Source organism: Nicotiana sylvestris, chromosome 11 (genome assembly GCF_000393655.2).
Source record: "Nicotiana sylvestris chromosome 11, ASM39365v2, whole genome shotgun sequence".
NCBI lineage: Eukaryota > Viridiplantae > Streptophyta > Magnoliopsida > Solanales > Solanaceae > Nicotiana > Nicotiana sylvestris.
The window spans coordinates 85,925,014-85,997,102 of NC_091067.1; the positions used below are offsets into that span (position 1 = coordinate 85,925,014).

General features: G+C 35.4%; 2 protein-coding genes, 1 long non-coding RNA gene and 1 pseudogene across 3 annotated transcripts; 2 read left to right on the forward strand and 2 right to left on the reverse strand.

Annotated features, from left to right (window-relative positions):
• Window positions 1–8,541: 8,541 nt before the first annotated feature.
• LOC138881269 (uncharacterized) lies at window positions 8,542–9,594 on the reverse strand (annotated as a pseudogene).
• A 25,980-nt stretch (window positions 9,595–35,574) lies between these two features.
• Window positions 35,575–36,102, forward strand: LOC138882004 (uncharacterized). The gene has a single exon (XM_070162304.1). It carries the CDS (start codon window positions 35,575–35,577, stop codon window positions 36,100–36,102), a length of 528 nt encoding a protein of 175 aa, XP_070018405.1.
• An 11,335-nt stretch (window positions 36,103–47,437) lies between these two features.
• LOC138882022 (uncharacterized) lies at window positions 47,438–48,658 on the forward strand. The gene has a single exon (XM_070162330.1). The coding sequence runs from the start codon at window positions 47,438–47,440 to the stop codon at window positions 48,656–48,658; it is 1,221 nt and encodes a 406-aa protein (XP_070018431.1).
• A 19,770-nt stretch (window positions 48,659–68,428) lies between these two features.
• On the reverse strand, window positions 68,429–71,127 carry LOC138882195 (uncharacterized). Its single transcript, XR_011403655.1, has 2 exons — window positions 68,836–71,127; window positions 68,429–68,707 (listed from the first exon to the last, which is right to left on the reverse strand). It is a non-coding gene; the product is annotated as an uncharacterized lncRNA (long non-coding RNA).
• Window positions 71,128–72,089: the final 962 nt, after the last annotated feature.

Consider the following 72,089-nt stretch of genomic DNA (forward strand, 5'->3'; position numbering starts at 1 on the left):
TATTAGTTTAATTCCTTGTCTTCCTATATCTTTTAACTGATTGGTTTTATTTGGTCAAGCAAATGTGGGAATTCATAGAACTGGGCCTAACGTTGGCCCAGTTGAAGAAGCTTATGACGGACTTGGCAGTCTGTCCCTGTTTTTGGGTCTTCATGGACTTGAACTTGTTTAATTTTGCTAAACCCATCGTTCGTCATTGTGAGAGCATCGTTGTTGGAACAATTCTCATTTAATAGCTTAGTTATGCGACGCAGGATCAGCTACCCAGTAGGGTCGATTCTCAGCAATTAGTACCTTTCAATGATTTTCATTCAGCTAGATCCCTAAAAAATAAATTGGGGCAGGCCATGTTAGAGAAATAATAATAGTTATGGCCCTTCAAATCTAAGTTTGAATAACATTTTAAAATGGAGTTGAGGTGCGCCACGCCGAATATAATCTCAAATGCTAGGCCCTCGTTTAATTATTTTTCCTTAAAATCCTTAGAAATCGAGGTGTGCCATTTAGCAAATTTTCCTTGGCCCTCGCAAAGTTGCAAACACGTAGTTGCTTTAGGCACGTTATTTTAATAATTTATTTTTCTAAACTTGGGAGTGAATTTATGTGGCCCAAATCCAAATCTCAACGATGTTAAAATATGTCAAAGACCACGGGTGCATTTATATGACGCAGTTCGAGACGTGTTTTAATAACGTTGCAATTTTCTTTTAAAATGAATAAAGGTGGTTAAACTAAAATTTGCACATAGGTTCAAAATTGTTTAAAATCAGATAACTAAGCCAAATATAACAGCTGAGCGACCGTGCTAGAACCACGGAACTCGGGAATGCCTAACACCTTCTCTCGGGTTAACAGAATTCCTTACCAGGATTTCTGGTTCGTGGACTGTAATACAGAGTCAACCTTTTCCTTGATTCGGGATTCTAAATCGGTGACTTGGGACACCATAAATCTCCTAAGTGGCGACTCTAAATCTTTAAATGAAATAATCCCGTCTCGATTGTCCTTTAATTGGAAAAACTCCTTTATACATCCCTCTCGGGGGGTGTAGGCAAAAAGAGGAGGTGTGACAGCTCTCTTTCATCAGATGACTATTGATATTAGCCCCATTGTCTGTAATGATCACCTTTGGTATCCCAAACCGGCAAATAATATTTGAGTGCACAAAATCAACCACTGCCTTCTTGGTTACAGACTTGAATGTTTTAGCCTCTACCCACTTGGTGAAATAGTCTATGGCCACCAGAATAAACCTGTGCCCATTCGACGTTGATGGCTTGATTGGCCCAATGACATCCATGCCCCATGCAACAAAAGGCCATGGTGAAGACATCGTGTGTAATCCAGATGGTGAAGAATGAATCAAATCTCTATGCACTTGGCACTGATGACATTTACGCATGAAACTGATACAATCTCGCTCCATAGTGAGCCAATAATAACCTGCTCGGAGAATCTTCTTTGCCAATACGTACCCACTCATATGCGGTCCACAGACTCCAGAATGTACTTCGGTTATAACAGTTGTAGCCTGCCTAGCATCTATGCATCCCAGCAGCCCAAGTTCTGGAGTCTTTTTGTACAGAACCCCTCCACTGAAGAAAAAATCGCTTGCCAACCGCCTAATTGTCCTCTTTTGATCACTTGTGTCTTGTACTGGATACACCCCCATCCTGATGTATTCCTTGATATCGTGAAACCAAGGCTCCCCATCGAGCTCTTCTTCCACCATATTGCAATAAGCATGCTGGTCGTGGACCTGAATATGCAAAGGGTCCATATAAGCCTTATTTGGATGATGTAACATTGATGCCAGAGTAGCCAAAGCATCAGCGACCTCATTATGAATCCTCGAAATATGCCTGAACTCTATTGATTGGAACCGCTGACAAAGATCATGTAAACATTGTCGATACGGTATAAATTTTAAATCCCGTGTTTCCCACTCTCCTTGAATCTGGTGCACTAAAAGGTCCGAGTCGCCCAAGACCAAGACTTCCTGGACACCCATATCCACAGCCATCCTCAAACCCAATATGCATGCCTCGTACTCAACCATGTTGTTTGTACAGTAGAACCGAAGCTGAGCCGTAACAGGGTAATGATGCCCTGTTTTAGAAACAAATACCGCTCATATCCTAACGCCTTTCATGTTAGCAGCCCCATCAAAGAAAAGTTTCCATCCTGGCTTTTCAATCTATTCCAACTGATCAATGTGCATTACTTCTTCATCGGGGAAGTAAGTCTTCAAAGGTTTGTAAACTTCATCCACAAGATTCTCAGCCAAATGGTCGACCAATGCTTGTGCTTTCATCACAGTCCGAGTCACGTAGACAATGTCAAATTCTGTGAGCAAGATCTACCACTTTGCGAGCTTTCCCATGGGCATAGGCTTCTGGAAGATGTACTTCAACGGATCCTAGTGAGATGAGGTAAGTAGTATAAGATGACAAATAATGTTTCAGCTTCTGGGTACCCAAGTTAGGGCGCAACACAACCTTTCAAGATGAGTGTACTTAACCTCGTAAGATGTGAACTTCTTGCTGAGATAATATATGTCCTGCTCCTTCCTGCCAGTGATGTCATGCTATCCCAACATACATCCAAATGAATTGACCAAGACTGTTAAATACAGAATCAAAGGTCTCACTAGTTCTGGCGGGACCAACACAGGTGGGTTTGACAAGTACCCTTTTATCTTATCAAATGCTTCTTGACACTCATCTGTCCATTTGACTGCAGCATCCTTCTTTAACAGTTTGAAGATAGGCTCACAAGTTGTGGTGAGCTGAGAGATAAACCGGCTGATGTAATTCAATCTCCCCAACAGACTCATCACATCGGTCTTATTCTTTGGGGGTGGAAATTCTTGGATAGCTTTGATCTTTGACGGGTCTAATTCAATATCTCGGTGGCAGACTATGAATCCCAACAACTTTCCAGATGGAACACCGAATGCGCATTTTGCAGGATTGAGCTTGAGGTTGTACCTGTGAAGCCTTTGGAAGAACTTTCTCAGATCTCTGACATGGTCAGACTGCTTTCTAGACTTTACAATCACGTCATCCACATAAACCTCGATCTCCCTGTGTATCATGTCGTGGAATATGGTCGTCATTGCCCTCATGTAGGTTTCCCTAGCATTTTTCAAACCTAATGGCATAACCCGATAGCAGTACGTTCCCCAAGGCATGATGAATGTCGTCTTTTCTGCATCTTCTTCATCTATTAAGATCTGGTGGTAGCCTGCATAACAATCCACAAAAGAACCAATCCCATGTTTGGCACAATTATCGATCAATATATGGATGTTCGACAATGGGAAGTTATCTTTTGGACTTGCCTTGTTGACATCTCGATAATCAACATACACCCTAGTCTTGATATCCTTCTTTGGCATAGGCACAACGTTGGGTAACCAGGTGGGATACCGGGTGACCCGAATGACTTTGGCTTCAAACTGTTTGGTGACCTCTTCCTTAATCTTCACACTCATATCATTTTTAAATTTCCTCAGCTTCTGCTTGACCGGGGGGGAATGCCGGGTCAGTGGGCAATTTGTGAACCACCAAGCCAGTGCTTAGACCCGGCATGTCATCATAGGACCATGCAAAAACATCTTTATACTCGAACTGTGCTTTAATTATCTCTTCTCTGAGTTGTGGTTCAAGATGGACACTTATTTTAGTTTCTCAGACATTATCTTGGTCCCCTAAATTGATTGCTTCTATATCACTAGTTTAGGCTTGGGTTTTTCTTCAAAATGGCTTAGTTCTTTACTAATCTCTTCGAAGGCTTCATCCTCATAATATTCCAACTCATCATCACACTCTATTTCTTGAATTACTATTTCAGACATAGATTGGCTTTTAAGACTGGGCCGGAGATTCCGCATGCATGTCATATCATTGAAGCCAACATAAAAAGAACTGTACAAGGAAGAAAATAAAAACAAAATAAAACTATCAGGAAGGGAGAAAAAGGGAAATTGCATTTCATTGAAATTAAAGATAACAAGGTTTATACATCCAAACGGACGGAACATGGAATCTTAATTACAACCCTGGAATAATCCAGATAAACTGAAAAAATCACAACAAACTACCAAAACTCCTTCCTGGTGGGGAGAGGAGTAGCTTCCCAATTGTTAATCTTTGCATTGTGCCCAACAAATTGCACATCCGCCTTGCTAGAATCCTCTCCAGCTTCCACCATGTTTACTTCATCAAATATCATCTCGAACTTTTCCATAAAATCTCCATCCATATCAACCACCGAACTGGGAACCGTCGTCACTGGGCGCTTTCTGGTACTAGGCCTGATAAATGATCTGGAAAGACGCGGGACTGGCTTTGGAAGGGCCCATGCTCTCTGTTTCATTTTTCTGGCTCTTCTCACGTATGCGACTATGGGCTTGAACCCTAGACCAAATGTATCCAAGTGTTTAGGAAGAGAAACCGGCTGTACGATACCTTGCAGAGATGCACCCAAACCCTTGCCTGGTACAAAACCATTTTTCAACATTTCCATGGCAACCATGACCGATGAAGCAGCTACCCTCGGAGTTGGCACACACTTCCCTTCTGGAATTTTATCTACCGATATCATGTCAAAAACCTGATAAACCCATGGCCTTTGTCGTCTTCAACCACAATGAATGGAACAATGGCATCACTGAGGACACACAAATTATCTTTGTCGTGCACAACAATTTCCTGTCGATCCCATTCAAACTTGACCATTTGATGCAGAGTAGACGGAACTGCTTTGGCAGCATGAATACAGGGTTTTCCCAACAGCAGATTGTAAGAAACAGCCACATCGAGCACTTGCAATTCCATAGTAAATTCAACTGGCCCTATTGTGAGCTCAAGCACTATGTCCCCGACTGAATCTTTCCCTCCACCGTCGAATCCCCGAACGCAAATACTATTCTTGTGAATTCTTTCATCCTCCATACTATTCTTGTGAATTCTTTCATCCTCCACTGTCAGCTTGTTCAACGTGGAGAGAGGACAAATGTACACACTAGACCCATTGTCAACCAGTACCCGAGTAACCACGGAATCTTTGCATTTCACCGTCAGATAGAGCAGTACCCTCCACGGGGCAACTCATCATCAGAAAAGTGACTTTGTTCACCTCAAATATCTTGATAGCTATCTTTTCCATGTGGTTTACTAAGATTTTGTCAGGAACGTGGGCCTCATTCAAGATCTTTATCAAAGCCCGACGGTGCTCGTTTGAATGGATCAATAATGACAATAGTGAGATCTGAGCCGGTGTCTTCCTTAACTGCTCCACAATGGAATAGTCTTGCACTTTCATCTTTCTCAAAAATTCCTCTGCTTCTTTCTCGGTCACAGCTTTCTTCACCAACATTAGGTTATCTTTGGAGATCTTAGCCTTTCTTAACTCCTCGGGGGCAAAGCATCTCCCCGATCGAGTCAAACCATGGGTCTCACAAACTTCTTCTTTAACCTCTTTCCCCTTATAAGTCACTGTCACTCATTCATAATTCCACGGGACCACCTTGCTAATGACTATCAGTAATTGAGTTACCGATTTGATAATAACAGGATATGTGCAGGCACTCTTCACAATTACCACAGGCTTGTTTGTCATTCCTGGCACAACCACTTTCGCTCTTTCATGTTTCCCAGCAACGTCACTTGAGAACCCCTTCTTGACCACCGTAGATGGTTCATTATTTGTTGACCTTTCAAACGGCTTGCCTTCACTAGCCCAAATCATCATGACAGTTTGCGAAGGCTTCTTATGCTCCCCTCCCCTATGCATTATCTCTATCATATTTGTCTCATGATGGGCTGGCAATGGGTTCTGGTTGATATTGGGTGCCTCTGGAGCTTGTACCTCAATCCGATTAGTATCAATGAGCTCTTGAAAAGCTGTTTTCAATTTCTAACATTTCTCTGTGTTATGACCTGGGGCCCCTGAACAATACTCACAACTGACCGAGCGGTCAAGATTTTTGGGAGGGGGATTTGGCAGTTTAGCCTCGATCGGATTCAACATACCCAACTATCTCAATCTGTGAAATAGACTAGTATATGATTATCCCAATGGATTGAAAGTCTTCTGCTTCTACAACCTCTCATTCTTAAAGGCTTGATTTGGCCGAAAACCTATTCCAGGGGGATTTTTGTAGGCTCTTATGGGTGGGTAGGTATTTTGTGGAGCTGGGTATGAATTTTGTGGAGTTGGAGCACGCCATTGTGCATGAGTAGGAGGTTAGTTATAGGTTTGTTGTGGTGGACGGAAAAATGGGGATTTGGCGGTGGGTAGTAGTGTTGTGGTGGGATATATGGAGTGTGGGGGTAATTTTGGTGATAGGGTCGAGGCGGGTTGTAGTAACGTGGAAGGTTCCTGGATCCGACCCAACCTCCTGACTCAATTGTCGCAACATCCTCTTTCTTCTTCTTCCCGAGTACACCCCCAGTACCATTTTAAATGGCCTGGGTAGTCACTTTGATTGCGGAATAACTCATGAACTTGTTGGACTTGAGTCCCTCCTCAACCATGCCTCCCATTTTTATAACCTCATTAAAGGACTTGCCCACTACTGACACCAAGTGACTAAAATAAGTGGGCTCTAAAGCTTGTAAAAAATAATCAACCACCTCACTTTCTTTCATCGGAGGGTCAACCCTCGCTGCTTGCTCTCTCCAACGGAATCCATATTCCTTGAAACTCTCCCCAGGCATTTTCTCGATCTTCGTCAATGACAGTCGGTGTGGAATAATTTTAAGATTGTACTGAAAATGGCAGGCGAAGGCTTGGGACAAATCGTCCCATGTGTACCACCTGCTGTGATCTTGTCTGGTATACCATTCTAATGTCGATCCACTCATACTTTGGCTGAAATATGCCATCAGCAATTCATCTCTTCCGCCTGCTCCTCTCATCTTTTCTACAAAATCCTCTTAAGTGTGCTACTGGGTCTCCATGCCCGTCATACATATCAAACTTGGGCATTTTGAACCCTGCTGGTAACTGAACATTTGGGAACAAACATAAATATTTATAGGCCACACTTACTTGACCCCCCAACCCCCTCATATCTCTGAATGATTGTTCTAAGCTTTTGACATTTCTGATCATCTCCTCATGTTCGGGATTTTTGGGTGGCTTCTCGGTCTCTGCCGGGAGATAAAGATGAGGGGTGTAAGAATATAGTTCTAGAACTTTGAAGGTGGGTTCAGGGGGATAATACTGGTTGTCGTGAGTCTGGAACAGAGGTTCACTGGAAGATCGGTGTAGTTTAGCAGGTGGAGGTGCCACAAAAATAGGTGTGATTGGTGGGGGAGGGTGCGGGGCTTGTCTGGGTGGAGGAGCTTGTGATGTATGGGAAGTGGTGCAGTGGCATTGTTGGTAGAGGGGAAAGGCAGGAGATGAGTTCACAGTGGGGGTTCCTGAGGTTGAACCAATAGTGGGATATAAGCAGGGTTGGCGGGATAAACCGGTGGTGGGTGTCCCTTCGCCCAGGCTTGGTACATTTCATCCATTTGCTGCTTTCACTTATACATCTCTTACTTCATCGCATTAAAATCCAATTCTTCTACCTCTTTTGACGGGTCAACAATACTTGCCTCCAATTCTTGGTTGGCCATGTTCAGCTTGTCTTTTCATCGGGTGTTGTATGAGTGAGTTGCCAGAATGCCAATCAACTAACCACCTACCTGAACTCAATACATCAACAACAACCTTGTTAGCAATTAGGGCTTTAACAGAATTGGTAACCGCACATTTTGGGGAATGAATGCACCTAAGCAGTTAACCGTTTCTATTATGCATTTGATCGGATGCTTGCATTATCCCAGCTTCTTTTCTTTTTCTTTTTTTTTTCTTTTCGTCTTTTCACTCTTGCCCTTGCTTTCTCTTTGTTTTTTATCCGCTCATTTCCCTCTTTTTTTTGCTATTGCTTCTTTCTCTTAATTTTCTTATTCTTCTCTCTTTTCTTTTCTTTTTCTCTCTTGTTTTTCCTCTTTCTTTTTCGTTTTCTTCTTTTTTCCTTTTTGGTTATGGTCAAATACTATGAAGATTGCCTACGTATCATGACCCCGCATAAATCAGACTGAGCATAGTTCTGGGAGATAAGTGTGAAAGTAAATAATAAAAATATTTTGGGATTTTCAGTTTTCATAAAAAGCAAATGCTTCGATTACATAGACTTAAAACTAACAAATTCCAAAAGAAACTATCAGACTCTGATGCAAAGACGAAATATAGACTCCGAATATAAACTATCATACTCAAAAGAAAATACAGACTCGAAAACAACTGACAAACTCCAGCAGAAAGGAAATACAGACTCAAAACAACTAATGGACTCTAACAGAAAATGAAATACAGACTCAAATGAAAAATCATGCATACATTAATGCTCCTGGTGCCCGCGGGACATCATTCGGTCTCGCCACGGGCCTATATGCAAGATCCTTTTGAAGTCGATCCAAGTCACTCATTATTTGTTTAACAAAAGTCATCACTGCAGCGAAAAAGGTGGTGCGGGTCATATCCTCACAAGCTTGGAACTTGAACTTCATCCATATCTCCTTGTCGTAGTTCTCTTGAATTCGCATATATCATTATTTGATATCTTGAGTAGTAGCTCCAGATAGCATTTTCTTGTAAATAATTGTTGGCTAGCTCTTGGATAATAGTTGCTATTCCAATTATTCTTTTGTTGGCGTAAAAACCTGGTATCTCGATTTTTGGTATTTCTGGTTGTTGTTCTATTTCTTCTGGTATTATCATATCTCGTGTCAATCGTATTTTTACAACCTGTATAATAGGTTTTATTTCATCGTATAGTATCTCAGCTGGTGATGTATAGAATTTTATAAAAAATAGGTTTCCTTTTGTAATTCTTTTAAATGTAATAAATGCTTTATATAGCTCTGGTATTCCATCTATCTCTTCCCCATCATAGGTTTATACCGTGCTAAGTAATCCGTAATTGTAACATGTTTTAACTAAATTGGCTCTAGTTTTTGGCTGTGCAATAAGCCTATTATATCCTTGGAGTTTTTGGGTTATATAGTCCTGTGTTGGATCTGTTGTAGTAGTTGCTCTGGGGTTAAGGTTTAGAAATATTTGAATTTTATATATATATTCAATATAGGTCTGGGTAATATGGTTGTATATTTTTTTATTTTGGTGTAGGCTGTTGGCATAGGTTGAGGTTTGTGGTGTCGTAACTATTGTTTCTTTTGGCCTTTTCGGAGTAATTGGTTTATCAAATATGTTATTTAAATTGACATTGGTATGTGGATTCTTGTTAACTTGTTTACTTGTACCTGCAGCTGTATATAAACAAACTTTGTTATGGGTTTTTTGGAGTTTCCCAACGTCTCCTTCTAACTCTGGAAGTTTTGAGTCTTCCAATCGACTTAGCTCCGCATCTTTATAGTCATGCTGCTGACTTGGCTGGCTTTTCTCTAACTGTTGTAATCTTTTTCCCATACCATCCATCTGTAAAGATAGAGTAGTAAGGATTGCAAATAAATCTTTTGTTTCTTGGCTTTCATCAGTTTGGGTACCTTTGTCTTGATAGGTAGTCTGCAATAACATTTTTGTCAGTCCTTATTACTTCAATTGTAAATGTAAAATTTTGTATATTTAATACAAGCCTTCTTATTTCCTTTGTAGTTACTGAATCTTGTACTTTCCGTGTTATCCACCATTTTACTTGTGTATTATCTGTTCTTACAATAAACTTGTTATAAACGATATATGGCTCAAATGCTAACAAACATTTATATAATCCAAATAATTCTTTCCTATTTATCTCCCATTTTAATTGTGGTTCTGTGTATGATACTAAATAATATCTACAATGGTGTTCAATTTTTTCATTATCATATTTATATTTTAGAACTCCTCCATAGCTGTGGTCACTAGAATCAGTTAGTACTATGTATGTGAACTGTCTTTTTTCATCTGGAAAATATAGTTTTGGTAATTTTTTACACATAATTTTTATCTTCTTTAAATGTATTTTATCTTTTTCGTCAAAATGGTATTCTACATCCTTTTTAAATTTTTTCTGTAGTGGTTTTAAGTTTTCTGCTAATTTAGGGATATATTCCCTTACTTGGTTAACTAATCCTAAAAATGATTGTAACTTCTTTTTCGTATCAAGTGTTTCGTTTAAGTTAATTATTTTTTGTACTATATGAGTTTGCATTTTTATTCCAATTTTATCTATTTGTATACCTAAGAATTCTATTTGATTTTTCATTACTTCTGCTTTCTTTTTACTTAAACTAATTCCTGATATTTCTACAATGTGTATGATTTTTCTAGTAGTTTTATATGTCTGTTTTCTGTTCTAGAATATAACAGTATATCATCTATATATATTATACAATTTTCTAATTGGTTAAAGCAGTTATCCATAAAATGTTGGTATCTACCTGGTGCATTTTTATATCCAAATGGTAATACGTTCCATTCGTAAAATACTTATGGTACTGTGAATGCTGTTAACTTTTTAGATTCGTCTTCTAGTTTTAAATGGTAAAATCCTGATTTACAGTCAAATTTACTAAAATAGTTATATCCTTGTATTTGTATGATTTGTAGTATTTTATTTGGTATCGGATAATTATATGTTTTCGTTTTTGCATTTAAATTTCTATAATCTACAACCATACGACTTTTTCCTCGTTTTTGTTCGCTATGCTTATTTACTATAAATGCTGGGCTAGTGTGTTTACTATTACTTTCTTGTATGTACTTATTGTCTAATAATTCCTGTATGTGTATTTTAAATTCTGTTAGATCATTAAAATTGTATTTCAAAGGTTTTTGTGTTATTATACTATTTTCATCAATTAGTTCAATTTTTATTTTTGTTTTATGTTTTTCCCAACCTTGTAGTGGATTATCATTATATAGTAGTTCTAATTTATCTTGGAGTAGTTTTATCTTGTTTATTGAGAAAATGATTATTTCTATATTATGGTTGCTTTCTGTCATATTTTCTAATTTCTGGGTAATTTTTTCACTTCCCTTAATCCAGGGTGTTGTTTTTCTCAATTTATTATTTACTCTTTTTGCTCATAATCTTTGCTTACACGGAGTAGTAATCCACCAATGTGTTTTTGTTATAGTATGTGGGAATAACTTATCTAAAAATGGCATTCCTAATAATATATCTTTATTTGTGAATTCAAAACTATATATTTCTTCTATGGTTAATATTTTATCCCATATTTGTATTTTTAGATTCTTTGCTTTGTATGTTATCATACTTCCCTCATTGTTAAATCCTGTTACTACTATGGGTTTTTTTAGCTTTTCCCATTTATTTTCTGGTAGACAATTATGTTTACACATGTTAGCTTCTTCTCATGTATCCATCATAGGTGTATAATATCTATTATAATATCCTTCTACTATTATTTTGGCAAGTATATATATTTTTGGCATTATATTAAGGTTCTTTTGATTATTATCTTTTTATTTTCATAACTTATTGTTAATTGTCTATCTTCTAATTTATATGGTTTGACTTTTTCTAACCATTTTATTCCTAGTGTAATGTTTTTATCTCCTTGATATATTTTAAAATTTATTAATATTGGTATTCCTCCAATAATTAATTCATTTTCAGTTGTTTCTTCATTTTTTCTTAATGCTTTTGGTAATTCTGAATTTTGCTATTCTATTGTTACTATCTCTTGTTCTGGTATTAATTCTCTTATAACATAATTCTCTTCTTGTCCTGTATTTATTAATATTAAATATTTTCTTTGGTCCATTATTCCTGTTATATAATAATGATGTGGGTTTATTTCTTCTATTTTTTGTTCTATTAATTTTTGTGGAGTTATGTAATCTATTCTTCTTGATGTACTTATTCTTGATGATGTCTCCGGTATCTCATTACTTGTTCGTTTTGACGTGCTCAACCTTTCTTTTACTATTTCTAAGTCTTCTTCTATATCCATTTCTTTATAACTATAATCATTGTTGTCTATAACTGATACTATTCTTTCGAACGGATTTTCAATTTTAATTTTATTTATTTTATTTTTAGTTGTTATCTTATGTTTTGTTGTTAAAACATAAAGATATTTACATCTTACTGTGAATATCTTACTTCCTGGGCTAATTCTATTCCAGACATTTTCCAGTATAGCACTAATGATTTATCTACATTTTTATCATCTATTGCCACTGAATAGTTGGCACTTATTATGAATTTAAATTTTTGGTATATTAAGTTACCTTTTACTGCACTTATTATACTCTTTTCTATAAGTTGTACAATTCTATCGTTTGCCAAGTATATTTCTATAGGTGTATCTATTCCCTCTCTAAAACATGCTTTTATTAGTATCTCTGTTCCTCCTAAATGTACGTATTTTATTGGGTTTTTTGCTTTTATATCTTGTATTTCTTTATTTAATAGTTTTTATTTAAAATTGGTATTCTTGCTTTACCTTTAATGTATTTACAGTCTATTATATGTTCTCTTTGGCTTACTACATAGTATTCTTCCTTTTGTCTTTTAAACCAATTCTTTATTGTTGGTACTTACAATATCTTTTTCGTCAAAATGGTATTCTACATCCTTTTTAAATTTTTTCTGTAGTGGTTTTATGTTTTCTGCTAATTTAGGGATATATTCCCTTACTTGGTTAACTAATCCTAAAAATGATTGTAACTTCTTTTTCGTATCAAGTGTTTCGTTTAAGTTAATTATTTTTTGTACTATATGAGTTTGCATTTTTATTCCATTTTTATTTATTTGTATACCTAAGAATTCTATTTGATTTTTCATTACTTCTGCTTTCTTTTTACTTAAACTAATTCCTGATATTTCTACAATGTGTATGATTTTTCTAGTAGTTTTATATGTCTGTTTTCTGTTCTAGAATATAACAGTATATCATCTATATATATTATACAATTTTCTAATTGGTTAAAGCAGTTATCCATAAAATGTTGGTATCTACCTGGTGCATTTTTATATCCAAATGGTAATACGTTCCATTCATAAAATCCTTATGGTACTGTGAATGCTGTTAACTTTTTAGATTCGTCTTCTAGTTTTAAATGGTAAAATCCTGATTTACAGTCAAATTTACTAAAATAGTTATATCCTTGTATTTGTCTGATTTTTAGTATTTTATTTGGTATCGGATAATTATATGTTTTCGTTTTTGCATTTAAATTTCTATAATCTACAACCATACGACTTTTTCCTCGTTTTTGTTCGCTATGCTTATTTACTATAAATGCTGGGCTAGTGTGTTTACTATTACTTTCTTGTATGTACTTATTGTCTAATAAATCCTGTATGTGTATTTTAAATTTTGTTAGATCATTAAAATTGAATTTCAAAGGTTTTTGTGTTATTATACTATTTTCATCTATTAGTTCAATTTTTATTTTATTTTTTATGTTTTTCCCAACCTTGTAGTGGATTATCATTATATAGTAGTTCTAATTTATCTTGGAGTAGTTTTATCTTGTTTATTGAGAAAATGATTATTTCTATATTATGGTTGCTTTGTGTCATATTTTCTAATTTCTGGGTAAATTTTTCACTTCCCTTAATCCAGGATGTTGTTTTTCTCAATTTATTATTTACTCTTTTTGCTCCTAATCTTTGCTTTCACGGAGTAGTAAACCACCAATGTGTTTTTGTTATAGTATGTGGGAATAAGTTAGCTAAAAATGGCATTCCTAATAATATATCTTTATTTGTGAATTCAAAACTATATATTTCTTCTATGGTTAATATTTTATCCCATATTTGTATTTTTAGATTCCTTGCTTTGTATGTTATCATACTTCCCTCATTGTTAAATCCTGTTACTACTATGGGGTTTTTAGCTTTTCCCATTTATTTTCTGGTGGACAATTATGTTTACACATGTTAGCTTCTGCTCCTGTATTCATCATAGGTGTATAATATCTATTATAATATCCTTCTACTATTATTTTGGCAAGTATATATATTTTTGGCATTATATTAAGGTTCTTTTGATTATTATCTTTTTATTTTCATAACTTATTGTTAATTGCTTATCTTCTAATTTATATGGTTTGACTTTTTCTAACCATTTTATTCCTAGTGTAATGTTTTTATCTCCTTGATATATTTTAAAATTTATTAATATTGGTATTCCTCCAATAATTAATTCCTTTTCAGTTGTTTCTTCATTTTTTCTTAATGCTTTTGGTAATTCTGAATTTTGCTGTTCTATTGTTACTATCTCTTGTTCTGGTATTAATTCTCTTATAACATAATTCTCTTCTTGTCCTGTATTTATTAATATTAAATATTTTCTTTGGTCCATTATTCCTGTTATATAATAATGATGTGAGTTTATTTCTTCTATTTTTTTGTTCTATTAATTTTTGTGGAGTTATGTAATCTATTCTTCTTGATGTACTTATTCTTGATGATGTCTCCGGTATCTCATTACTTGTTCGTTTTGACGTGCTCAACCTTTCTTTTACTATTTCTAAGTCTTCTTCTATATCCATTTCTTTATAACTATAATCATTGTTGTCTATAACTGATACTATTCTTTCGAACGGATTTTCAATTTTAATTTTATTTATTTTATTTTTAGTTGTTATCTTATGTTTTGTTGTTAAAACATAAAGATATTTACATCTTACTGTGAATATCTTACTTCCTGGGCTAATTCTATTCCAGACATTTTCCAGTATAGCACTAATGATTTATCTACATTTTTATCATCTATTGCCACTGAATAGTTGGCACTTATTATGAATTTAAATTTTTGGTATATTAAGTTACCTTTTACTGCACTTATTATACTCTTTTCTATAAGTTGTACAATTCTATCGTTTGCCAAGTATATTTCTATAGGTGTATCTATTCCCTCTCTAAAACATGCTTTTATTAGTATCTCTGTTCCTCCTAAATGTACGTATTTTATTGGGTTTTTTGCTTTTATATCTTGTATTTCTTTATTTAATAGTTTTTATTTAAAATTGGTATTCTTGCTTTACCTTTAATGTATTTACAGTCTATTATATGTTCTCTTTGGCTTACTACATAGTATTCTTCCTTTTGTCTTTTAAACCAATTCTTTATTGTTGGTACTTACAATATCTTTTTCGTCAAAATGGTATTCTACATCCTTTTTAAATTTTTTCTGTAGTGGTTTTAAGTTTTCTGCTAATTTAGGGATATATTCCCTTACTTGGTTAACTAATCCTAAAAATGATTGTAACTTCTTTTTCGTATCAAGTGTTTCGTTTAAGTTAATTGTTTTTTGTACTATATGAGTTTGCATTTTTATTCCATTTTTATTTATTTGTATACCTAAGAATTCTATTTGATTTTTCATTACTTCTGCTTTCTTTTTACTTAAACTAATTCCTGATATTTCTACAATGTGTATGATTTTTCTAGTAGTTTTATATGTTTGTTTTCTATTCTAGAATATAACAGTATATCATCGATATATATTATACAATTTTCTAATTGGTTAAAGCAGTTATCCATAAAATGTTGGTATCTACCTGGTGCATTTTTATATCCAAATGGTAATACGTTCCATTCGTAAAATCCTTATGGTACTGTGATGCTGTTAACTTTTTAGATTCGTCTTCTAGTTTTAAATGGTAAAATCCTGATTTACAGTCAAATTTACTAAAATAGTTATATCCTTGTATTTGTCTGATTTTTAGTATTTTATTTGGTATCGGATAATTATATGTTTTCGTTTTTGCATTTAAATTTCTATAATCTACAACCATACGACTTTTTCCTCGTTTTTGTTCGCTATGCTTATTTACTATAAATGCTGGGCTAGTGTGTTTACTATTACTTTCTTGTATGTACTTATTGTCTAATAAATCCTGTATGTGTATTTTAAATTTTGTTAGATCATTAAAATTGAATTTCAAAGGTTTTTGTGTTATTATACTATTTTCATCTATTAGTTCAATTTTTATTTTATTTTTTATGTTTTTCCCAACCTTGTAGTGGATTATCATTATATAGTAGTTCTAATTTATCTTGGAGTAGTTTTATCTTGTTTATTGAGAAAATGATTATTTCTATATTATGGTTGCTTTGTGTCATATTTTCTAATTTCTGGGTAAATTTTTCACTTCCCTTAATCCAGGATGTTGTTTTTCTCAATTTATTATTTACTCTTTTTGCTCCTAATCTTTGCTTTCACGGAGTAGTAAACCACCAATGTGTTTTTGTTATAGTATGTGGGAATAAGTTATCTAAAAATGGCATTCCTAATAATATATCTTTATTTGTGAATTCAAAACTATATATTTCTTCTATGGTTAATATTTTATCCCATATTTGTATTTTTAGATTCCTTGCTTTGTATGTTATCATACTTCCCTCATTGTTAAATCCTGTTACTACTATGGGGTTTTTAGCTTTTCCCATTTATTTTCTGGTGGACAATTATGTTTACACATGTTAGCTTCTGCTCCTGTATTCATCATAGGTGTATAATATCTATTATAATATCCTTCTACTATTATTTTGGCAAGTATATATATTTTTGGCATTATATTAAGGTTCTTTTGATTATTATCTTTTTATTTTCATAACTTATTGTTAATTGCTTATCTTCTAATTTATATGGTTTGACTTTTTCTAACCATTTTATTCCTAGTGTAATGTTTTTATCTCCTTGATATATTTTAAAATTTATTAATATTGGTATTCCTCCAATAATTAATTCCTTTTCAGTTGTTTCTTCATTTTTTCTTAATGCTTTTGGTAATTATGAATTTTGCTGTTCTATTGTTACTATCTCTTGTTCTGGTATTAATTCTCTTATAACATAATTCTCTTCTTGTCCTATATTTATTAATATTAAATATTTTCTTTGGCCCATTATTCCTGTTATATAATAATGATGTGGGTTTATTTCTTCTATTTTTTGTTCTATTAATTTTTGTGGAGTTATGTAATCTATTCTTCTTGATGTACTTATTCTTGATGATGTCTCTGGTATCTCATTACTTGTTCGTTTTGACGTGCTCAACCTTTCTTTTACTATTTCTAAGTCTTCTTCTATATCCATTTCTTTATAACTATAATCATTGTTGTCTATAACTGATACTATTCTTTCGAACGGATTTTCTATTTTAATTTTATTTTTTTTAGTTTTAGCTGTTATCTTATGTTTTGTTGTTAAAACATATAGATTTTTACATCTTGCTGTGAATATCTTACTTCCTGGTGCTAGTTCTATTCCAGACATTTTCCAGTATAGCACTAATGATTTATCTATATTTTTATCATCTATTGCCACTGAATAGTTGGCACTTATTATGAATTTAAATTTTTGGTATATTAAGTTACCTCTTACTGCACTTATTATACTCTTTTCTATAGGTTGTACAATTCTATCGTCTTCCAATTATATTTCTATAGGGGTATCTATTCCCTCTCTAAAATATGCTTTTATTAGTATCTCTGTTCTTCCTAAATGTACGTATTTTATTGGGTTTTTTGCTTTTATATCTTGTATTTCTTTATTTAATAGTTTTTTATTTAAAATTGGTATTCTTGCTTTACCTTTAATGTATTTACAGTCTATTATATGTTCTCTTTGGCTTACTACATAGTATTCTTCTTTTTGTCTTTTAAACCAATTCTTTATTGTTGGTACTTCTAGTATTTTGTCTATGCTTAGATCCAATTCTTTTCCTTTTATTTGTTCAAATATGGTGGTGTCAAATATTATTTTTTGTTCTGAAGATTGTTCATCTTGGTGTTCTTCTTGTTGTATGATTTGTATATCTTTTTCAGTCATAATTATCTTCGTCTGATTCTTCTATTATATTATTATTTATATCCTTTTCATTTTCTGAGAATTCATTTTCTGATATCTCATATATGTTGTCTTGACTTCCTAATTCATAATCTATATACTCTATTTGTGTATATTTATCATTTTCTATCATTATTTCGGCAATTTATTTCTTCTTTGGGTTTTTTGGTAATTTATAATCTTTAGCTAAGTGTCCTAGCTTTCCACAATTGTAACAAGTACATTCTGTTAGTTTTTTCTTTTTTCTATATGGTTTTTTATGTTTGTAATTTTTTACATAATATCTTCCTCTTGGTTTCTTATACTTATATTTGGATTTATATCTTTTTCTCTTTCCTTCTTTTTTGTAATATTTATCTGTGCAGCCAAATTGAGGTGCTATTCTATTTTTGCAGCATGCCAAATTTTTTACTAATATTTTATCCATTTTGATATTTTTTTTATATTTTTCACATAATTCTATAAACCAGTTTTGTAGAAATTTTATTCGAGCTCCTAGAGTATCTGCTAGTTCTGCTTCATTCCAATTTTTTATAATTTTTGAGCTAAAAGGTTCTGGTAATTTGGTAAAATATAATTTTCTTATTTCCTTACTTTCATCCGGACTATATGTTCCTTTATAATAATAGTTTCTAAATGCACAAGTATATTCATCTATATAACACATATTACATATTGCTAATTTTGTCATTAAATTTCTATTTGTAGTCTTTTCTTTATTTTGTTCTATTTGTAGTCTTTTCTTTATTTTGTTCTTCTACTTCTGTTGTCATACTACTAAATTCATTTCTTATTGCTATTTCATATTTATTCAATATATCTGTAACTGTTGTTGCAGCTGTACCATCAAGTTTTTTATTACTTCTTAATGTATCTAAGCTTTCACTTGTTAAATTTTGTAACCATAGTTTTACTGTTCCTATGAGTGTTCTTTCTATATATCCTGGTGTTTCAGCTATTACTATTTTATTATCTATTAGTTGTTTTGAGATATATCCTATCCACAATTTGATTGTTTTATTTATATCTGCTTCACAATCTAGATCTAAAAAATTACATTGTTCAGTTATCTGTCTTGGTGTCCATTTCCTATTTAGCCTTTTATCCCATAATATTTTGTTCCTATCATATGAATCATAACTTACTCTGTAATAGGTTGGGTTTAGTTGTCTTGGATTTTTTACCCCTGATGTGCTTGGTTTATCCTCGGTCATATCTCCTGTATTTATTTCTGGATTTGTTTTTATCTTTTCTATTTTTTCTATAAGTTCTGTGTACGTCTCACTTGTTTCTGAATAGTCTTCTTCTAGATCTTTGTCGTTATCACTTTGGTCATTTATTTCGTTTATGCTTATATTTGGTGGATTATCCTGTACCTCTTCTAACTGTAATTTAAATTTTTCTATCTCATTTGTCAGTCTTAGCTCTTGTTATTCTTCTTTACGTTTTTCTTTTTCTTTTAGTTTATTTGTATATAACTGTTTTAGCATTTCTAATTCTTTTTCTAATTCTGTTATTTTAGTATTCTTTACTTCCTCTATCTGTTGTATTTTTTCTTTAGTTTGCTGTTGTATTTCTTTAATTTCTCGTTTTCTATCTATTTCTTCGTTTTCTTTTGTTATTCTAACCATTGCGGTTAAACTATCTTCTAGTTTTACCGTTTCTTTTCCTAACATTAAGTTTAAGTTATTTCCTATTTTCTTTTATCTTCTTCCTAAGTTGGAAAATATTATTGTTATTTTTAATCCTTCTGGATTTTCATATGTTTTTTCTTCTAGTGCGAACTCTTCTTTATTCATCTTTTATTCTTAAGATAGCAAATATATTTATATTCTGTTTTAGATATTGTATCAATTAATCCAGATAGCTTAGTTTTGTCTATTTTTGTAATACTTAGATATTCATATTCTAGGTATAGTTTCTTTAGTTTCTTTCTTATTTTCTTTGATTTTTTAGTTATTTTAATCTGCATATTTTCTGTAATTGACTCACTGTTTATGGATATTTTTTGCGGATTTGACCTATCAATTTCAGTGTTATTTTCCATGATTTTATTTTTTAGAGTAAATGTTTATTTATCAGTTTCATAGCTCTGATACCAATTTTGTAAGTAGTTTGTGGTAAGCGGAATTAACCTTGAAAGTTCTTTTATATTTTCTCCTATATACTCTAAGTATTGGGTCTTTTAATATTCTTCTATATTTTCATTTAATAATTTAGACAATAAATTTATATTTTCTAAAGTTTGTAACCTTGATATATTCGTAGTTGATCATTAATATGAATATAAGTCTAGTTCATATAAATCTAAGATATCTATTTCTTCTGATAGAATTAGTTCTGTATATCCTTGTTCCATTATATTAATTATTTCAAAAGAAACTAAAATATCGTAAATTTTTCTCCTAATGTCGTTATTAAGTTGGTTCAAGGTATATAATATGAGTATTTTGTAATCATTATTATTATCTAGTAAATAAGTGTGGTTGCTCATAAGATTATTATTTTTCCTTATTCTTATCATGTGTTTACTAAACATATTCCCTCTAACCTCTTTGTTTATCATAGAGTTTATCATTTTTTAATAAGTTATACTGAACAATCTTTTCTGGTCACTACCATGTTTTTATTGCTTCAATCATTTACCCTAACAGCGCCTCAACTCTGTCTACTCCCCTAAACGGCTTCCATGCCTACCAGTTTCGACCTTAGGATGGCATAGTCTGGGCTTAACTACTCTCAGCATTATTAGATATGGCAAACTTTCTCAAGATGTTCTTTATAACAGTACTATAACATGATAAACAGTTATGATATTCAAGAGATTATAAGGAATATAAAAGTTTAGTTAGACATAATTATGAATAAACTTACCTGATCTTGTAACTCGTTTGAATGTTCCATAGTTGTTAAAGAGACTTGTATATAACTCAGATATTTCTTATAAGAGAGAGAAGATAAGAGAGAAGGTGAGGGTGTGTCCTTTCTTCCTCTGATTTACAAACTATATATAGAAAACTTTAAATGACTCTTACTGTTTACAAACGACTCTTTACATACTTAAATGACTCTTACTATTCACAATCATCTTTTCATGAATGACCTTTATTGTTCATGAATATGACTCGTACTATATGAATGACTCTTACTATTCACAAATGACTCTTGATGAACGACCTTTACTGTTCATGGATATGACTTGTACTATTTACTTTATGACTTTTTACATTATCTGTTTGCAATAGCTGTCTTCTTCTTTTGTCTTTAGGCTGATATCTTCATTCCAGTTGTACTTCTGGTACATGATTATCTTCTCCGTTGCATTTTGAACATATATGATCTGGGTATTTGTGCCCTACTAATTTGCAGTATCTTGTAAATAATTCATTGGAAATAAATCCTTTCTTTAGTGCTCTTGTAGTTGGTTGTATCTCTGGTTTTAGTAATGATACAATCCATTTTTGGACTTCATCCATATCTCCTTGTCGTAGTTCTCTTGAATTCGCATATATCATTAGTTGATCTCTTGAGTAGTAGCTCCAGATAGCATTTTCTTGTAAATAATTGTTGGCCAACAATTATTTACAAGAAAATGCTATCTGGAGCTACTACTCAAGAGATCAACTAATGATATATGCGAATTCAAGAGAACTACGACAAGGAGATATGGATGAAGTCCAAAAATGGATTGTATCATTACTAAAACCAGAGATACAACCAACTACAAGAGCACTAAAGAAAGGATTTATTTCCAATGAATTATTTACAAGATACTGCAAATTAGTAGGGCACAAATACCCAGATCATATATGTTCAAAATGCAACGGAGAAGATAATCATGTACCAGAAGTACAACTGGAATGAAGATATCAGCCTAAAGACAAAAGAAGAAGACAACTATGTTTACACATGTTAGCTTCTGCTCCTGTAAGGAGTATTATCATGTTTTGGAAAGTATTATCATGTTTTGGGTTGAATGCCATATTTGGGCCTCGTGCCAACTGTTTTGGACCCTTATGTGATTTTTACTACTATTCCTCACTGTTTTGACTTCATATTTGTACTCGGTCATGCTGTATTTTACTATTTTCATAACTCCGGCATATTTACTCCGTTTTGATATTTTAAATAATATTTTGGGCTGAGCATCATGTTTTACTGTCGCCCGAGTGGCATGAGAGACTTCTGATTGAGTGAGGCTGAGGGCCTGTATTGTGAGGATATTATGGGATCGGGTTGCGCGCCACAGCAGTATGGTACTGATTTGTGATTATGAGGTCGAGTGCCAGATTTGTTGCGCTACGAGGTGGCTTGATATGAGGTTGAGATCCTGTTTGATTATGCCACGAGATGGCTTATTATTGCGCTTGGGCCGTAAGGGGCCCCTCCCGGAGTTTGTACACAACAGTGAGCCCGGGTACCCAGTGTGAGTGATATGATGTAGCCCGAGGAGATGTTGTTGTTTCATATTGTTGCCTGAGAGGCTATTCTTGATCAATGTTTTTCCCGAGGGCGGTTCTTGATTCATTTTATGCCCGAGGGGCTGATTACGAGTGATTGTGAGGCAGCCCGAGGTGCTAGTTCTGTTGATATTATGCCTGAGGGGCGGTTTATGGTACATGTTTTGCTTTGAGGGGCTATTTACGTTTCTATCAATTTTACTCACTGTTTTATCACTCGTTTGAAACTATTGAAAGTTGTTTTAAAAGGTTTTACCGAAACTGAGCTTGATTTACGAAGTAAATGGTTTCTGTACTGTTTTGGAAATGTATTGCATTTGTTGTAGAGTTATGACGTGGCTTACGTGTTTTCTTATTGCTCAGCTTTCATTTACTTTTATTACTTACTGAGTTGGCATACTCACATTACTTCCTGCACCATTTTGTGCAGATTTAGTTATTTCTGAACCCGGTTGCGGGTGTTGGTTGCTCAGTGGCAGAGTCGTCGGAGTTAGCAAAGTAGCTGCCCGACGTTCGCAACCCTGCTCTTCTCCCTCTTGTCTTCCTTAGATTGTTTTAGTATAATTTCATACTCTTCATTGTATTCAAACCTTAGTAGATGCCCGTGACTTATGACACCTCAATGTCGGGCTTGTATATTTATTCCGCGTTGTTTATTTAGACTTACATTATGAGATATTTAATTAATTAAAGGATTAAAATGACTTTTATTGAAAAATGGTTAAATTCGGGAATTGTGTCGGCTGGCCTAATTTCGCGATTGGCGCCATCACGACCGATCGGTTTTAGGTTCGTGACAAGTTGGTGTGAGCACGTGATTTTTGCCCTATATGAGAATATCAGAGCCTAGGTTACATAGGTCTCACGAGTCATGAGCATGTTTAGTAGAGTCTCGCGGATCGGTACGGAGACGTCTGTACTTATCCTCGGAAGGCTACAGAACCTTTAGGAAAACTTTACATTCTTGAATTCTTATCATGCGTTGATTCAACTTGAAATGTAACTCTTTGAATTCCTTCCACGCGTTTGTATGCGTGCATAAGCGCTCAGTATCAGATGTGCATTGATGGCTTGTGATTCCCTGATCGAGGGGCGAGATGTGATCTCTGTGTGTTGATGTTGGGCCAGTCTGGAGGACTTGAGGCTGGGTTTTACCTGTTGCTTATAGGTATGCTCCCAATATTTTCAGTCACCAATATAAGACTTTCATGTCCAAATGCAGATATCGAAAATCAAGTGGGAAACAAAAAAAATCAAATATCAAGCCCTTGATCCAACAGTTGAATAGAAGAATCAAAAATACTTCCTCTAAGATTCGAGAAATTATAGAGATTGTACTACACATTGTACTTGAAAATTTAATTACTACAACTTGTTTAATTTTTCTTGTGTTTTGATTTTCGTAGACTCAACACATTTTGCTTCGTGAAAAGTACACTTGTGCAATTTCAACAGCAATATATATGCTAACATAGATTCCAAAAAATATTTCAAGCAAAATTAGTTCTTACTTTAACATAGGTATTATTACATAATAAAACCAGCTGATGATGATGAGAAGTCAATTGAGGGTTGTAGCCATTGCATTCAGTAGACCAACTCCAGTTTTAATTAAAGCAAATCTTCCTCCACCTCCTCCACATCATCATCACCATCATCATCATAATCATCATCATCATCATCTTCTTCTTCTTGTGTAGCCATTGCAATATTCGCTAGATCCACTCCAATTTTAATTATATCAATTAACAGATTGTTATCCTTTGCAGATGATGATGATGATGAGTTCGCAACTATGAATGTATCTCCTAAAGCATGCGAAAACGTCAAAGTTCCAAAACTTTTGCTCTCATTTGAATCATTTCTGCGCACTGGAAAAGTACATTCTCCTTTATAACGAGGAGCTAGAGAAAGGAGCAGCTCCCCAACGTATTTATCATGTGAGAAAGTCCTTTTGCAAAACAGCTCAATCTTAGAAGGAATAGTACTCCCTTTTATGATATCTTTCTCGGGCACAATGAAGCAAAGTGTGGCATTCCACTTAGGATTCGTCTCGTTCAAATGATCCACTTCTGTGCACTTTGTCTTTCCTGCTATTGAAACCTTTGCATAAACTTTCATTCGACCGAATTCTCGAACATCTTGGAGGTCACTAGCAGAATGGACGGTAAAATAAAAATATATGGCCTTCATGTTTAGTCGTATTACTTTATTAAGGTGCATGAAAAATCAGCTGTTCAAACGAATGAATTTATAGTGCTTATTTTGCAACTCAGGGATGAGGACCACAAGAGCTACGTCTAACTACAAATCTTGAAAAATGATGATCCGTTGATCAAGTCAATTAACGAGTCAAAATTAATAATTTTGATAGTATATTGGTACGATAGATCATATAGTATGGACGAAGAAATCAGAATTATATTTAACGCAATCGTAAATTTTATTCTGAGTCAATGCATACATCGTACTCTTTCATGTGCTCTAAGGCCCACATGAATCGAGACTTGACTGGAGCAAAGGCCTACGAAGAGAGAAGAGAGAAAGAGTAAGACTCGTAAGACTTTAAGGGTTCGTTTGGCATGAGATATAAGTAGAAAAAAGTATGGTATAAAATTTAATATCATCTTAATACTTTGTTTGGTTAGCAAACCTGGTATAAGTTATTCCGGGATTAAAATTAGTACTGGGATAACTTATACCTTATAGGGAATGAGATAACTAGCGTCGGGATAACTTATGCCTTCTTTTTAGAAATTATGCATGCATGTTAGTTTTAATACAACATACCAAACAGTGGATAAAAAGCAATATCTGGATAACTAATCCCAACATAACTAATCCTAACATAACTTATCCCAGCATAACCTGTATTCAAACCAAACGACCTCTGAGTCGTCCAATACTCCGAAAGAGTAGTTAATTAAGAATTGAAACAACTATATTGTATTTACCTTGAACTTAAATAAACCAATAAAATAAAAGTTGAAGAATATTTCTTCTTTTAACATCGTTTATGCTTTTCAATTAAAACGACTCAAAAATACTTTTAATATGATGTGATATTGTTCGCTTTGGGCCAAGTCCACACAGTGTTCCCCAAATGGCCTCACACATTAAGAATATCCAACTTTTTATAATGGGACATTTGCATCTATACCCGCTTTTTGTGTCACATTTTAACTTATGCCCGCTTTGCAAAAAAAATTTCAAGCGTACCCGCTTTTTCGCATAACTTCAGCATACGGGGCTGAAGTAGCAAAGACAATCACGCAAAACTTCAGCATTCTAGTATCGGGGCCTGAAGTTCAACTCTAGAGCTGAAATTTTTGTGTTGTAACTGGGAAACTTCAGCTCTAGAGCTGAAGTTTTTTACCACCTATTAATATTACATACTAGAGCAGAAGTTTTCAGTTACAACACAAAAATTTCAGCTCTAGAGCTGAAGTTTTTGTGTTGTAACTGAGAAACTCCAGCTCTAGAGCTGAAGTTTTTTTACCACCTATTATTTCCTTAATTTGTAGGAGTATTTCACAAAGGGCAAAAATCACGTGCTCACACTACTACGTTACGAGATGACCATCAACAAGTGGAGAGACACCTAGTAAATTTAGCACAACAGAGTTGTAAAATTTTCCACTCCTCCAAATACAAATTAAACGTTCAAGTAATTAATGGATTGAAAGGAGGGTCTGAAATGATATAGTAGTCACAGACCGAAAGTTAAGGTTAACGAGCCAACTAAAAGCTTTGAAGTTGGTAGAACAAGCTCCAGGTGCCTTAGATCATGAGTGCGAGGAGACATTTAATTAATATTGTATACTAGAGCTGAAGTTTCCCAGTTACAACATAAAAACTTCAGCTCTAGCTCTTGAGCTGAAGTTTTTTACCACTTATTAATATTACATACTAGAGCTGAAGTTTCCAGTTACAATACAAAAACTTCAGCTCTAGAGCTGAAGTTTTTGTCTTTGTAACAGGGAAACTTCAGCTATAGAGTGTTCAATATAGCAACATGCATAACATTTTGTCCATTACTGTTAAGCATTTTTGAGCAATCTAGGCAGTGCTTTAATAGCTCATTTTGACGAATGAAAAGACTGACTAAGTCTGAAATAGAATTTCAAAACAAGCAAACATCCTTTGCACGCAAGTTCTAAGAAATAGTAGAGAAATTCCTCATCTGACTTAGTCTTTAATTTGAATATGGCTTTCCAATATTCACTGGAAAACTTCCTTAAGAATATATTTCATCCATGCTATAAATATCCACTCATTAACTCGATCTACAATAAGCACAACGTCTAGCTTTTAAAGGGTATCGAAGTATAATGGATGGTGACAAAGGAATGATCACACTTGATAGCCTAAAGAAGAACTCTGTGTTACTGGGGTTGCAAGATAGAAAATAGCAGCAGAAGAATTAAGAAGAAGAAGAAGAAGAAGAAGAAGAAGAAGAAGAAGAAGAAAATGAAGGAGAAGAAAGAGGAGTAAGGGAGCTGAAGTTATTTAAAAAGTGGGTACAACTTATAAGTTTTTAAAAAAATGGGTATAGGTTAAATAGGGGCGACCAAATAGGGCGGCCCGTGCAATTTTTACTTTATAACTAGCTTACTTTCTATTCTACCGATCAGTTATGATTAAATAATCCTCCCTTCTAAGCATAACATCTTTTTGGTTTGAAATCATGTGGTCACCTTTCATTTTGTAACAATATTGTTGAATTATCCTAGTCTAACGGCCGTAACAACTATATTCAAATAAATCCTTGCTGAGACTCATTAATGCTCACAAAGCGTTGTATTTAAAGGACCAATTCCTAATCCAACTAGTAAAAGATTGAATTAATGAATATAACACTACATAAAAAAATAAGTGAGCTTCTTTGAAATTAAACTTACCATGTACAGTAGATGCAAACACTAGTGTATACACCGATATTTGTAAAATTGTACGGGGCACCCTATTTGGTCACCCCCATTTAACCTATACCCACTTTTCAAAAACGTTTTAACTTGTACCCACTGCTTAAACAACTTCAGTTCCTCCTTTGTTTTCTGAATGCTGAAGATTTAGATATTGTTATGCGTTCTGGCCTGATGATTCATATATATCTGCTTGTCCCATTATGTTCAGTTTGGTCTTATTCACAATAATTTAACCTCTTGGATATTTTAGCTTTACAGACACATTGGTTTTTGGTTCTAATTTAACTGTAGTAACTTGTTTTCATGTCGAAAATATTTTTCATTCTTTTAATCTTTGAAATGAACAGCATCAATCGCTGTTAATCATGATCTATTAAATTTATTGTTGTTTTAGAACTTCAGCTCAGCAAATATAAACAAAACCTTTCAGCTCCTAGAATGTTGAAGTTCAGCAAATACAAAACAAACTTCAGCCCCGAAGTTCATCACAAGCAAAACAAAGCTTCAGCGAAAATATCTTGAAGTTCAGCAAATACAGAACAAAGCTTTAGCTAAAACATACTGAAATTTAGCGAATACAGAACAAAGTTTCAGCTAAAATGCTGAAGTTCAGCAATTACAAACAAAGCTTTAGCTACTAGAATGCTGAACTTCAGAAATTACAAACAAAGCTTCAGCTACTAGAATGCTAAAGTTCAGCAATTACAAACAAAAACTTCAGCCGACACATGTTGCTGTTTTATTGAACTAAAGTTTGTCATTTGTACTATAAACCGAAGTTTGTGTGATTGTCTTTGCAAGTCAGGCCAAACTTCATGCAAAAATATATGAAGTTGTGCTCCATTTCAGGCAAAAAATTTTGCTACTTCAAGCCCATATGCCTGAAGTTACGCGAAAAGTGGATACGCTTGCAATTTTTTTTTTGCAAAGCGAGTATAAGTTAAAACGTGACCCAAAAAGCGGGTATAAATACAAAACAACCTTTTTGTATATTACCATCTAGCTAGTATCTTGAAGCGGCTATTAGCGAACTCTATTAATCCAGATTCGCATTGTATATGGCCCATAAAAAGGGGAAACGCTCTTAGCCGCAAGTTTCTTCATTTTGGGATTTAGACCTAAAACTTCTGATTAAGAATGAATATTTATCCTTCTATACTCTATGGAGGATTAAAAAAAATTAGATTTTTGATATACGTAGATGATGATAATTAAGTTTACCAAGTAAATGTGGAAAAGTAATACACGCGGAGGAGTTGGTGTTAAATGTGGCTGCGACAAGGGGCAATACTAGTCTTCCTCCTCTGACTTTTAATGCAGTACATGGTACTCTCGTAAGGTCCACATGAATCGAGATTTCACTATATTGAAGCAAATGTGTCTAATAAACACAAAATCTTCTCCAAAGGAGATTAAATGCAATACTATTCTTCCTCCTCTGACTTTTAATGCAGTACATGGTACTCTCGTAAGGTCCACATGAATCGAGATTTCACTATATTGAATCAAATGTGTCTAATAAACACAAAATCTTCTCCAAAGGAGATTAAATTTTTATACGGATAAAATAGGACTGGTCTGATTCTGCCATTTAATCGAAGACCAGGGAATCACGTCGAGGATCAGTCTTGTGATGGATCAAGTCAAAACACGAAGATAAAGTATCAAGCTCCAGAATCGAGGAGCTCGTCGAGATCGAAGCCGACAGCGATCGAGACCGTATATGACAAACTTCGAGAAAAGCGCAATAACGGAAAGGTGAGATATCCATAATCGGTCGAAGATCACGGCAAAAATTCCGGAACAGATCAGATCAAGGGTGGTTGTTTAGGTTAATCATTGGATTTAGTTTTGTAATTAGAGTTATACCATAATTAGGAATCATCTACTATATAAAGAGGAGTCCCCTTCATTTGTAGAGACCTTACATTCACGAATATCAAAGCAATATAACATTTCTCAGCTTATATTCTTGTTCATCAGCTTATTGTGTCTTTTACTATTCCGGCATTAATTTGTTCGAGGGAATACGAGCTCGAGAGCTTAACTACATTCTAAAGCCGGTTTGCTTTATTTTATTGTCAATTCCCATTGTTCAGCTTTATATTTGTTCATTAGTATTAAGTGAAATCACGTATCCTTAAAACCACATTATAAGTTTAATTGTTATCCAATTTTTAGGGTAAACAGTTTGGCGCTCATTGTGGGGCTAAGGATAATAGTGATTGCTTAATATTAACCTTCATAACACTGCTTTTACGCTTGTTCTCACAAGTACTTTTGATTTCAGGAATTAGGATATCGAACTCTCAAGCAGTACCCGCTCACACAGATATCGGCCTTGGTCTTCATGGCAAAAATGAGCACATGGTCTCCCCGGTAAACGGAGTACCTCCAATGAATCCTGATGTACCAAAGGACGTAGATCCAGTCGATGTCAGTTCTTGAGTTGCCATTCGTGGAGATTTAGGCGCCGACCCTGAAAATAGCATCCACAGATATGCCCGAGCAGCCAATCAGAACGCACAGAGTGGTGAAGAAGGCGGGATTAGCCTTCGAATGATATTTGACATGTTACACCAAGAAAAATCGAACTCGATACATCACAGGAAGTTGTTCGTAGGGTCGAACATGTACAAGAGAAATTTAACGATAATAGATCGGGAACTGACCTCGCTATCATGAAGACGCTCGAGGAGCTCACTAAACGGATTGAATCAGGAGAAAAGAAAATTGAGGCTAATGATAAAAAGGTAGAAACGTACAACTCATGGGTTGATCAAATACCGAGGGCACGCCCGATTCTGAAGGGTTTGGATTCAAAAAAGTTCGTACAGAAGCCTTTCCCACCAAGTGCAGATCTGAAGCCCATTCCGAAGAAATTCTGCATGCCAAAAATTCCCAAGTACAATGGAACCACTGATCCTAATGAGCATGTCACTTCTTATACATGCACAATAAAAGAAAATGACTTAGAAGACGATGAAATTGAATCTGTTCTGTTGAAAAAATATGGAGAAACTTTATCGAATGGGGAAATGATATGGTACCACAATTTGCCGCCCAATTCTATCGATTCTTTCGCCATGCTTGCCGAGTCGGTCGTAAAGGCACACGCCAGAGCAATAAAGGTTGTGACTAGAAAGTCGGACCTCTTCAAAGTAAGACAAAAGGACAATGAAATGTTAAGGGAATTCGTATCTCGATTTCAGATGGAATGCATGGACCTACCCCCGCTTACCGATGATTGGGTTGTCCCAGCCTTTATTCATGATTTTAACGAGCGAAGTTCGGTAGCATCACGTCAACTAAAGTAGCATTTGATTGAATATCCAGCGGTGACCTAGGCCGATATGCATAATCGATACCAGCCAAAGATTAGAGTCAAGGATGATCAGTTGGGAGCCCCGTCTGGTTCTGTTTAACCAAATAGATGCAAAAGCAGGATTCAATGAGACATCAACAGAGAGTCCCGATCGAACAGAGATCGGTACCAACCATATAGCGTAGATCGTAGAAACAATGAACCGGGATGTAATCCCGTTCGAAATGATCGAAGAAATGATCGAGGTCAAAATTCCTGAGGGATCATGAGTAAGAGTGGCTTCGATAAACATGTTGAACCTAAAGTAGCGCCACGGTTGTCGGAATACAACTTCAGTATCGATGCTTCAGGTATTGTGTCAGCCATTGGACGAATTAAGGATACTAGGTGGCCCAGACTCCTATAGGATCCAACTCAAAGGAATCAAAATCAAATGTGTAAGTACCATGGAACCCATGGTCACAGGACCAAAGACTGCAAATAGTTAGGGGGGGAGGTAGCTCGTTTATTCAATTAGGGTCACCTTCGAGAGTTTTTGAGTGACCGAGCTAAAAATCACTTCACAGACAGGGACACAAACAGGAAAAATGAATAGGAAGAACCGCAACACGTGATTCATACGATCGTTGGTGGGGTCAATGTTCCTCAAGGACCGATATTCAAACACATCAAAGTGACAATCACAAGGGAGAAACGTACTCGGGATTACTTACTAGAGGATACCTTATCTTTCAACGATGAGGATGCAGAAGGAATCGAATAGCCTCACAACGACGCACTAGTAATATCTATCCTTATGAATAAAATTCAAGTTAAACGTGTGTTGGTTGATCCAGGTAGCTCGGCAAACATTATTTGATTGAGGGTTGTAGAGCAGCTCGGCCTTCAGGATCAAATCATGCATGCAGCTCGAGTGCTTAACGGTTTCAACATGGCAAGTGAAACCACCAAAATGGAAATCATGTTGCCAGTAAATGTGGTCGGAACTATCTAGGAAACAAATTTCCTTGTAATCAAAGGTGATATGAGATACAACGCGCTGCTCGAGAGACCTTGGATCCATAATGTGAGGGTGGTACCTTCGATGCTTCATCAAGTCTTGAAATTCCAAACACCGGAAGGAATCAAAACGGTGTATGGCGAACAACCAACAGCCAAAGAGATGTTTGCAATTGATGAGGTGATACCTGTATCGGCACTAATATCAACAAAGGGACCAAAATCAAAGGAAATTGCAACCATAGTTGCCGGCCTTGATCGGATCGAAACAACAGGAAACTCTCGAGGATGATGATTATGTGATACCTCGAACCTTCATAATATCCGATGATTCCGATACCGCGAAGTCAACGGTCGATGTGACTGCGAGATGTGTTCATATGATTTGAATGAGACAAGAAGGGTATGCTTGGGGGAAGAAAGAACTATTTGATACTTGATTTCCATCTTGATTTGATGTATAGCCCAGAGTTATGGGAGTGTGAAGAATCTTTTCATGTTTTCTTGTTGGGGAGTGGAGTAGATTTCATGTTATGATATGAGTTCAGACTCAGGAAGATTAAGTAATTGCGTAATTTTTATGACAGAGGAAGGGTATGAAGAGCTATTAGTTTGAGGCGAAGCAGGTGTGTTATCTCCTTCTGAGTGTTCTGAAGTTCGTATGAGCCTTATGTTATTTGCTGGAAGATCTCTTTTACCAGTGAAATATATGTATGCAATTTGAATTTGGGGTCGCTTAAGAAAGTGGGCTTGACTGTTACGAGGGTGAATGCGAGATTTGCAGAAGATTTGAAGTACTAGATGGTCTGTGTTGCACGAGCTTTATAAAGGATGAAGTTTAATCTCACTATGGTATTATGGGAGTAGTAGAGAATATGCATTATGAGTTATTGTGTGTTTTGGTCTATGGCTTTGCACCAAGTGAGGGAGTCTGCTATTGATTAGTTGATTGCACAGTTATGTGCTATGTTGGTTCCAGTTGGAGGCGTACTGGTGAATTAGTTATGTCTTTCGGAGGTTGAGACCGAGGATGGCTCGAGTAAAGGAAATTTCAATACAGGTTATGTTATGCTTTATATGTGTATATAAATCACGGAATGGCTTGAGTCATTATTGGTAAAGGATGTACGATGCATAGAACATGGTGTTTCTTGGTTGCATTAAGGTGAGGTTATATTCAGCGGTGTCGAAATGCTATTGGAGTACAGGTCATTCGGTCCGTTTGATCGATCTAATGGCAGTTTGAGTAGAGTGGATGACTCTCAAGAATGGTTCTAGTGGGTTCAAGATCTTACAAGTAATAGTTGGAGATCTTCAAGTTGTATATTTGGCTAGAAACTGAGCTTTGCATTGGAGGGTGTCAAGACTCGTGGTGTTTCTATATCATTATGGGATTATATATATCAGTATTATGAAGGTAAAGGCAATGGCTTTGGGGTTCGCAGGGAGTCACTTCAGGGTAGGTATTTTGAATGTGGTGCGTTTGGGAATATTTAAGAGAGTATCCGGCGGCTTATGAGCCTTAGACGGTGTGGCTTTATGCTTGGGTCTCTTATGGTGAGTCTGGGTTGAGGACTTGTGGTGTTATAGCAAGAAGAAGCATCAAGTTGAAGGTAAATCAGAAGGAACTTGGATAGATGGGATGGTTTGGTTGTAGGCCGGATCGGCATGGTAAGGATATGACTAGTTCTTTGGGTGCTTACGAGGTAATGAGATTTTACAGGTGTTTCGCGGCAATGCTCTTGGGTTTTAGTGGCCTGCATAGCTTGGTTGATGTGAGAAGGATCTAATCCTGACGGTTTAGTTTTGTGCAAATGGAATTCGGAGAGTTATTGATGGTTTCTACCATGGTTAGAGATTTATATTTTCTACGAGCGTGAGGATCATGGAATGTATAGTGATTTCCTTGTAGATGGAATCAATGGAAAGTTCTTAGCTAGTTGAGTACGTAGTTGTTGTGTCTCGGAGTAGATTATGAAGTTCTCATATTTATCATAGGATGGTATGGTATATGTGGTATGTTGTGTAGGGTTGAAATTTGCATGTGTAAGGTCACGGTTCAATTCTGAAAGGAAGGGGGCATAAATTCTTAGGTAGCATGGACAGTTTTTGATGACTATGTAAATGATATTACTAACAGGTATGGCTTGATGAGTGTATACGTTTTAGAAAGGGCAATGTGTTTGAGTTGAGGATACTTCATTAGTATTGCGATACTCTCTTGTTTGATCGACTGCTAATATTCGAGTTTGCTTGGTGGCACAGAAGAATTATAGGAGTACCTTTCATGGGATGATTGGGTATTAGAGGTGTGTTGTATATTCGGACGGTGGAGTTGGGATCGGATATGGTAATTCATGTGCTATATGGATTTGGAGGCTGGGAGTTCTCATAAACGGGTTAGGTTATTGTTATGGGCCACATATATCGGTCTTGTGTGGTAACTATTGGAGGTTGGAGACCCGAGTGGATCCTTGTTGCTTAGTATGATAGATTTTGATGTTATATTGGGCATAGACTAGTTGTCTCCATGTCGTGCTATTCTGGGCTGTTGTTCTAGGATGGTGACGTTGGCTATGCCGGGAATAACACGGATTGAGTGGCGAGGTTCGACGGATTATGTTCCTAGTAGGGTGGTGTCAATTTTGAAGACCCAGCGGATGGCTGGGAAGGGTTGCCTTTCTTATTTGTCCTTTGTGATGGATGTCAGTACGAAGACTCCTACCATTGATTCAGTTTCGGTGGTGAGGGATTCTCCGGATGTGTTTTCTGCTGCCGGGCATGTCGCCGGACAGGGTTATTGATTTCGGTATTGATTTGGTACCGGGCACTGTATCGTATGGCACCGGCGGAGTTAAAGGAGTTGAAGCAACAGTTTTAGGGACTCCTTAATAATGGGTTCATTGGTAGGCCAATATGGATGTGTATTCTAACTCGAGTCGGCTTGGTTGACTCCAGGTTGTATTGTTGAGGGATGTGTTGATTCGATTGTTATTGAGCTTATTAGTGATCTAGGGAGATCTATGAGTTACCTTCCCGTGTTGTGAGGCATTGAGATTTGTTAGTTATAGGCACATGTGTTGCTGTTTTGTTGGGGTCTCTCAGTGGAATTCGAGCAGGAAGAGTATTGGGTATTGCTTGCAGATGACGTATCGGTTGTGTCCTTTCGGGTTTGTGTAATGTTATGTCAATTGCTTCGCCGTGGTTATGATGATTTGCTTTTGGTTCTAGATATCAAATTACGCGTGGTTGTCGATTTGAGCATAGTAACTTGAGGTGTTTCATGTCGACCAACGTTTGGATGAGGTCACACATTGGAAAGAAGCTATGCGGAGGTATGATCCTGCGGGTTAGATTCATGTGTTTTGGTTCTACCATGTGTGTCGAGTTCTCAACATTGTGTGTAGTGGTACTGGAGAGATTATGGTACTACTCTCTCATTTGAGTCATTTTTCATGATTTGAGTACATTCGGATTGTTGCTTATTGGTGCGCGGATTGCATGAGTTGTGACTTTAGATTGTGCTGATGTGCCATGTCACCAGAGTAGTTGTGTTGGATTAGATGAGATCATTGGGATCTAGAATGAATACAAACAGATTCGGTTTCAGCGTGTTGGAAGGATAATATCGATGTTCGGCTCAAAAATTTTCTATGGTCCTTTCCAAAGGAGAAGTGACTTCACGAATGGTGATCTGAGGATTGGTCATGACTTTCTACGTGTTTCATTTATCAGTGGCAGTATACAGAAGTGTTGGAATGAGGCTTTATTTGATAAGGGGTTTATTATGGCTCAAATGCTAACAAACATTTATATAATCCAAATAATTCTTTCCTATTTATATAAATGTTTGTTAGCATTTGAGTCATATATCGTTTATAACAAGTTTATTGTAAGAACAGATAATACACAAGTAAAATGGTGGATAACACGGAAAGTACAAGATTCAGTAACTACAAAGGAAATAAGAAGGCTTGTATTAAATATACAAAATTTTACATTTACAATTGAAGTAATAAGGACTGACAAAAATGTTATTGCAGACTACCTATCAAGACAAAGGTACCCAAACTGATGAAAGCCAAGAAACAAAAGATTTATTTGCAATCCTTACTACTCTATCTTTACAGATGGATGGTATGGGAAAAAGATTACAACAGCTAGAGAAAAGCCAGCCAAGTCAGCAGCATGACTATAAAGATGCGGAGCTAAGTCGATCGGAAGATTCAAAACTTCCAGAGTTAGAAGGAGACGTTGGGAAACTCCAAAAAACCCATAACAAAGTTTGTTTATATACAGCTGCAGGTACAAGTAAACAAGTTAACAAGAATCCACATACCAATGTCAATTTAAATAACATTTTTGATAAACCAATTACTCCGAAAAGGCCAAAAGAAACAATAGTTACGACACCACAAACCTCAACCTATGCCAACAGCCTACACCAAAATAAAAAAATATACAACTATATTACCCAGACCTATATTGAAAATATATACAAAATTCAAACATTTCTAAACCTTAACCCCAGAGCAACTACTACAACAGATCCAACATAGGACTATATAACCCAAAAACTCCAAGGATATAATAGGCTTATTGCACAGCCAAAAACTAGAGCCAATTTAGTAAAAACATGTTACAATTACGGATTACTTAGCACGGTATATACCTATGATGGGGAAGAGATAAATGGAATACCAGAGCTATATAAAGCATTTATTATATTTAAAAGAATTACAAAAGGAAACCTATTTTTTATAAAATTCTATACAGCACCAGCTGAGATACTATACGATGAAATAAACTATATATAGAAAACTTTAAATGACTCTTAATGTTTACAAACGACTCTTTACATACTTAAATGACTCTTACTATTCACAATCATCTTTTCATGAACGACCTTTACTGTTCATGAATATGACTCGTACTATATGAATGACTCTTACTATTCACAAATGACTCTTCATGAACGACCTTTACTGTTCATGGATATGACTTGTACTATTTACTTTATGACTTTTTACATTGTCTGTTTGCAATAGCTGTCTTCTTCTTTTGTCTTTAGGCTGATATCTTCATTCCAGTTGTACTTCTGGTACATGATTATCTTCTCCGTTGCATTTTGAACATATATGATCTGGATATTTGTGCCCTACTAATTTGCAGTATCTTGTCAATAATTCATTGGAAATAAATCCTTTCTTTAGTGCTCTTGTAGTTGGTTGTATCTCTGGTTTCGACCTTAGAAAAATATCTAAGTATTACAAAAATAGACAAAATTATCTGGTCACTAGAATCAGTTCCTAAGATCGAAACCGGTAGGCCTGTAATACCAATTTTGTAAGTAGTTTGTGGTAAGCAGAATTAACCTTGAAAGTTCTTTTATATTTTCTCCTATATACTCTAAGTATTGGATATCTTGGGTCTTTTGATATTCTTCTATATTTTCATTTAATAATTTAGACAATAAATTTATATTTTCTAAAGTTTGTAACCAGTGCTTGATATATTCGTAGTTGATCATTAATCTGAATATAAGTCGAGTTCATATAAATCTAAGATATCTATTTCTTCTGATAGAATTAGTTCTGTATATCCTTGTTCCATTATGTTAATTATTTCAAAAGAAACTAAAATATCGTAAATTTTTCTCCTTGATATATTTTAAATTTTATTAATATTGGTATTCCTCCAATAATTAATTCCTTTTCAGTTGTTTCTTTATTTTTTCTTAATGCTTTTGGTAATTCTGAATTTTGCTGTTCTATTGTTACTATCTCTTGTTCTGGTATTAATTCTCTTATAACATAATTCTCTTCTTGTCCTGTATTTATTAATATTAAATATTTTCTTTGGTCCATTATTCCTGTTATATAATAATGATGTGGGTTTATTTCTTCTATTTTTTGTTCTATTAATTTTTGTGGAGTTATGTAATCTATTCTTCTTGATGTACTTATTCTTGATGATGTCTCCGGTATCTCATTACTTGTTCGTTTTGACGTGCTCAACCTTTCTTTTACTATTTCTAAGTCTTCTTCTATATCCATTTCTTTATAATTATAATCATTGTTGTCTATAACTGATACTATTCTTTCGAACGGATTTTCTATTTTTATTTTATTTTATTTATTTTTAGCTGTTATCTTATGTTTTGTTGTTAAAACATATAGATTTTTACATCTTGCTGTGAATATCTTACTTCCTGGTGCTAGTTCTATTCCAGACATTTTCCAGTATAGCACTAATGATTTATCTATATTTTTATCATCTATTGCCACTGAATAGTTGGCACTTATTATGAATTTAAATTTTTGGTATATTAAGTTACCTCTTACTGCACTTATTATACTCTTTTCTATAGGTTGTACAATTCTATCGTCTGCCAAGTATATTTCTATAGGGGTATCTATTCCCTCTCTAAAACATGCTTTTATTAGTATCTCTGTTCATCCTAAATGTACGTATTTTATTCGGTTTTTTGCTTTTATATCTTGTATTTCTTTATTTAATAGTTTTTTATTTAAAATTGGTATTCTTGCTTTACCTTTAATGTATTTACAGTCTATTATATGTTCTCTTTGGCTTACTACATAGTATTCTTCTTTTTGTCTTTTAAACCAATTCTTTATTGTTGGTACTTCTAGTATTTTGTCTATGCTTAGATCCAATTCTTTTCCTTTTATTTGTTCAAATATGGTGGTGTCAAATATTATTTTTTGTTCTGAAGATTGTTCATCTTGGTGTTCTTCTTGTTGTATGATTTGTATATCTTCTTCAGTCATAATTATCTTCGTCTGATTCTTCTATTATATTATTATTTATATCCTTTTCATTTTCTGATATCTCATATATGCTGTCTTCACTTCCTAATTCATAATCTATATACTCTATTTGTGTATATTTATCATTTTCTATCATTATTTCGGTAATTTGTTTCTTCTTTGGGTTTATTGGTAATTTGCAATCTTTAGCTAAGTGTCCTGGCTTTCCACAATTGTAACAAGTACATTCTGTTAGTTTTTTCTTTTTTCTATATGGTTTTTTATGTTTGTAATTTTTTACATAATATCTCCCTCTTGGTTTCTTATACTTATATTTGGATTTATATCTTTTTCTCTTTCCTTCTTTTTTGTAATATTTATCTGTGCAGCCAAATTGGGGTGCTATTCTATTTTTGCAGCATGCCAAATTTTTTACTAATATTTTATCCATTTTGATATTTTCTTTATATTTTTCACATAATTCTATAAACCAGTTTTGTAGAAATTTTATTCGAGCTCCTAGGGTATCTGCTAGTTCTGCTTCATTCCAATTTTTTATTATGTTTGAGCTAAAAGGTTCTGGTAATTTGGTAAAATATAATTTTCTTATTTCCTTACTTTCGTCCGGACTATATGTTCCTCTATAATAATAGTTTCTAAATGCACAAGTATATTCGTCTATATAACACATATTACATATTGCTAATTTTGTCATTAAATTTCTATTTGTAGTCTTTTCTTTATTTTGTTCTTCTACTTCTGTTGTCATACTACTAAATTCATTTCTTATTGCTATTTCATATTTATTCAATATATATGTAACTGTTGTTGCAGCTGTACCATCAAATTTTTTATTACTTCTTAATATATCTAAGCTTTCACTTGTTAAATTTTGTAACCATAGTTTTACTGTTCCTATGAGTGTTCTTTCTATATATCCTGGTGTTTCAGCTATTACTATTTTATTATCTATTAGTTGTTTTGAGATATATCCTATCCACAATTGGATTGTTTTATTTATATCTGCTACACAATCTAGATCTAAAAAATTACATTGTTCAGTTATCTGTCTTGGTGTCCATTTCCTATTTAGCCTTTTATCCCATAATGTTTTGTTCCTATCATATGAATCATAACTTACTCTGTAATAGATTGGGTTTAGTTGTCTTGGATTTTTTACCCCTGATGTGCTTGGTTTTTCCTCGGTCATATCTCCTGTATTTATTTCTGGATTTGTTTTTATCTTTTTGAACATATTTGATACAGTTTGTTTTCATAGTCATCCAAAAATATCCTGCCCTGAGTATCTTTTTTGCTAAGACAAACCGTTCATGTGCGGCCCGCAGGTCCCTGCATGCACTTCGTCCAATAGCTTGGATGGTTCCTTAGCCTCGACACATCTTAGTAGACCCAAATCGGGAGTCCTCCTGTACAAGATTCCTTCACTGTGAAAGAAGTTGTTGGATAACCTGCGAAGTGTGCGCTTTTGAGTTGCGTTGGCAAGTTCTGGATATTCCCCTGTCGTCAAGTAATCCTTGATGTCATGGAACCATGGTTTTCCATCCGCTTCTTCCTCAACGTGGGCGCAATAAGCTGGCTGATCATGAATCTTTACTGGGATGGGATCAATGAAATTTGTATCTGGATGCTGGATCATGGACGATAAAGTAGCTAATGCGTCAGCAAACTCGTTCTGGATTCTGGGGACGTGTTGGAACTCTGTCCTTATGAACCTTTTCCTTAACTCATGTATGTGATGTAAGTAGGGGAGTATTTTAGAGTTTTTGGTTGCCCACTCTCCTCAAACCTGATGTATGAGCAAGTCTGAATCCCTAGACACTAGCAACTCCTGAACATTCATGTCAATGGCTATTTTGAGCCCCAAGATACAGGCTTCGTACTCGGCCATATTGTTGGTGCATGGGAACCTGAGCTTGGCGGATACCGAGTAATGCTGACCGGTTTCTGACACTAGGACTACTCCTATGCCAATTCCCTTGAATTTGTTGCTCTGTCGAAAAATAACCTCCAACCATCATAGGACTATCATCGTAAAGCAATAAGGGTCTTCCTGGCTCTGGCGGAACCAAGACCGGTGGTGTTGACAGGTATTCCTTAATTCTGTCAAAAGCTTTCTGACAGTCATCAGTCTATTTGGTAGCAGTGTCCTTTTTCAACATTTTGAAGATTGGTTCACAAATGACCGTGGACTGAGCTATGAAACGGCTGATATAGTTGAGTCTCCCCAGGAAACTCATCACGTACTTCTTGTTCTTTGGTGGTGGAAATTCTTGGATAGCTTTGACCTTTGATGGATCTAGTTCTATTCCTCTACGACATACGATGAATCCCAATAATTTTCCAGCCGGAACCTCGAATGCACACTTGGCGGGATTCAGTTTCAGATTGTACCTCCTCAGTCTGTTGAAGAACTTTCTTAGGTATTCCATGTGATCCTTGGCTTTCTTGGATTTGATGATGATGTCATCCATGTATACCTCGATCTCCTTGTGTATCATGTCATGAAAGATGGTAGTCATGGCTCTCATATAGGTGGCACCAGCGTTCTTCAAACCGAATGGCATCATTTTGTAACAGTACATTCCCCATGGCATGATGAAAGCCGTTTTCTCTGCATATCCCTCATCTATCCATATCTGATGGTACCCAGCGAAACAATCAACAAAAAACTGCAACTCATGCTTGGCGCAGTTGTCAATTAGAATGTGTATGTTTGGTAAGGGGAAATCGTCTTTGGGGTTGGCCCGGTTAAGATCCCAGTAGTCGACACAGACTCTAACCTTTCCATCCTTTTTCGGCACTGGCACAATGTTGGCTAACCATGTCGGGTACTCTACTACCCTGAGAACCTTGGCTTTGACTTGCTTGGTAACCTCTTCTTTGATTTTCAAACTCATGTCGGGTTTGAATTTCCTGAGCTTCTATTTTACCGGCGGACATGTTGGATTTATTGGCAGTTTGTGAGCTACAATGGACGATCTGGATTTATTTCTGGATTTGTGAGCTACACCCTCACCTTCTCTCTTATATTCTCTCTCTTATAAGAAATATCTGAGTTATATACAAGTCTCTTTAACAACTATGGAATATTCAAACGAGTTACAAGATCAGGTAAGTTTATTCATAATCATGTCTAACTAAACTTTTATATTCCTTATAATCTCTTGAATATCATAACTGTTTATCATGTTATAGTACTGTTATAAAGAACATCTTGAGAAAGTTTGCCATGTCTAATAATGCTGAAAGTAGTTAAGCCCAGACTATGCCATCCTAAGGTCGAAACCGGTAGGCATGGAAGACGTTTAGGGGAGTAGACAGAGTTGAGGCGCTGTTGGGGTAAATGATTGAAGCAAGAAAAACATGGTAGTGACCAGAAAAGATTGTTCAGTATAACTTATTAAAAAATGATAAACTCTATGATAAACAAAGAGGTTAGAGGGAATATGTTTAGTAAACACATGATAAGAATAAGGAAAAATAATAATCTTATGAGCAACCACACTTATTTAATAGATAATAATAATGATTACAAAATACTCATATTATATACCTTGAACCAACTTAATAACGACATTAGGAAAAACATTTACGATATTTTAGTTTCTTTTGAAATAATTAACATAATGGAACAAGGATATACTGAACTAATTCTATCAGAAGAAATAGATATCTTAGATTTATATGAACTAGACTTATATTCAGATTAATGATCAACTACGAATATATCAAGCACTGGTTACAAACTTTAGAAAATATAAATTTATTGTCTAAATTATTAAATGAAAATATAGAAGAATATCAAAAGACCCAATACTTAGAGTATATAGGAGAAAATATAAAAGAACTTTCAAGGTTAATTCCGCTTACCACAAACTACTTACAAAATTGGTATCAGAGTTATGAAACTGATAAATAAACATTTACTCTACAAAGTAAAATCATGGAAAAAAATACTGAAATTGATAGGTCAAATCCGCAAAAAATATCCATAAACAGTGAGTCAATTACAGAAAATATGCAGATTAAAATAACTAAAAAATCAAGGAAAATAAGAAAGAAACTAAAGAAACTATACCTAGAATATGAATATCTAAGTATTACAAAAATAGACAAAACTAAGCTATCTGGATTAATTGATACAATATCTAAAACAGAATATAAATATATTTGCTATCTTAAGAATAAAAGATGAATAAAGAAGAGTTCGCACTCGAAGAAAAAACATATGAAAATCTAGAAGGATTAAAAATAACAATAATATTTTCCAACTTAGGAAGAAGATACAAGAAAATAGGAAATAACCTAAACTTAATGTTAGGAAAAGAAACGGTAAAACTAGAAGATAGTTTAACCGAAATGGTTAGAATAACAAAAGAAAACGAAGAAATAGATAGAAAACGAGAAATTAAAGAAATACAACAACAAGCTAAAGAAAAAATACAACAGATAGAGGAAGTAAAGAACACTAAAATAACAGAATTAAAAAAAGAATTAGAAATGCTAAATCAGTTATTTACAAATAAACTAAAAGAAAAAAAAACGTAAAGAAGAAGAACAAGAGCTAAGACTGACAAATGAGATAGAAAAATTTAAATTACAGTTAGAAGAGGTACAGGATAATCCACCAAATATAAGCATAAACGAAATAAATGACCAAAGTGATAACGACAAAGATCTAGGAGAAGACTATTCAGAAACAAGTGAGACATACACAGAACTTATAGAAAAAACAGAAAAGATAAAAACAAATCCAGAAATAAATACATGAGATATGACCGAGGATAAACCAAGCACATTAGGGGTAAAAAATCCAAGACAACTAAACTCAACCTATTACAGAGTAAGTTATGATTCATATGATAGGAACAAAACATTATGGGATAAAAGGCTAAATAGGAAATGGACACCAAGACAGATAACTGAACAATGTAATTTTTTAGATCTAGATTGTGTAGCAGATATAAATAAAACAATCCAATTGTGGATAGGATATATCTCAAAACAACTAATAGATAATAAAATAGTAATAGCTGAAACACCAGGATATATAGAAAGAACACTCATAGGAACAGTAAAACTATGGTTACAAAATTTAACAAGTGAAAGCTTAGATACATTAAGAAGTAATAAAAAACTTGATGGTACAGCTGCAACAACAGTTACAGATATATTGAATAAATATGAAATAGCAATAAGAAATGAATTTAGTAGTATGACAACAGAAGTAGAAGAACAAAATAAAGAAAAGACTACAAATAGAAATTTAATGACAAAATTAGCAAATATGTAATATGTGTTATATAGACGAATATACTTGTGCATTTAGAAACTATTATTATAAAGGAACATATAGTCCGGATGAAAGTAAGGAAATAAGAAAATTATATTTTACCAAATTACCAGAACCTTTTAGCTTAAAAATAATAAAAAATTGGAATGAAGCAGAACTAGCAGATACTTTAGGAGCTCGAATAAAATTTCTACAAAACTGGTTTATAGAATTATGTGAAAAATATAAAGAAAATATCAAAATAGATAAAATATTAGTAAAAAAATTGGCATGCTGCAAAAATAGAATAGCACCCCAATTTGGCTGCACAGATAAATATTACAAAAAAAAAGGAAAGAGAAAAAGATATAAATCCAAATATAAGTATAAGAAACCAAGAGGAAGATATTATGTAAAAAATTACAAACATAAAAAACCATATAGAAAAAAGAAAAAACTAACAGAATGTATTTGTTACAATTGTGGAAAGCTAGGACACTTAGCTAAAGATTGCAAATTACCAAAAAACCCAAAGAAGAAACAAATTACCGAAATAATGATAGAAAATGATAAATATACACAAATAGAGTATATAGATTATGAATCAGGAAGTGAAGACAGCATATATGAGATATCAGAAAATGAATTCTCAGAAAATGAGAAGGATATAAATAATAATATAATAGAAGAATAAGACGAAGATAATTATGACTGAAAAAGATATACAAATCATACAACAAGAAGAACACCAAGATGAACAATCTTCAGAACAAGAAATAATATTTGACACCACCATATTTGAACAAATAAAAGGAAAAGAATTGGATCTAAGCATAGACAAAATACTAGAAGTACCAACAATAAAGAATTGGTTTAAAAGACAAAAAGAAGAATACTATGTAGTAAGCCAAAGAGAACATATAATAGACTGTAAATACATTAAAGGTAAAGCAAGAATACCAATTTTAAATAAAAAACTATTAAATAAAGAAATACAAGATATAAAAGCAAAAAACCCAATAAAATACGTACATTTAGGAGGAACAAAGATACTAATAAAAGCATATTTTAGAGAGGGAATAGATACCCCTATAGAAATATACTTGGGAGACGATAGAATTGTACAACTTATAGAAAAGAGTATAATAAGTGCAGTAAGAGGTAACTTAATATACCAAAAATTTAAATTCATAATAAGTGTCAACTATTCAGTGGCAATAGATGATAAAAATATAGATAAATCATTAGTGCTATACTGGAAAATGTCTGGAATAGAACTAGCACTAGGAAGTAAGATATTCACAGCAAGATGTAAAAATCTATATGTTTTAACAACAAAACATAAGATAACAACTAAAAATAAAATAAATAAAATTAAAATAGAAAATTCGTTCGAAAGAATAATATCAGTTATAGACAACAATGATTATAGTTATAAAGAAAGGGATATAGAAGAAGACTTAGAAATAGTAAAAGAAAGGTTGAGCACATCAAAACGAACAAGTAATGAGATACCGGAGGCATCATCAAGAATAAGTACATCAAGAAGAATAGATTACATAACTCCACAAAAATTAATAGAACAAAAAAATAGAAGAAATAAACTCACATCATTATTATATAACAGGAATAATGGACCAAAGAAAATATTTAATATTAATAAATACAGGACAAGAAGAGAATTATGTTATAAGAGAATTAATACTAGAACAAGAGATAGTAACAATAGAACAGCAAAATTCAGAATTACCAAAAGCATTAAGAAAAAATGAAGAAACAACTGAAAAGGAATTAATTATTGGAGGAATACCAATATTAATAAATTTTAAAATATATCAAGGAGATAAAAACATTACACTAGGAATAAAATGGTTAGAAAAAGTCAAACCATATAAATTTAGAAGATAGGCAATTAACAATAAGTTATGAAAATAAAAAGATAATAATCAAAAGAACCTTAATATAATGCCAAAAATATATATACTTGCCAAAATAATAGTAGAAGGATATTATAATAGATATTATACACTTATGATGGATACAGGAGCAGAAGCTAACATGTGTAAACATAATTGTCTACCAGAAAATAAATGGGAAAAGCTAAAAAAAATCCATAGTAGTAACAGGGTTTACCAATGAGGGAAGTATGATAACATACAAAGCAAGGAATCTAAAAATACAAATATAGGATAAAATATTAACCATAAAAGAAATATATAGTTATGAATTCACAAATAAAGATATATTATTAGGAATGCCATTTTTAGATTAGTTATTCCCACATACTATAAAAAAACACATTGGTGGTTTACTACTCCGTGTAAGCAAAGATTAGGAGCAAAAAGAGTAAATAATAAATTGAGAAAAACAACACCCTGGATTAAGGGAAGTGAAAAAATTACCCAGAAATTAGAAAATATGACACAAAGCAACCATAATATAGAAATAATCATTTTCTCAATAAACAAGATAAAACTACTCCAAGATAAATTAGAACTACTATATAATGATAATCCACTACAAGGTTGGGAAAAACATAAAACAAAAATAAAAATTGAACTAATAGATGAAAATAGTATAATAACACAAAAAACCTTTGAAATACAATTTTAATGATCTAACAGAATTTAAAATACACATACAGGAATTATTAGACAATAAGTACATACAAGAAAGTAATAGTAAACACACTAGCCCAGCATTTATAGTAAATAAGCATAGCGGACAAAAACGAGGAAAAAGTCGTATGGTTGTAGATTATAGAAATTTAAATGTAAAAATGAAAACATATAATTATCCGATACCAAATAAAATACTAAAAATCAGACAAATACAAGGATATAACTATTTTAGTAAATTTGACTGTAAATGAGGATTTTACCATTTAAAACTAGAAGACGGATCTAAAAAGTTAACAGCATTCACAGTACCACAAGGATTTTACGAATGGAACGTATTACTATTTGGATATAAAAATGCACCAGGTAGATACCAACATTTTATGATAACTACTTTAACCAATTAGAAAATTGTATAATATATATATAGATGATATACTGTTATATTCTAGAACAGAGAACGAACATATAAAACTACTAGAAAAATTCATACACATTGTAGAAATATCAGGAATTAGTTTAAGTAAAAGGAAAGCAGAAGTAATGAAAAATCAAATAGAATTCTTAGGTATACAAATAGATAAAAATGGAATAAAAATGCAAACTCATATAGTACAAAAAATAATTAACTTAAACGAAACACTTGATACGAAAAAGAAGTTACAATCATTTTTAGGATTAGTTAACCAAGTAAGGGAATATATCCCTAAATTAGCAGAAAACATAAAACTACTACAGAAAAAATTAAAAAAGGATGTAGAATACCATTTTGACGAAAAAGATAAAATACATATAAAGAAGATAAAAAATATGTGTAAGAAATTACCAAAACTATATTTTCCAGATGAAAAAAGACAGTTCACATACATAGTAGAAACTGATTCTAGTGACCACAACTATGGAGGAGTTCTAAAATATAAATATGATAATGAAAAAATTGAACACCATTGTAGATATTATTCAGGATCATACACGGAACCACAATTAAAATGGGAGATAAATAGGAAAGAATTATTTGGATTATATAAATGTTTGTTAGCATTTGAGTCATATATCGTTTATAACAAGTTTATTGTAAGAACAGATAATACACAAGTAAAATGGTGGATAACACGGAAAGTACAAGATTCAGTAACTACAAAGGAAATAAGAAGTCTTGTATTAAATATATAAAATTTTACATTTACAATTAAAGTAATAAGGACTGACAAAAATGTTATTGCAGACTACCTATCAAGACAAAGGTACCCAAACTGATGAAAGCCAAGAAACAAAAGATTTATTTGCAATCATTACTACTCTATCTTTACAGATGGATGGTATGGGAAAAAGATTACAACGGATAGAGAAAAGCCAGCCAAGTCAGCAGCATGACAATAAAGATGCGGAGCTAAGTCGATCGGAAGACTCAAAACTTCCAGAGTTAGAAGGAGACGTTGGGAAACTCCAAAAAACCCATAACAAAGTTTGTTTATATACAGCTGCAGGTACAAGTAAACAAGTTAACAAGAAGCCACATACCAATGTCAATTTAAATAACATATTTGATAAACCAATTACTCCGAAAAGGCCAAAAGAAACAATAGTTACAACACCACAAACCTCAACCTATGCCAACAGCCTACACCAAAATAAAAAAATATACAACCATATTACCCAGACCTATATTGAAAATATATACAAAATTCAAACATTTATATACCTTAACCCCAGAGCAACTACTACAACAGATCCAACACAGGACTATATAACCCAAAAACTCCAAGGATATAATAGGCTTATTGCACAGCCAAAAACTAGAGCCAATTTAGTAAAAACATGTTACAATTACGGATTACTTAGCACGGTATATACCTATGATGGGGAAGAGATAAATGGAATACCAGAGCTATATAAAGCATTTATTACATTTAAAAGAATTACAAAAGGAAACCTATTTTTTATAAAATTCTATACAGCACCAGCTGAGATACTATACGATGAAATAAAACCTATTATACAGGTTGTAAAAATAGGATTGACACGAGATATGATAATACCAGAAGAAATAGAACAACAACCAGAAATACCAAAAATCGAGATACCAGGTTTTTACGCCAACAAAAGAATAATTGGAATAGCAACTATTATCCAAGAGCTAGCCAACAATTATTTACAAGAAAATGCTATCTGGAGCTACTACTCAAGAGATCAACTAATGATATATGCGAATTCAAGAGAACTACGACAAGGAGATTTGGATGAAGTCCAAAAATGGATTTTATCATTACTAAAACCAGAGATACAACCAACTACAAGAGCACTAAAGAAAGGATTTATTTCCAATGAATTATTGACAAGATACTACAAATTAGTAGGGCACAAATACCCAGATCATATATGTTCAAAATGCAACGGAGAAGATAATCAAGTACCAGAAGTACAACTGGAATGAAGATATCAGCCTAAAGACAAAAGAAGAAGACAGATATTGCAAACAGATAATGTAAAAAGTCATAAAGTAAATAGTACAAGTCATATCCATGAACAGTAAAGGTCGTTCATGAAGAGTCATTTGTGAATAGTAAGAGTAATTCATATAGTACGAGTCATATTCATGAACAGTAAAGGTCGTTCATGAAAAGATGATTGTGAATAGTAAGAGTCATTTAAGTATGTAAAGAGTCGTTTGTAAACAGTAAGAGTCATTTAAAGTTTTCTATATATAGTTTGTAAATAAGAGGAAGAAAGGACACACCCTCACCTTCTCTCTTATCTTCTCTCTCTTATAAGAAATATCTGAGTTATATACAAGTCTCTTTAACAACTATGGAACATTCAAACGAGTTACAAGATCAGGTAAGTTTATTCATAATCATGTCTAACTAAACTTTTATATTTCTTATAATCTCTTGAATATCATAATTGTTTATCATGTTATAGTACTGTTATAAAGAACATCTTGAGAAAGTTTGCCATGTCTAATAATGCTGAGAGTAGTTAAGCCCAGACTATGCCATCCTAAGGTCGAAACCGGTAGGCATGGAAGCCGTTTAGGGGAGTAGACAGAGTTGAGGCGCTGTTGGGGTAAATGATTGAAGCAAGAAAAACATGGTAGTGACCAGAAAAGATTGTTCAGTATATTTTATTAAAAAATGATAAACTCTATGATAAACAAAGAGGTTAGAGGGAATATGTTTAGTAAATACATGATAAGAATAAGGAAAAATAATAATCTTATGAGCAACCACACTTATTTACTAGATAGTAATAATGATTACAAAATACTCATATTATATACCTTGAACCAACTTAATAACGACATTAGGAGAAAAATTTACGATATTTTAGTTTCTTTTGAAATAATTAACATAATGGAACAAGGATATACAGAACTAATTCTATCAGAAGAAATAGATATCTTAGATTTATATGAACTAGACTTATATTCAGATTAATGATCAACTACGAATATATCAAGCACTGGTTACAAACTTTAGAAAATATAAATTTATTGTCTAAATTTTTAAATGAAAATATAGAAGAATATCAAAAGACCCAAGATATCCAATACTTAGAGTATATAGGAGAAAATATAAAAGAACTTTCAAAGTTAATTCCGCTTACCACAAACTACTTACAAAATTGTCCATGCTCACCCAACTTGTCCATTTCTTTGAATCCTGGCTGATGTACCAAGATAAGGCATCGCCTTTCAGGCTCCTCATGAACAGCTTCATGTGGATCTTCTCGTCCCTTCCAACTCCTACTAGCTTATCATAATACATTCTTAGATGGACCCTTGGATCACCTGTACCGTCGAACATCTCGAACTTGGGAGGATTGTACCCCTCCGAGAGTTCAACATCTGGCCGAACACAAAGATCTTCATAGTTCAACCCCTCAACGTTTTTGCTACCTTCGACGCCCTGGACCCGGCTGGTTAACTTCTAAAATTCAGCGGCCAAATTCCTGATAAGGGAGTCTTTATCGTTTGAGTCAGATGCACCTGAGATTGGCTGGGGGTAGTGGGGTATAGTGTCCACAAAGACAAGAGTGTTGGGGAGGTGGTTGTTTGTGGTGTTTTGCAGTTCAGGAATGAGCAGTGGAGTGTTATTGCATGTGGTGTAGGCTTGGGTGTGAGCGGGTTGTACTGGTGTTTGTGGGGTGTTCTGTGAAGGTGTGGGGTTCTGGTTGTTAACATCAGGAGCGGCAAGAGTGAATGATAGGCTTGCCAAGTTCCGGACTTGATCCAATTCCTCCCAGAATTTCAGCAATATCTGCTCAAGATGAGCGGCAGTTCCCTTGGTAATTGGAGTATTCTGAAAAGTCTCCTCAATTTCCTTTCTAGCATTTGCATCTCTCATTTTGCTTTTGCTCCTGTTTCTGATATGACTTGGAGGAGGAGGAGGAGGTGGAGGGCCCTTAGATCTCGTACTGTATGGTGATGGTGCCAGAATGCACGAACTAACCTTTGGGGAGGGGGATAAAAAAATAAAATAAAAATAAAAAGGTAAAAAGTTAGTGCGGATTCTGAGAAAGAAAATACTGCGATATTTAAACACGTCGTGCATGAATATATGTCGTTTCCTAATTTGGATGCCTCATTGTGTCCGAGGTAGGCCTAGCAACAAATTAAATTTGGAGAACTCATAATGCTAAATGCCTCATTTTATTGATAAAAACAAGACGAGTCTTAAAACAACTGAATATTAAAAATATCACCAATGGCCAGTGGCCTTATTACATTATGAAAGCAGAAAATAAAAGTCCTACTACTTGGTCCCAGAAGGACCTTCCCCAGATCCGGTATTCTTGTCTCACTCGTACAGCTGCACCAGCTTGCGCAATCCTAGCAATAAGTAGGCTCGGGACAAATGCCCGCCCATATTTCCCTCGGCATTTTGGTAGTATTCGATCCTCTTCAAGAACTTTTCTTCCAATTCTACTAGATCCCGCTCCAGATACCCTAATCGCTTGTTGGCGTTAACATCCATATCCTTCCATCCGTCGATCAGCTTCTGGTGGGCTTCCTGTATTTCTTGGTGCTCATTTTCACACTCTCGAATTCTCTTGCGTAGTTGATTGTACTTAACCCGTGCTTCAGTTTTCTCGTCGATGATTCTGTGTCCGTGAATGAACCCAGGCTGACCCATACCAATGTGATTATCTTCAAGCCAACCCGAATAGTGCGGCAAACAACCGGCGTGATACCTATCTGGCTCAATAGATTCTTTCCCCAAAATGATCTTGCAATGCCACAGGTGCTGAGCTTGGCATTTGTGAGGGCTATCATTGTCATGGAAATCAGCCTTAAAGTGACTCATCTTGTCGACCCTTGGTATGACTTGCTTTCTCCCAGCCTGCCTCGTGGCCCGGAGGGGAGCATAGGGATAAGTTCCCCTTAGTCCAATGAGTATGAGAAATGCGTCTCGGGATCGAACAATCAACTCTTCCGTAGGGAACCACTCAACCATCTATTGTACCTGGTCCTCCTTCAGATTCTCAAATAGCTCTACCCATCCTCCGGCGTCCTCTGGCTGAGCGAACATGTTAGGCATATAGTTCATACGCCTTGGCTGGTGGAAGGCAATGTGATCATCCCAGTCTCTGCGCAGAATCTCCTACTGGTATTCTCCCTTATGGAGGTGCTCCATGAGCCAGAGTTGAAGTAGTAAATTGCATCCCTCAAAATGACTAGCCCTTCGCTGACAGTTATCCAGGGCTCGGTATATCTCCGCGATAATCATGGGCACTATGCTGAAAGGCTACCCGCCAATCCCTTCCATCAGAGTCTTAGTTACCATGGCCAGTCTGGTGTGGATCCTAGCCTTCTTCATAGGGAACACTATCATCCCCAAGAAGCAAAACATGAATACGAAGACCCTCCTGTGAATATGCCCCAGTGAGGTGAGGGCAAATTCATCCGAATAAGTGTGTTATGACCTGCTATGGCCATATCTCTTATACAGATAGTCGAATGGGATGTACGAGTCTTTCAAACATGTCAAGTCTGGGTTCTTCTTCAGTCCCATCATCTTAAGGAAACCCCTACCTTTGCGATTTTCTGGCATAAGCATACCCGGAGTCTCCCAAGGGATACCAGCTAAACCTCCTATTTCTTCCAGCAAAGGAGTAATTTCAAGGTCCCCGAAGCGGAACACGGACCTGTCACTATCCCAGAATAAAGTTGCAGCCTTTAAGATTTTGTTGTCAGGCTGGACTTCTAGAAAAGAGGGCAGATTCCCTAGGTATTTACGGACGAGTGTCTGATCACTGGAGTGGAGGTCCTCCCACCAATTTAGAAGCATTGGATGAATGTTGGCTACCATGCCAAATCTGGGGACTTTGTGCCTCATTTTCTGCAAAATAGAGTGTTAGACCCTACCCCACCAGACTCGACTATTTAAACCAATAATTAGCATAGCAAGCATTTTGTTCTCCAAATAAATGCACAGAATATGGTGGTGTCCGTTTGGGTTTCAACGAAACCTAGTGGACTTTGGACAAGGCTATCTTAATGAGTCATTATGTGGACAACATAACTGACTCGACTAGGTTTGACCATGATGCATGCACAATTTAAACAGAGTAAGGTTCCTATTGGGGTATTAGACAGGTACCCTTGAGCGAACAACTCAAGAGGGAAAGGCACGGAACCGTCGACTGCACCGCTGATTGACTGGTTTTACCGCAAATAAGCCTTTGCCGAATTTAAAGGGTGATAATATTGGAAGAGCGCAACCACTCATTATAAGCGTTGCTATGGTATTTGTTTGGCACGAGTGAAGTATGATGTTGAAGATGCAGTTTACAAGAATGAAACAAATTGACATGTATTTCCACGTTCATAAGATAAATGATTACAATAATTGCAGTAATTAAAACAATATTGTAATAAAGTGGTAAAGGGAAGCAGTTAAAGAAAAATAAAAAGACATGAAGAGCCAAGTCAGTTTCATAGCGAAAGAATAAAAGACAGTAAATAAAGAAATTAATGAGATAGTAAAGTCACAAGCAACGTGCAATGGTAAAAGCCTAAAGAAATCTCCAATGGTTTAGAAATGAATTCAAAAGAGAAACAGACCACCGAGTTGTAGTTAAACGCAGAACGAGTAATTTAAAATAGACTACCGAGTTGTTCCAATCAATTGTTACTACTTTTAGACGAGGCGAGTTTGATTTTTAAAAACTCCTATAGACATGGTCTCTACGAGTCATTTGTTTTAAACCCTCTTGTAAATAGATGCTGATTTGATTAATCCTAAAAGTTTGCCTAATATTGTGAATATGCACATTCCTATAGGCATGATTTCTATATGCAAGATTGCAGAAAGTTAAACGTTGTCTCCTATAGGCATGATTTCTATAGGATTGTATCAGAAACATTGAACAAAAAATTAAAATCCTAAAGCATGGTCTCTACCCTTACTGATGTAAGAAAGTAAAGCCCCTCCCACACCCTTTTACTATACTCCCCGAGTTCGTACAACTTATTACAGCCCAGAAAAAAGATAAAGAGTACATCAAAGACCAACAGCTAGATCCGAGCAGCCTAATTCAATCTTAATGTCTAATAATATGTGAATAACCAATTCCGAATCCAGATTTCCAAAGCCTTCTCTTTATCCAAGGTATTTCAAAGTTCCAAGGAATCTCAAGGATTCCCGGCATTGCTTACACCCAGGATACCATTAAAAGAATAGTGCAGTGTGGAAGAGCCAGCCCTCAGGCATCCAAGTTCAGTGGGAACTCAAGGGTCCCAAAGCATGGCTTGCAAGAGGGGGGCAGAACTTATAGCTAGGAGTAAGTGCAAAGTGGAAAGGGAATTGGGGAACCATAACAAATGGTGGTCGTGCCTAGCCACAAGTGCAAGCTGGCACACCCCTAGCCACTTGTATGGGTTAAACAACTTAAGAGCAGACCTGAGTCTAGATGGTGATTAGGACACCACCAGACTCAAATCAGGCTCAGCATATAAAGGGGAAAAGGGAAGTGGGAATTGATTCGAGTAAAGGGTTCAAAAGAACCCAGTTCAAAGTCATGGGCAGCAATAACAGAGTGCTGTCATGGCTAGAACTGTACTCTCATACAAAGGGGAAAAAGGGAAGGGGTTCGCATAGAGAGGCATTTACAGAAACACAAAGAAAGAAATAAAGCATAGCAGACTAGGAGTAAAATAAACACATAGTGGAGGGGCATTATTTTAATTAAGAGGAACATACCAGTTGCAAATACTAGAATAATAGGACAATAAGAGCAAGTAAACAGCCAGAAGTCAGCAGGAACAAACTCAAGTTCTTCAGCAAATATTTGAGAGTTCAAAAGGAACTCAAGAATGTTTCAGGCAGTAAAAGAGAAGAAGAGCAGAGTGCTCAGTATTAGAAGTAGAGAAAACAGCAGTAGAGAAAATATTGAACTTGTGTAGTGTTCAATTGGAGTCTGAAGTGTGTCTGAAAGTTTTGTGTAGTGTCTTGTTTTTATAGTGCAGAAAACGAGTAAGCAAAAGGCAAGAAAATAGTTTGCAATCAATCATAGAAGGTCTCCCTAAGGTTAAGAGATTTGATTTCAAACGGGCATGAGACAATTAAGGAAAGAAGAATAATTAAAAACCTTTCCAAAGTAACATAACATAGGTAAATACATAGGAATTATTTAAGGCAAAAATCCTGTGGTACATGATTTGTGAGAAATAAGGCAAGTAGATCAATCAAACAACCAACAATTTGTTCAAATGAACTTAGTCAAAAAAAGGGTGAGGAAAAGATCAATTGGGAAAATCAGTAACAAATCAATCGAGCCTTATTAAAAGGAGATTGGAATCAATTACGAGTTGGCGGATCATTTTGAAAGAAGAACTTTCATATATAAAGCACACAAGTGTCAAGAAAGAAAAGATTGGCATGGAAAGTTTCAAATCACAAGCAGAAAGATTCCAGTTTGGTTTATAGACTCGGCATGAGTTTGAGAGAGCCCAGGGTCCCAAATAGAACCCAAAACTCGCAAAAATCCCAAACCCTAGGAGAAGGCAAATCATTGAAACAGACTCAAGGTCTCTTTCAGAGCACACAGATACAACAGCAAATTTGAAGCATCAGAGTGAAAAAATCATAAGGAACAGGTTTAAGAAAAGCTCAAAACTCAAGCAAGTTCAGGGGAGAAAAGAGGTGACATAGAACTTAGAAGCAGTAGATGAAATAAGTTTAGAACTCAAACAGAGGTCCAGTAAAGGCAAACAAGAGCTTAGTAAAAAAAATAGTAAAGGAACACATAGGATAGACATGTAAAAGTATGATGTAGGAACTAGTAGAAGAGATAACAGAGCACAAGTAGAAGAACATGCATAATAACGGCAAAATCATAAGAACATAAGAGAAGACATGCGAGGAAGGGATACAAAACATAAGCCAGAACTCATGAAACATGGCATAAACAAACAGATTCACACAAAGACAGAAGAAAATATAAGAAACGGAAATCGTTTCTAAGGTTTGAAAAACCCTAAATTGAACAGACTAATTTTGAAAAGAGAAATTTGGAGAAAAGCTTTGAAACTTCGAGTATAACATCAGATCTATCACAGATCTAAGAAAAATAAAGAAAGAAAGAACCTCGAACAGCTTTTAGGGTTTCTCAGAAACCATAGAAACGAGAAGGCTTGGAAAGGATCTGGCCTGGAGTAGATCTGAGCCTTATCTAGGCTCGTGAGGCTCGAACACGTCGGAACGGAGCCGGAGAAGCCATAGGAACACAAATCGGCGGAGGATCTGAACAGGCCTCGTTGAGGTTGAACCTCGAAAGCCTTGAATAGACATGATTTGGGGTGAAGGAAAGTGAGCACAGGCCCTCCATGGCCTGGGAAGCCATGGACTCCGGCGAGAACTGGTCGGAGAAGACGAGGGAGGCGATTAGGGTTTCGAGTGCTTGAGAGCGTTTTGAGAGAGAATAGGTTTCATAGGTGGCTGTCTAAGAGAAATGAGGGTTAGGGTTGGGGTTAGGTAAGTTTAAAAAAGGCAAGGTGAATTGTGGTCGTTGATCAAAACGATCAACAGCCTGGATTAAAAGGATTTCCGGGCGGGTTGGATTAAACGGGTCAAGGGACTGGGTTTGAATGAATTGGGATGGACTTATTTCAGGCTGAAATTGAAATGGAATTTGGGTTGTAATTGAAATGAATTGAGGCTACAATTGAAATAGCTAATTTTCCTTTTATTATTTTATAAAAAATAGTAAAATATTTTAAAAACCCAAATTAAAGGCACTGAGTCAACTAATAATATATAAATATTAATTCAAAAATATTGGGATCAATTTTGTAATTATAAAATGCTATTAAATCTTAAAGAGGCTAGTATTACAATTATATGCAATTTTGTTTTAAAAATACCAAACGAATTTGTAAAAATATGAAACAATCATGCCAACTATTTTTGATGTAAATATGAGAATGAAATAAATTATTCTCCGAAATGGAAAGCTTTGGGAATAATTATGGGATTAATGGTGTAAAAATAGGCCATAAATTAGTTTAAAAATCATTAAAAATGTCACAACCCTTTGGGGTGCTTATATATGCACATATATGTCATTTTGAAAAATATAGGGAAAAATTAGGTATCAACACCATGTCCTTCCATTCCTCAATTAGCTTCTGGTTGGACTCTTGTATCTCGCGGTGTTCATTTTCATACTCCCGGATCCTTTTGCGTATTTGGTTGTATTTGACCTGTGCCCCGGCCCTTTCATCTATAATCCTGTGGCCTCCAGCAAACCCTGGCCGGCCCAGACCATCATGATTCTCTTCCAACCAACTGGAGTAAAAAGGAGCGCAACCAACATGATATCTATCTGGCTCGATGGTATCTCTCCCCATTATGACCTTGTAGTGCCACATATGCTGAGCTTGGCACTTGTAAGCACTATCATCATTCTGGAAGTCAGCCCGAAAATGACTCATCTTGTCGACCCTGGGTATAACCTGCTTCCTACCAGCTTGTCTCATAACTCGGAAAGGGACGTAAGGATAGGTTCCTCTCAGACCAATCAATATCAGGAAAGGTGCATTTCGGGATCGGGAAATGAACTCCTCGGTTGGAAACAATTCGAACATCCATTGAACCTACTCTTCAGTTAGATTATTAAATAACTCTACCCATCCTTTGGCCTCTTCAGGCTGAGCGATCATATTGGGGATGTAATTCATTCGTTTTGGACGATGGAAAGCGATGTGATCATCCCAGTCCCTTCGCTGAATCTCTTGTCGATATTCACCCCTTTGGAGATGTTCCATGAGCCAAAGTTGAAGTAATAAATTGCAGCCTTCGAAATGTTTGTCTCCTCGTTGAAGCTTCTCCAAGGCTTAGTATATGTCTGCAATGATCATGGGCACGATGCTGAATGGCTGCCCACCGATCTCTTCCATTAGGGTCTTAGTTACCATAGCCAGCCTGGTGTGGATTCTTGCTTTCTTCATTAGAAACACGATCAGCCCAAGAAAATAAAACATGGAGACGAATACCCTTCAATGGATGTGCCCCAAAGATGTGATGGCAACCTCGTCAGGGTAAGTACGATAGGATTTGCTGTGACCGTATCTTTCATACAAATAGTCAAAAGGGATGTAGGATTCCTTTGGACATGTCAATTCTGGATTCTTCTTTAAACCCATCATTTTGAGAAAGCCTCTGCCCTTGCGGTTCTCAGGCATCAGTAGACCCGGAGTTTCCCATACTAGACCGGCCAATCCTCCTATCTCCTCTAGCAAGGGTGTCACTTCAATGTCCACAAAGCGGAACACATCCCTTTCACAATCCCAAAATAGTGTGGCAGCTTCTATGATCTTGTTATTAGGTTGGATCTCTAGAAGGGATGGTAGATTCCCAGAAATTTTCGGACGAGGGTTTGATCACTAGAGTGAAGATCTTTCCACCAGATTAGCAGTCTTAGGTGGATGTTGGTGACCATGCCGAATCTAGGGACTTTTTGCCTCATTTTCTGCAAAACAAAAAGGTTAGGCCCTCAGCCCCAGCAGACTCGACTATTTAATACCAATAATTAGCATGAAGCATTTAGTTCTCCAAATAGATGCACAGAATGTGGTGATGTCCGTTTGGGTTCAGGTTTGACCATGATGCATGCATAATTTGAATAGAGTAAAGTTTCTATGGGGTTTTATACTGGTACCCTTGAGCGGACAACTCAAGGGAAAAGGCACGGAATCGTTGACTGCACCGCTGATCGACTGGTTTTACCGCAAATATCCCTTTCCAAATTTAGGGGGGTAATAATATAGGAAGAGCGTAACCACTCATTATAAGCGTTGCTATGGTATTTGTTTGGCACTAGTGGATTATGATGTTGAGCAAGATTATGCAATAATTAAAACATACTAGCACGTATTTGCACATTAGGAAAGCGATAAATACAATAGTTTCATAATTTCAAGCGGTAATAAAGGAAAGAAACAAGAAGACATGTCAGTTTACAGTTGAGAAGGACATTAAATGTTTAACGAAATTAAACAAGTAATTGCACATAAAGAGCTACAAATTCACAAGACAATCTGAAGTGGTAAAAGCCTAATATCCCCAGCAGAGTTGACATGTTGTCGCGCCCCCTTTTTCCCTCTTTGCATCGGAAAATCGGGTTTATGACATTTTTAGGGTGTATGACAACTCATTACTTTTGGGAACTGGGTTTTGTATTTGAAGAGTTGCCACCTAATGAGTCAAGGTGCATTAGGACACCTATAAAGTTCATTTCTAAGTTTGTTTGATATCCATATATAGGGGTAAGGGCTTGAAATTATCCTAAGGGGGAGGTGTTAGGCACCTCTCAGGATCCACTAGTGTGGTTCCCGGCCAGACAGTTTTGTGAATTTGTTTAATTAGCAAATAGACAAGTATAGGCTCAAGTAGTAAGAGATTTAGGTTTAAACACATAAGGGTTTGAAAACAATTAAAAGGCAAATTTTGAAAGGGAGCTACATTTTTTACAAATACTTGAAAATATAAAAGGAGAGAGGAGTCCTAGGTTTATTTATAATATGGATCACATCAAAGCGATACCCGGTATGACACTCCTCAAAAGAGGGGATACACGTGGTATTAGTGCACTGGTCATTATATCCATATCTGTCCTTCCCACCCCGTTAAGGTATCAAGGTGCAGATTGGTCTCGACCTCTATTGCATGCTATCACCTGTCCCATTCTTATCAGTCCCGGAGGAATTTAGGACTACTATTCCTATAAGGGGGAGGATTTTAAGCTGACTCGTAGGTTTTTAAAGGATAAAAAGACTAAGGCGACATTCAAAACACGTAGGACTGCGTATTAGGGAAAACATATAAGCAACTAAGAGGCTCATATATACCTCCTCAAGTAAAGCACACAAATAGCACAGCTCAAACACATTTAGGGTCTGAATTTAAAGTACTAAGGCAAGGGGAATTTTAATTGTTGAAGTAGACCAGTTTATTACATAACTCAGATAAGAAGTCTGAATCAGGCCTGCCTACTGGTTGTAGCAGTTACTAATTAACAGAGGTGGATTGAGTTTTTATTGTTGTCACCTAAGGCTTGCCTAAGTGTGTTGATGATATCCTATAAGCATGATGTCTATTACTGATTCAGAATGTAGCAAAGTAGTGACAGTTTTAAAATGAGCGATTTGAGATCCTATAGGCATGCTTTCTAAATAGTATTAATAAAAGGAGAGTAGGTTGTTTAAAACTAGTTAAGAACAGTACGAGTTAAGCTGATTTTAAACTAGACTGGTTTCAGATCCTATAGGCATGATATCTATTATTGCTAATTTTTTTTAATTCCTATAGACATGATATCTAGTTGAACGTGAAACGAAGCAGGCATGATTTACTTGAAATTCTTATAGGCATGGTGTCTAAGGGAAATACTGATTTTTAACCTTATGAACATGATGTCTGATTATAGCCGTTTAGATCCTATAGGCATGGTGTCTAAGTGTGGTAAAAAAACATGCAGAATTTAAAATAAGTCCTATAGGCATGTTATCTAAATGTAGAGTTAAACATGCAGAAGTTAAAGAAACAGATCCTGTAGGCATGTTCCCTACACTTCTAATGGCTAAACATGCATAATTACCCAGCCCTTTTTTCACTAACCAACCCCCATTATTTGTTACACATTATTACAGAACAAATACTGAATTACATCAGAACAATGTAAAACAAAAAGTTACAACCATAGGAAGCCTGATTCTTGACTTCCTCTCTGAGTTATGGAATAAACCACCTCAAGCACCACTTGTTTCAGAGCTTTTCTTAGACCTCGGTGTGTCAATGTTCCCTAAGGCCCTCAAAGGACCCCGGGTAGTGCTTACACCCAGGTTTGCATAACCAGATAGAGGTGAGTGCAGTGTGGAAGGGCCAGCCCTTATGTGTCCAAGTTCAGATGGAGCTCATTGGTCTCTAGGCAAGGCTCACACAAGAGGGACAAAACCTAAGTTCTAAGAGTATAGTGGAAGTGCAGAAACAGAGATTTATTTAAAATTGGGTTAAAAATAGTAAGGGGTAGGGGTAATTTGAAAACAGTAGCAGTAAAACTTAAACTACACAGGATCAGCAGTTGCACACAGGGGCCAGGGGTTTGGGAATACATTGCATGAAGCATATGACCCTAGGATGGGTCAAGTTTGGACATGCACAACAATAGATGATGCTGGCATGCCCACAAACCAACCAGAGAACACAAACACATAAGGGGATATGGGGTTTGGGATTCATGAGTTAGCAAATCACATAATCAAGTGACTGACAGAGTATATACATAAGGGAACACAATAATTTACAGCATGCTTTATAATGAAACTTGATTGCATTAGCATAAGCAGAAACGAGTGAGAGTGAAGGAAATAATAAAGAAACATGTTGTTGTTGATGCTTGAAGATTAAATAGGACATACCAGTAAGAAGCAAAGTGCAGAAAGGAAAAGTAAGAAAAATTTCCACAGCCTAGCTTTGACGTTCAGCCGGCAAGACAAGGCAGTAACACAAGTAGTAACAGAGAAAAGAGAGAGAGTTTTGGGTGAAGTATATGTTCTGAACTCAGATGGTTCGTTTGTGTTTTGAAAGAAGAGGGGTGCAGGGTATTTATAGTTTTTTTGAAAACGAGTGAAGGAGAAAAAATAAGATACAAACATGGAAACAATCACAAGTCAGAATCAATTACACAAGTGATTCCCTTTAATTAAGGAATCACTGTTTAACGGGTAGTAATAGATTTAAATAAGGAAAGAAAATTAATTTGGAAGCAAACTGATTATTGCCATATAAGGGGTAGTAAAAGCATGCAGTGAATAATCGAGTCTGAGCAAAAAAAGTATATGCTTATTTTAGAAGAGAAATCAGCAAGGTAAAACATTACAGTAAAGGGAAAAGAATCAATCAATTTTAAACAAGCGAGTGAAATTAGGGCTCATACAAGAAAAGCTCTTGAATTAGTCACAAAATCAAGATCAATCAAGGAAGAAACTTCAGCATATAAATAGAGTGAACAGAAATATCAGACATGTGGGGCCAAGCACATTGGCAAAAGAAACAGCATACAATAGTAGCAGAAATAAGCATAGGATTCAGTAGTGAATAAGTTAGATAGTCAGGGTTCACACGTATAGCCCAAGTGAAGAAGAGAGTCAAACAAGCAGAGGTCTCACAGTAATAGGTGAGGAATCCATAGTCGAGTTGAAAGATAGTAAAAGTCAGATAAGTCACATAAAGAAAAGAGAGTCTTAAAACAAGAAACTTTCAATCGAATCAAGTGCATACCTAAACAAACAGTTTCCGACCAAGAAGACCTAGGGTTTTTCAACAATAATTGAGTTTAAAAGATGATAAAACAAATAAGTCAAATAAGAACAAGGAACTTAACCAAACACGTACACATCTAACAAATAGTTTTAGAACTCGAATGAAACCACAAAAGGAACTAGGGTTTTAACATGCTGAAACAGATAGAAGAATGACATGAGCAAAACTTAGCAAAACCATAAATAGGTTAAAATCAGAGATCTTTGAAATGCAAAACTTAAAGGAAAACCCTAATCGGAGAAGATGAAGGGTCGTTTTGAAAGAAAGTTGAAAAACTTTTGAGAAAACACTTAAAACACTCATTGCAAGTATAGATCTAAAGTAGATCTGAAAGAAAAAACAAAAGATCTTAAAGATTAGGGTTTCGGAAAACCCAGAAAAGGTGAGAAAGACCTTGAAAGTTTCCGATCTAACCAGGAAAGTAAAAGATCTGCCTTGAAAGACCATGAATGGATGGAGAAAGGTCGTGGATGGCTGTAGAAAATCCATGAACAAAAGTCAAGCAAGGACTGGACCAAATTCCTTCGAGGACTGGCCATGAAACCACAGAGACCAACACCCAAGAGCCATGGGAGGCTGCTACATGTCTCAAATGACCACGAGGGGCCATGAATTAGGAAGGTATTAGGGTGGGATGAGAGGGCGGCGACTAGGGTTCATGAGAGTTTCAGAGAGAGTTGAGAGAGAAGGGGGATTCAAGGGCGGCGGTAGGTGAGAAATAAGATAGGTTTAGGGGTCGTTTGGGGTTAAAAAAAAGGAAAGGGGGAACGGTGGTCGTTAATCTAAATGATCAACGGCCTGGATTTAAATGGTTAAATGGGGATACGGGTTTGGGTAGGTTTAGTTGGGTTAGGGGTAGGGTTTAAGTTGCAATTGGGTCAGGAAATTGGGTCTGATTTGGGCTCAAATTTAGGCTACAATTGAAACGAAATTGGGCTATTATTTAAATAGCCAATTTTCCCCTTTTATTTTATAAAAAATATTAAATTAATTTATAAAAATAAATTGAGAGAACTAAAATGATTTATAACATATAATTATCAATTTAAAAATACTAGACTTAATTTCCATGAATATAAACACAATTAAATCCTAAAAGAGGCTAATATTGTAATTATATGAAATTTAGCTTTAAAAGTACTAAATAAATTTGTAAAAATATGCAAAAAATCATCTTAGATATATTTTAGCATAAATGTAAAATTCCAATAAATGAATCACCAAGAATGAAAATTTTGGAAGTAATTATTGTGTTTTCATGGATAAAATAGGGAAATAAATTGATTTCAAAAAACCTTTAAATATTATGAAAAAATAATAAAACCTTTGGATATGCTTACACATGCATATATATGCCAGTTTGAAGAGTATTTTGCATATTTAAAATCTATAGGAAAAAAATTGGGTATCAACAGTTAGTAGATTTTAACTTGTTTCTTTACATTTCCATAAACACCCATTAGTTTTAATCTTTAATCTATGTTTTTTACATATTAGAAATTAGGAATTTAGGTAGAAATCGTGAATTTTGAGAATTTGAGATTTAGACATCAAATTGAGGGCGAATTTCAAAACTAATCATATATATGGACTCGGAGGTGAATGTGTAATTGGATTTTGGTCCGAATCTCGAGTTTTGACCAAGTGGGTCTGGGTTGACTTTTGTTGACTTTTCTCAAAATCATTAAAGATTGAATCATTTTCACTCGTGGATAGTTTCTAATCTCTATTTTGAATAATTTATACTATATTTGGCTAGATTTAATTTTTTGGAGGCTAATTCTAGAGGAAAAGCCGCAGCTGAGCATTGATTTATTTGTGGAGTGGTAAGTGTCATAGTTAACCTTGGTTTGAGGGATTAGAACTTATTGGTCTATTTTCTACGTGTTTTATGTGTAGGAACAATGTATATGTGAAGTGACGAGTACCTATGCATTGTCATTGGGTCATAGCATGTGAGTGACAATTATTTCTATATATTATACCGCTTCATTGATTATGTTTTCCATGCTTAGGTTGGATTATTACTTTTTGTAATTATTTGTTTCTAATTTATTATTTATTTCAAAGATGTTGAATATTTTGAAAGTTGAGTTTGATATCATGGCTCCATAATTGAAATGAAATTATTTTCCGTCTTGCTTTTATTATTCGAATGTGTATTATTGCTTGGTGAGGAAAAGAGAAAGCACGAAGGTGTTGTTGTGCCTTATTTGTATTCATTATCATATATTGAGAGAATTGAGAGTAAACGCACAAAGGGTGATACCGTTCTGGTGAGTAAAAGAACGAAGGGTGATGTCGTGCTATTTATTTATAATATTACATGGTGAGGACAAGAGTAAAAGCACGAAGGGTGATGCCGTGACATCTTCATTTCATTGCCTTGTTTGATTTCCGATTTTGGTAATTTATTTGGAGATATTGTTATTTATTTTGGAAGATGTTATTTTGTGTTCTCGTACTTATAGTTTTTATGATATCTCCCTTTTCGCATGTCCCCTCCCAGTTAATATTTTATTGCTCTACTTGTTATTTTATTGCTTTATATATATTTTTACAGAGTTTTTACGTAGGTGTCTTATCATAGCCTGGTCACTAACTAGTGGAGGTTATGTTCGATACTTACAGAGTACATTGGATTGGTTGTACTCATACTACACTTTTGTACTTCTTGTGCAGATACAGGTATTGGTTCAAGCGGCGCTTAGAGGTGCATCGGCTTGGATCACATTCACTTCGGAGACTTGAGGTAGATCAGCTGGCGTTCACAGACCTTGAAGTCTCCTTCCATTTCCTATCTTTATTGTTTATCTCCTTCGAACAATTGTATTTATTTCAAACTATGTTGTAGACTTCTAGTTGCTCATGTACTTGTGACTCCGGATTTCTGGGAGTAGTTAGCATCGCATCACTTTTATTCACCGTGTTAAATTTGGAACTTATTTCTCATTTAATGTCATTACTTTTAATTAATTGTTAAAAATTGGTTAATTTCTTTATTAACGTCAGCTTGCCTAGCAAGTGGATATTAAGCGCCATCATGGTCTCGAGGTTGGGAATTCCGGATTGAGACAAAAAGTTCTTCCAAAATCTCCTCTCGAGTGTTTAGGATTGAGAAATGGATAAAAATAAGCTAAGTCTTGATTTTTTCCTCTTTTATCCACCTGCAGACGTCGCAATTGCGAACTCTTGTTCACAACTGCGATATCCACAAATGTGAAACACTGATCGCAAATGCGATCAGTCTGACAGAGCCATATATATCGCAAATGTGACATAATCTTCGCATTTGCAAAGTACGCCCCTCGCAAATGTGGTCCAAACTTCGCAAATGCAAAGTTGTTGCATCTGGTACCATATTGCGAATGCGACAATGCGACCACATAAGTGGTCCCAAACCAGGTCACAAAAGTGAATAATGGTTTGCAAATGCGAACCCTAGCCCCCAGTTTCCACTTCGCATTTGGGAGCCTCGCATCACAAGAACGAGGCTCGCAATTTCGATCAGGTACTCACAAGTGCGAGACCTGTAACTACTAAGCACCAACAAATGCAAACTCATCTATCATGCATCCAAAACTCATCCGAGCCTCTCAGGCTCCAAACCAAACATGCACACAAGTATAACAACATCATACAAACTTGTTCGCTACCTCAAATCATCAAAATAATATCAAATAACAAGAATCGATCATCAAAACTCAAAATTTCAACTTGCAAACTCATTTTTCACAATTTTTTACATAATGCACCTAAACACGCTCGTGGTCATCTGGGACCCCAACCAAATATGGTACATGTCCAAAAATATTATACGAACCTACCGAAATCGTAAAAATACCGATCCGAGGTTATTTACAAAAAATATTGACCGTGGTCAACACAAATATTGTTTTAAGTCAAAAATCACTTTGTCTTCAAAGTTTTATGTAAAGCTTTCCGGAAAACAACACGGACCATGCATGCAAAATAGGAAACATCAAATGAAGCTATGAGAAGTCCCGGAATACAGAAATTAAGTCTTGTACTCAAAATGGCCTGTCGGGCGTCACGAAAACTGTGAGGGCTTGGCCCAAAGCTGTTAATATTATACCATGTTAAGAGTATCTGCATGCTATTTTAATCTAACAACTGGTAACAAAGGCCCAAGTTCAGCGGTACAAGTATAGTGATGAAAAAATGATGGCTCGAGGCTCGGTTTCTTTACCCTTACGATCTTGGAGATGCGCACACAAGAAGAAGCTAATTATGGGCTTCAATTGCTATAAATACTCTGTGAGTAACACATAATAAATCTCAAAAATTGACCCGTGGATTGTGGTAATGGGCTACTTAGAACTGGTTCGAGAGGGAGACATATGAATCGTGGTAGTGCGCCACGTGGAACTTAATTCGAGGGGAGATTGTTAAGTGTGTGAACAAAAGTTCTGCATTGGTAGCTGAAAATACTGGGAGCCTACATGTAATGTATATGAATCTCTTAATGGTGTGAGGCCTTTTGAGAAATATCGTGAGGGTTTGGCCCAAAGCAGACAATATCACACCATGTTAATAATATATGCGGGCTATTTTAGCCCAACAAATTCAGATTCACATCGTAATTATTAACTCTATGTCACGACCCAAAATCCAACTAGTCATGATGGCACCTAACCTGACCATCTAGGTAAAATAATTAATAACAATCCAATTAAATGAGATTTATTGAGAAAATAAACAATGAAATAACTGAGCTTTTATACAAAATCCCAAGGACTGGTAGTACAAATCATTAGCTTCTAAGATTTAGAGTTTACAAAGCTGGTATGAAATAAATACATCATCAGTTTGAAATATACATGAATAGATAATAATTCTAAACTTACTAAGAACAAGAGGCAGTAATGACAGGAACACAAGTACATCTTCAATTTTAGCTCCCGCCATACACATCAGCATTAACATCCAAAATCTGCACGCAAGGTACAGAAGTGTAGTATGACCGACCCCGTATACTCAATAAGTAACAAACCTAATCTTAGGTTGAAAGCAGTGACAAGCTTGGACAAAGTTCAGAGTCCAACACCAATAGAAAAGAACAATTCGTAACAATATATGAAAAGCAGTACAAGTAATGACTAAAAAATATGATGCTCAGCTCATTGACGAAAAATAGTCATGCTTTTCAGGTATAACAGCAAAACCCAAATCTTTCACCATAATCACCAAAAAGTATGAGTAAGTCAGACTTCGGAGGGGCGGATCCAGCCCAAGTGCTGATAAATCCTGTTGCGGTGCGTTGTCCGATACCATCATGAATCAATAATACCTGCTGTGGTGTGCAACCCGATCCCATTATGAGTCACTAATACTTGTTGTGGCCTGCAACACTATTCCATCATGAATCAATAATATCTGCTGTGGAGTGCAGCCCGATCCTATCAATATCACTCACAATCCAGCTCTCAGGCCCCAACTCAATCATCAATCTCTCCAGTCTCTCGGGCTCACAATGTCATGAAAATTAGCCCAAAATGATGACATGATGTATCACTACACAGTACCACAGAATCAATCGAGTCATAATTCACACGGTGCACGCCACATGTCCGTCACCTAACATGTGCATTAACTCAACACCAAACATGTAACACTTATATTCAGGGGTTCATACCATAAAACTTCAAAAGATTTCACTCTCAAATAGTGAAAATTGGGTCCCCCTCAGCACTAAGGTTTGAACTCCTTAAATTGTTGTTGAGTTTCATAACTTCAAAAAGATTTCACTCTCAAATAGTGAAAATTGGACCCAGTGACTCGTTACTGGGTTTTGAACTTATAAGTTTTGAACCCCATAAATTGTTGTTGGATTTTGAAACTTCCAAAAAATAAAATCACTCTTAAATTGTGAAAGTTTGAATGCCATTGTCGTTACTTGGTTTTGAACTTATGAAAGTTTGATCAACCTACTAACTCATTGCTGTGTTTTGAACTTATAAAGATTTGGACCCTGGGAATCGCATTAATATTTTTAAACTCCAACATATTTTCACTGTTAGACTGTGAAAGTTCAAATCCCATGACTCGTTGCTAGGTTTTGAACTTATAAAGGTTTAAACCTATTAGTCGTTAATGGGGTTTGAACTCCAATGTATTCTGTTAGGGATCCACTTGTATATCTTCGAATTGCAGCACCGATTGCTAGAGCTGTTCTGTATATTAGTAGGGCTGTTTTTGTCCCAAAAAATTACTTGTGAAAGGAGTTGAAATAAAAATAGTTTTTTAATACTGACTAAACTCTAACCGTAAGAGCTAAAAGTAGCTATTTACTAATTACTTCCATATATAAAGATTGGATCAAGTTGTACTGCTTCAGCTAATTAACTAACGATTGAAAGAATATGAAAATTGAGCGAGAGCTGTTAATAATAACCGAAATACTACTGCGACTAAGATACAATGACGATATGTTTTTACATACTGGGACAGACTATTATTCTGCATCAATTGTAGCTTCATCTCAACGACTTTTCACAAGTTCTCCTTACCCTCAAGCAATGTCTGCCTTTTTTTTATGCAATTATCCAGTTTCAATGCTGGGCACAGTTGTATTCAAAAATGATCAGTGAGGGGGGCTAGGCCTAACCTCATAAAATACAACTTAGTGATTCCATCACCTGAAACAAACAACAGAAAAATTAGTGGAGATATATACAGAAGGGGATTCTTCCTCTGGGAAGATCGAAGGATACATCTCTAGCTGACAAAAAAAATTAGCTTTGTTGAATTTGGTTCTGATACTTGCCATTTGCCACTTATCCAAGAGGAAATAGCCTTTAGCACATGTAGGAAGTTGTTGATATGAGTTGATAGTCATGCTATTACCCGAGGTAGAGGCCAGTTTCGCAAGACAGTCTGCAACTTGGTTGCCTTCTCTGTAATAATGCTTTACTGTTACATTGGCCTGTTGAATAATCTGCAGCATTCTATCAATCGTTTGTTTGATTTTCAGATTGTTGGTGTCCCTATTAATCAACATGTTTGCAATCACCATAGAATCGAGTTTGAGGATAAAATTAGTGTAGCCTTGTAGCTTGCACCATTTCATTCCAAACACAGTAGCTAGAGCCTCCGCAGTATTGTTGTTATCACACTGGACAGCCTTCGAGAAAGCCATAATAAGATCACCGTTGCTATTCCTTACGATGCCTCCTACACCTGCTTTGTTGTTTTCTCTGATGTAACTACCATTGGTATTAGCTTTGATATATCCTTGATTTGGTGTCGACCACAGAACTTGACTCCAGCTTTGCATTGGTTTCAACTTTTCAATTCTTTGGCAGAAATCTGGCCAAGGGTGGTGGTTGTCCCAGCTTGGTTTAATCTTCGAAATGGCACCTTTGATATTCCACATAGCTTGATGCACCATCTTGTTGGGTTGGAACTTTTTTTGATTACCATATTTACATGATGTTCATTATTTCCATAGTTCCCAGCATATTTTTAAAGGAGCTATTTGAAAGATTAAGTTATGGACCCTGTTCTTTGAGCTTGTTTCCCGCCATCTCTTGAAGGTGCCCACCACCGGCTCTATTTGATGACTTATTCCCAGTGGATTGCCGATTATATTCCATGTTATTTTTGGTGCCTCGCTTCCATTGAATGCATGTTTCATAGTCTCCACCTGCGGCAAAGAACAACAAGAACATCTAGAAACAATGTTAGTGCCAAATTTACCAATAATATCATCAAAAGGTAGTCGCCTTTTGAGTAACCTCCAGGATAGGAAAGCGATTTTAAAAGGTATAGACTTTTGCCAACTCTTAGTAATGAAGTTATTCTTCTGCTTTTTCATTTGCACTAAGTGCCAAGCCGATTTACTATTGAAATGACCATCTTCAGCTAAATTCCATATTGGAAAGTCCTTAAGATTTCTGTTGCCAATATCCACCTTAGTAACAGTATCCAACATGTGAGGAGGGATAGTGCCTGCCAATTTGTTGGTGTCCCAGGTACCTTCATAGATGAAATTTTTAACGAGTAGCTTGGGAGATTTACCCGGGCCCTGAAATACCTTAGCCAAAGCACCTTTCCCCGTCCAGTTATCCTACCAAAAACTAGAATTGCCTTCTTGAATTTTTCAAATGATATTTGGCTCAGCTTTGATCCTTGCCTTCGTCAAATCCCTCCAAATGTGAGAGTCAGATGGGGTAGGAACTTTGGTAGCTAAGTGAGCTCTCTTGCAATATTTAGCATTAAGGAAAATGGCCAAGAGGGATGGTTGAGTCATGAATCTCCACCATCTTTTCAGAGAGAGAGTTTTAGTGATATCTTCCATTATCCTGACCCTACAACTCCTCATCTTTAGGTAGGTAAAGATTATTCCATGAGGACCAGTGGTAATTGTTTTTTCCTTCAGAAGACCCCTAGAAGATATTGTTGAAGTGTTTTTCCATAAGCTTGATGACGCCTTTGGGAGGGTTCATAGCAGATAAAATGTAGGTAGGCAAGGATTGGAGGACATGTTTGATTAAGGTTATCTTCCCTCCGTAGGAAAGCATTTTCCCCTGCCAAATGTTGAGTCTTTTCACGATTGGAGGACATGTTTTCTTTAACCATATCATGCTTGATAACCACATTTCTCCCATTGGTGTTCTGCTTTATGTTGTGGATAATTTCTTGTGCTAATTGTACATTGTCAGTAATCATCCTGCCCTTGACGAAACCACTTTGATTAATGGAAATTATTTTCTCAAGCATAGGGTTCAGCCTTCTATAAAGAATTTTAGAAAGAATTTTGCTGGTGAAGTTGCTCAGGCTAATAGGCCTGAACTTAGAAAAGTTGGTTGGGGAATCGACTTTGGGAATTAGAATCAGACATGGATGATTATAGAATTTGGCCATACCCTTGCCATTGAAAAAGTTCTGGATAAAGTCTACAATATCAAACTTGATGACATTCCAGCAGTTTTGATAAAAGCTGCCATTAAATCCATCCGGTCCCGCTGTACTTGAAGCATTCGCACTAAATACAACATCTCTGATCTCATCCTCGTTAGGTATAGCATTGAGCATATCATTATCTTCCTTAGTATACAATTAGGGATACAGTTGAGGACCTCGTGATTACTGAATTGATGCTGAAGGTTAAATAGATGTTTGAAGTGATGCACAACCACCCTTGAGATATTTTCATCCCCTTGGACCCATGAGCCATGATCATGTGAAGGTGGAGCCTACATCTCCTATTTCTAATTAAACTATGGAAGTATTTGGTGTTTCTATCCCCTTCTTCATACCATTTCTGTTAAGCTTTCTGTCTAAGGATCGCATCTTGCATACCTAGGCACTTGATGTATTCTACCTGGCCTTTATTGAGCTCTTCTCTGGATTGATATGTGTTGTTAATAGTGTCAATCTCTTCCAAGTTTACCATTTTTGCTTCCCATATATTAACTTGTTCAAAAACATTTCCAATCTTCTCTTTCGACCATCTAGTGAGACTCTTACTAAGAAGTTTCAGTTTCTGTTGTAGCCTCTACATGGGGTTTCCAGAAACTTGAGTGCTCCAAACCTCTTCTACCAGGTTCATGAATGATGGTTGCTCAGCCTAGAAATCTAGGAATTTGAAATGTTTGATGCCAGCTTGAGTCTCCTTTTGACATTTGATGAGGACATGCCTATGATCTGAGCCAGTTCTAGCTAGGTGCTTGACCATATTAATCTGGAAAAGTTGGGTCCATAGGTCGCTAACAAAGACTCTGTCGAGTCTCTTCCAAATCCTTTTTCTAGCTCTCCAGTTGTTGAACCACGTGGATTTAGGGCCTATAAACCCCAAATCCACCACCTCACAATTGTCCATACAACTACTGAACTCAAAACTTCTGTGCATTCTGTGAGGATTGCCCCCTTTTGTTTCCTCTAGATCTAATATTACATTAAAGTCACCCCCAATGCACCAAGGACCATTGATGTGAGTGCGGATGTCTTCCAAACTGCTCCAAAGCTCCCTCTTTTTATTCTCAGTACATTTGGCATATACTGCTGTGAGAAATAGAT

Coding starts and splice junctions, on each gene's coding strand:
- LOC138882004 (XM_070162304.1), top strand. CDS start 35,575: ATGTTATTGCAGACTACCTATCAAGACAAAGGTACCCAAACTGATGAA.
- LOC138882022 (XM_070162330.1), top strand. CDS start 47,438: ATGTTATTGCAGACTACCTATCAAGACAAAGGTACCCAAACTGATGAA.